The sequence below is a fragment of the Furipterus horrens genome, unplaced genomic scaffold (genome assembly GCF_987537825.1).
Source record: "Furipterus horrens unplaced genomic scaffold, mFurHor1.1.pri manual_scaffold_2, whole genome shotgun sequence".
Lineage (NCBI taxonomy): Eukaryota > Metazoa > Chordata > Mammalia > Chiroptera > Furipteridae > Furipterus > Furipterus horrens.
In genome coordinates, this window is record NW_028327172.1 from 216,136,950 (window position 1) to 216,202,397 (window position 65,448).

The 65,448-nt window shown below is 62.0% G+C and overlaps 1 protein-coding gene and 1 long non-coding RNA gene across 5 annotated transcripts; one reads left to right on the plus strand and one right to left on the minus strand.

Moving 5' to 3' along the window:
* Positions 1-486: 486 nt before the first annotated feature.
* On the minus strand, positions 487-10,457 carry LOC150020394 (uncharacterized). The gene is made up of 5 exons (XR_016509131.1): positions 10,018-10,457; positions 9,206-9,308; positions 3,970-4,237; positions 3,157-3,699; positions 487-1,776 (listed from the first exon to the last, which is right to left on the minus strand). It is a non-coding gene; the product is annotated as an uncharacterized LOC150020394 (long non-coding RNA).
* A 351-nt stretch (positions 10,458-10,808) lies between these two features.
* On the plus strand, positions 10,809-48,343 carry SH3TC1 (SH3 domain and tetratricopeptide repeats 1). 4 transcript variants are annotated; one of them, XM_090267122.1, is made up of 18 exons: positions 10,809-10,867; positions 24,351-24,567; positions 27,072-27,140; positions 28,454-28,581; positions 28,726-28,831; positions 29,576-29,722; positions 30,398-30,605; positions 31,328-31,404; positions 32,114-32,309; positions 34,618-34,751; positions 35,734-35,775; positions 37,618-39,282; positions 41,372-41,552; positions 42,569-42,719; positions 44,329-44,451; positions 45,167-45,317; positions 46,269-46,465; positions 47,996-48,343. In XM_090267122.1, exons 2-18 carry the CDS (start codon positions 24,399-24,401, stop codon positions 48,251-48,253), a joined length of 4,002 nt encoding a protein of 1,333 aa, XP_090123248.1. In that variant the 5' UTR covers positions 10,809-10,867; positions 24,351-24,398; the 3' UTR covers positions 48,254-48,343. The 4 variants fall into 4 exon arrangements, with proteins under 4 accessions (XP_090123248.1, XP_090123250.1, XP_090123251.1 ...); XM_090267124.1 differs by lacking the exon at positions 10,809-10,867 and adding an exon at positions 20,940-21,125; XM_090267125.1 differs by lacking the exon at positions 10,809-10,867 and adding an exon at positions 21,067-21,125 and having other exon boundaries at positions 46,381-46,465; positions 47,996-48,059.
* The last annotated feature ends 17,105 nt before the right edge of the window (positions 48,344-65,448 follow it).

The following is a 65,448-nucleotide window of genomic DNA, read 5'->3' on the forward strand; positions in this document are numbered from 1 at the left end:
GGGGTCGGGCAGGGAGTCCCAGCAGTTCCAGCACGTTCTTTCCCAAGGGCAGAACCTAAGGCCCAAGGAGGTCCTTCCCCGTGTCACCCAGCAGGTAAGTGGCAGGGAAGGGGCCTGTCCCCAGTCCTGTGGCCGTGCTGCGCCCCCTCTGCCCTCGCTCAGCTGGCCCCCAGCCAGGCGATTGCAGTGGGGGCAGGCCTGCTCCAACTTCCTCCTGCGTGAGGCCCGCCCGGACTGGTTGGTTTGCTTCTTTTCCCAGGTGTGACCTCGGGCCACTTGCTTGTCGTCTCTGTGCCTCAGTTTCTTCAAACCACAGTACCTGCCCCATAGGGTTGTTAGCAGGATAAGTGACTGATTCAAGTAAAACACTGCCCAATGCCTGGCAAAAAGTCAGGCTCCATAGTGACGTAATAATTATTATTGAAACAGACGAGGGAGATGCAGGTGCCATCACCGGCCCTTAAGAGACAGACGCCTTCCCTCACCTCCCCTCCGTCCACCTCTCCACCCACCACACTTAACACCGTTAATGCACCGGGCACCGTCCCAGTGCAGAAAACAGACAAGTCAGTTTCACAAGTCACGTGGTTTGCTGTGGCCAACGCTGCCACCTGCTTTCCAGTGGGCCCTGGTGAGGGGGGTCAGAGGAGGCCCCGGCCAGGCTAAGAGTCCAACCAAGATCTTTCCGACCTTTATTAAAAGCGCATCGAGAGGACGAGGCACCTTGGTGGGAAGAGTCACTGGAGGGGCCCGGGCAGTAGGAGCTTCCCTTCCTGCCTGGTGCCCTCTCTCCTGCCTCGGTCACACCTCCTGCAGACAGAAGATGCCCTAAGTAACTCAGGCCGCCCCAGGAGGGTGGTGCAGGGGCCAGCCCTGCCCCTTCCACGTCAAGTGCCTAGGGTACCTCTCCACAGGGGCACCCCCCCATCTCGTTTCATTGGGGGTCCTTTCAGGCCTCTCTCAGGCAGGTGTCCTGGGCAGTGGTGGCTCTCTTGCCCTTATGGGGTGACGACATGTTTTGTTTGGTTTAGTACTTCCCACGACCCTGAAGCAGGGCTCTGGCCATGTATCGTACCGGCTGGGAGATTCACCCTGGGAAAGCTCCGGAGCAGGAAGGGCAGACTGTGTTCCCTAGAGAGGTCCCCCACCCCGCAGCACTGGCCCCTTGGGATGGGCCTCAATAGGCCCCAGGCACTGGGCCGGCTGCTTCTGCTGCGCTCACGCCACACCGCCCACCGTAGGGATTAGGAGGAACTGGGGGGTGGCGTTCCCCCCACAACACCCCGATTTGTGGACTGGTGCTCTGCTGGTTCTAACCTGCGCCCAGGGCCTTGGCGGGGGGGTGTGATGTCAGAGCACCGGGGCCCACCGGGGGCCTGCCCAGTGCCAGCAGGAAGCCAGGAGAGGATGGCGAGAGTGCCACCCCCCACCTCTTCTCAGTGGGGTGCAGGTTGTTCCGGGGTGCAGTGGGGGGAGAATACAGGAAGGGCCCCGCAGACTCCGGGCCCAGTGGCGGCCAGGGTCAAGTCCTCCTCCTCGCGCAAACTCTGCTCTCTTGTGAGCACCAGGTGAGAATTCTGGGGGTCCGTTTCTGGGAACTCAAAGGTGATCATAAAACACAAAAATAATAAATGCAAGTAGATGTTTTTCCCAGCATTGGTAAGGGCATACACCCTCCTGCTTTGTTTAAAGGCACAGCCATCACGGCGTGTCTTCGCAGAACAGTTCTGCCTGGGCTGTGCCAGGTGAGGCTCCCTAAGAAATGAGTCCAGTGACCTGTAGGAAGATAATTCTTTCTGTGACAAATGTCCCCCCTGGGACAAACTCAGGCACCTGTCACTGCTCCGCGGGCTTGCAGATTGCTTCACAATTAGGGTCACTTGTCCTGAAAATGTGTGCTGCCCTTTTGGGAGGCTTGACGGTCATGGGAAGAGAAGGGTGATGAGTGTGGGGCGGGGGGGTTGGGGTGGCAGCAGCGCCCACCGCACAGCGTTGCCCAGGAGGGGATTTACGAGGGTTTCCTTAGGCCGCGGCAGGAGGAGCCTGGAGGGAGCGGGGCGGGGACCTGCGGGCCAGGGACCGCTTACGTCAGGCGGAGGAGCCTGGGCGCCGAGTGTGGTCTAACCCCAGGGCCAGACTCCTGCTCCCGTGGATGGGGCCGAGGGTCCGTACAAAACTGCACCTGAGGAGGATGCCCAGGACCGGCCCAGGACTGCTGTGCCCTGGGCCCAGCTGTGCCGGACAACCTCCATCATCATCGTCATCGCCACCACTTCTGTCCCATTTTACAGCTGCGGAAACCGAGGCCTCTACTCAAACGCGAGCTGTTGCCAAGTGGAGCTGCTGGGACGTGCAGCTGGGTCTTTCTGGGGAGAGCACTGTGGCCCCTCCTGGACCTGTGGTCACCCCCTCGGGGCCTTCGGGAGGCCTGGCCACAGGACAGAGGCCGGGGTTGGGGGTGAGGAGTGCAGTCCAAGGAGCCTGCCCCACGGGGCCTGAACCTTTCCCGCTGTCCCCTGGGCTGTTGGGAATGGCCCAGCCTCACCCTCTGGACTTCGCTGCAGGCCCCCCAGTCAGAGGACGCCCCAAGCCCTCAGCTAAGGCACAGGTCACCTCTGCTCCCAAGGCCTGACTGTCACTGCCACATCACTCATAGTCTTGTCATTTGTCCCCTGCCTGGCTCCCTCACCTGAGGTCAGGCCTCCAGGTGGGACTGGGTCCATCTCATGATGAGGTCTCGAGGGCATCCCGGGGTCTCCAGCACATCCCGGGGTTCCCGGCGCAACCCAGGGTCTCCAGCGCATGCTGACATCTCCAGCACAGAGGGGAGTACCCGGCGAAGTGTGGTCAGCACGTGCCCACTGTGGTTCCCTCCGATGCCCCTCAGCAAACCAAATAAAAGCGGTGAGACCCCTGAGCCCCTTCCCGACACTCCTGACCTTGCCCCGTGCCTGCTGAGGCCTCCTGCAGATGGCTTCTGCTACGGAGCGCATAGCGTGGCCAGGATTACCTGGGGCCTGGTCTAGAGTGGTATCACCCTGAGAACCCAGCTGTGCAGAAAGCTTGCCAGTCGCAGGTGCACGGCGGCCCTGGGAGGCCGACGGTGCCCGGGGCCCCTGAATAACCCGGGGCACCTCCAGGCATTCTCTCGCCAACCTGCAGCTTCCTCTGTCCTTCCTTCACCTCCAAAGACGGCCCAGAAGTGGAGTTACTTCACAGCCAAATGGAGACTCCAACGAAATATGATTTCATTGTGGGATCTTTCCAACCACTCAATAATTTAAACCAAGCCACGTGAAACCAGGAGTCAAAACAACATGTGACTCACATCTTGGAGCCTCGCTCCCTTGAGCACAGGGCCACACACCAGGATGGCGCAGCTGTGTCTGGCCCAGGCTCAGCGTCACCCACGGCCACGGTTCAGCAGAGTTCTGCAGGCAGGTGACACGGAACACGTGCCGACGTGGGGCAGATACACAGCGACTCTCTGTGATGGCCAAGTCTGTGCCATCCTTTCAACTGCCCAGTTAGCTCGGAGGGCTTGGCGATGCCTGGTCATCACAGAAAATCCCAAGATGGTTCTTTCCGAGTGATGGACGAAGCACACAGCCTGGGGACCAAAGCTGGAAGTGACTCGCTCTCGGCCAGACTTGGGCGTTTGGCTGGCGCTCAGAGAGCCGTTCTTGTCGTGAAATGTGACTGTGCAGCAAGAACAGAGGATGAGTCAGGATGAGGGAGGGGAGGGCAGGCTCAGAGGTGGCGCCTTCTCACTGCAGGCCCCGTGCTGTGGGTGAGAGACGCCACCTGCTCTGGGACCTCTGGAGCAGTGACAAGGACAAGTTTCCTGGGACTGCAGGACCGAACAGCGGAAACTTGTCCTCTCGCTGTTCTGGAGGCAGACGCCTGAAATCAAGGTGCTGGGGGGCGGTGGTCCCCAACAGCCCTGGGGAGGGATTCCTCCTGCCTCACCAGCTTCTGGGGACTCCCAGCTTCCTGGGCTTGCAGCTGCGTAACTCCGATCTCTGCCCTGTCTCCACGTGGCTTTCTCCTCTTCACGTGTGTCAACCTCCTCCTCTTATAAGGACACATGTCCTTGGCTTTAGGGCCCGTCCACATCCAGCAGGCCCTCAGATTCACTAGTCACACCTGCAAAGGCCCTATTTCCAAATAAGGTTAGGACTTGAGCATGTCTTTTGGGGGGTCACAATGCAATCCAGTCTCGTTCCGCTGCAGGAGCCTAGGAAGAAAGCTCAGGTCAAGAAGGAAACTGGGGCCCAGAGAAACCAGGTCACGCAGGAGCAAGGCCCCCAGCAGGCCAGAATCCACCAGACTCTCCTAGCCACGTGACTCCAGTTTCCTGTGTCCCCACTTACCCATGACAGTTTGGGGACACGCCCAGCAAGGGCCTCAGAGGCAACATCTCTGGCAGTGAGACCAGCTCTTGGCCTGAGCCTCACAGAGCAGGACCGGACCCTCCTGATGCCTCTAGGCCTTGAAGTGACTTTGGGGTGGGCTTTCAGGAGACTGGTCATGAGCCCCACCTGTGAAGCCTGCTTTTTCGTGCCCCTCCCCCATCCCAGTGTTCCCTGACGGTGAGCAGCACCCTGGTCTTACAGACAAGGGACCTCATTAAAGGACTAATACTGTGGACGAGAAAGGGGCCACGTAGTAAACCTGGCACGCTCAGGGGAGCACCACAGGTGGACCTCACAAACCCGGAGACCAGTGTCCCCACACAGGATGGTACGAACATCAAAACTCCTAACCAAAGGCGGGCCACGGTGAGCAGTCACGTGGGGGCCTGCAGCTTCCTTGACCAAGGTCAGTCTTCCCCTTTGAAACTGCCCAGAGCCCTCGCACACCCAGGATAACACGCCTCCGACCTTGCTGTCTGTGCCTCTGAGAGGACGTTCCTTTGAAATGTCACAGCCCCCTGGCCCAGGCCCCTCGCAGGCACAACCACGCGCCGGGGCGGGGACCACACCACTGTCCTGCTGCCCACACACCGTCCCCAGCTCCGTCCTGTTAGCTGCCCGGCACCCGCCCACGAGAGAGAGGTGCGTGTCTGTCTCTCCGGCTGACTTTCTACCTCCCCTCCGAGATCCCCGGGCTTTGCCTCCTCCCGCCCCCTTGGCCGCCCACCCACGGGTTTCATGGGACCCCTCGTATCTCCTCCTCGGACTCTAGTGGGTGGGACGAACTGCAAAGCTGCCGACTTCCGGAGCCTTTTCTCAATTTGTTGAGGTTTCACTTCCTGGCAGTTGTCATCGGTTTGGCTCAAATAAGCTCCGAAGACTTTCCTGAAGCTGGACATTCTTCTGTGGGCATCGCTGTTCCATGGTTCAGAACCGAGGATCTGGTGTGTGGGGAGAGCCGGGGGAGCCCAGGTCATGGCTCTCTGGGAACCTGTCCTCCAGGTGCTTTCACTGAAGTCACCCACAGGTGTCTTACCCACAAGGCCCTGGAGCGGGTCGTGGTCAGTCGTCCTGTTTCCCACTAGAGGGCAGTGGTGGGCGGGAGCCGCTCCTCCGGGTTTGGGCTGAGCAGCGTGGGAAGGGGAACCAAGGCCCAGAGAGGGAGGGACTTGCTCAAAGTCACCCTGGGAGAGGACTGCCACCGCCCCTGGCCTCCTGTGACTGTTCACAATGGGGCTTCGCAGGGAGACACACTGTGAGCAGGTGGCAGCGCCCTAACAATGGCCACCTGGGGGGTGGGGCAGAATCAGGGGATCAGAGGCCCAGGAGCCTGGATTTTGGGGGCCTGTGGCCTTGGCTCAGACGTTGACTCAGAAACACTTCCGTTTATAACCCTGCACCCACAGGAAGGTTTGTATTTTCACACGGATCACATTTTTTTCCGATTACAAAAATAATCATCTTCTGATGATAAACATGACGTCCAGAAAGCACAGCAAACACAGAGTCGCCCGACCACAGCGGCCTGATGAGCGCGGCCGATGTTCCATGTTCTCTGTCCGACGCTTTTCCTCTAAAGAGCACTTTCAAAAGCAGCAACAGGTCGCCATCGGCGGTGACATTGTGAAATTCCTCCCGCATGCCTGGAGAACAGTTGAGAGTCACGTGTATTCTGCCACCAGCCAGTCATTGTCCAGACCTTCCTCCTGCCCCGTGGGCCTGGGTGGGCCCGGGGCTTGGTGGGGACAACCCCTGAGACTGATTCAGAATCAAGTTCATGTCCTGGTGGCCTTGGGATGTGGCCCGACCTCCTTTTCATATGGGGAGCTGCGGATGGTCTCACGCCTGTCCCTGCCTGGCCTGCAGGTCACAGCCTTCTCTTTGGCCCATTTATGACAAAGCCCATCCATTTGATGCAAAGCTGGTCCTGGAGGTCTGCCTGGCAACACACGGTCATTTTCTAGGATCTTCTTGCTTCTGGGTCAGCTTCACTCAGAGTGCTCCTGCAGGTCCCTCAGGGCCACCAGCCCCTGCACTGTGTCACTCACCCTGGCTCCTCCATGTGTAGGGAACTCCTCGAGAAGGCCCCAGACATTCAGGCTCCGACTGGGACGAAAGGTCACAGCTGGCAGAAAAAAGATGCTCATGTCTTTTCTTTTTAAGCACAATTTCCAAAATAGTCTTTAAGAAGCTAAGGCAGTAAGTTTAGGCTTAGGTGATTTGTTTGTTTTGAAGGGAGTTCTGGCTCCACAGCAGCCCCGAAGGCCAGGTGATGTGCGCGTCTCATCACCCACAGCAAGAATGCCCTTGTGGACAAAAAGGGACCCTAGCCAAAACCTGCCACGCTCGGGGGGTCCCGCATGGTTGGCCCTAGAAACTCAGGTACCCACACGGGATGGGCTGAGATAAAAACTTTTTTTCAAACCTCACCCGAGGATATATATTTATTGATTTTATTATTTTTTAAGATTTTATTTATTTATTTATTTATTCATTTATTTATTTATTTATATTTAGAGAGAGGGGAAGGGAGGGAGAACGAGGGGGAGAAACATCCACGTGAGAGAGAAACATCGCTCAGCTGCCTCCCGTTCGTGCCCCCGACCGGGCACGGAACCAGCTGACCGGGCTGACATTAATGCTCCTTAACTGAAAACCAGCCATGGCAGGCGGTCATGTCCTCGGCCAGCAGCTTCCCAGACAGAGGTCAACCTTGACCTTGCCTGAGTTTGTCCTCTTTTTGTGCTACGATAACATACTTCTGGAATGCCAAGATAATTTCCTTTCTCCGGACCCCTCAGGGCACACTGCCCGCCCCCCGCCCCCCGCCAGCCCCTCATTGCAGCCTGGTCTCCGCACGCCCCTTGTGCTGCAACGTTCGCTGCTCACGCGCTGCGCCCCCAGTGGGGAGGCAGAGTTCGCTCTCCACTTCACATTTTCTCCAGTCTCAGCCACGTCCTTCTTCGCTTTCCCCCCCTCCCTAATCTATCACCAGTGAGTTTCCCGTAACCCCCTCCCTTCCTCTCCTTTGATTCTGATGCATAAAATAAGGGGTGAGACAGCCATTTTCGGATTATTCTCTCAATGCGTTTGAGATTCTGCTTCCCGGCAATTGTTGTCGGTTTGGCTCAAATAAACTCATAAAAATTCTCTACTGTTGGGACATTTCTTACATGGATACCGTGCGCTTCCTGCATGAATCCTGAGCCCAGCAAAGTGCGGTCAAAGGTGGCGAGTGTGAGGCTGCTGAGGCCGGGAAGGAGCTGTGGCCTGAAGAGAAAGGAGAGGTGGCCTCTTGCTCCTCTCCCCCCTGTGCCAGGACCACGTGGGACAAGTGCAGAGGTTCCTCTGTGACCTTGACCCGCAGAGAGCTCCCAGCCCAGCCCCTCTGTTTGCAGATGGGGCGCTGAGTACTAGAGGGAGCTGTGCATTGTCTGCAATGGACCTGGGATTAAAAATTCAGGGCTCCAGCCCCGGCCGGTGTGGCTCAGTGGGTTGGCTGTTCTCCTGCAGACCGAGGGGTTGCTGGTTCGATTCCTGCTCAGGGCACAGGCCTGGGTTTGGGGCCAGGTCCCCTGTTGGGGGCGTGAGAGACACCTGGTCAATGTTTCTCTCACACATCCATGTTTCGCTCCCTCTCTTTCTCCCTCCCTTTCCCACTCTCTAGAAATAAAATTAATAAAATCTTTTTAAAAAACCCTATGGGCTCTGGACACAGCTCGGCCCCACGAAAGGATGAATCTCCAGCACAAAATCAGCAGTGGGAAACCAATCCCACAGTGGGACGCCGCCTGGAGACCTCCAGGGGTAGATTCTGTCCCGGTTGCTGGGCGACCCAGGGCCCAGGTCTCCACAGCTAGAAGCAGGATCATGGCACAGACCTGGCTGGGCAGTTGCAGCCCTTGAAACCAGAGGGCTCAGGGGAAGGCCCCCAGCCCCCCTGATGGGGGCGCAAATGTTGGGCAATTTTAGTTTCAGGGAACAGCTAATCAGCTTAGAAATCAATACATGTAAAAGCGATTGTTTCAGGACCTGGAGGTAGGACCCATCTTGACTCCCGGAGACCACCTTGTGCTTCAGGAGGACCGTGAGCAATGAAGACGGTACCTGAGCCTTTGTGCTCCAGGGTGAGGTGACTGTGCCCAGGACACAGGGACCACCGCCCAGGGCACAAGGGCCACCGCCCAGGACACAGAAGAAAGAATGCTGCAGCTTTTATCCAATTAACCTTTTCCCTGAATTCCAGACCCCTTCCCCGCACTTTCCTTCTCCTTATAAAAAGGGCCCATTTATACTGGGATTTAAGACGGCCTGTTAGGGTACAAACCCGCCATCTTCTCAGAGCGCCGACCATCTGAATGAAGCGCCATAAAGATTCAGTCCCTGCCTCTGCTCATTGCGTCTGGTAGGTGACAAGTATCACGAACACCAGCTTTTCCAGTTTCACCCTGAAGGCCCTGGACCTGGGGGAGGGCCCCTCGTGATGGCAGCTCGGGACCGACCCACGTCCAAGCCCCCAGGCTTGGCTTCCCTGGTCAAGTGACCAGCACACTCCCCTGGACACTGAGTGTGGCCACAGCTCAGCCTACCTTGTCCAAGAGCTTGCGGGGGCTCCAGGAATTCCAGGGCACCAGGGCTTGGCAGCTGGGCCCCCCACTAGGCCTCCACTAGGCCCAGGGAGGTGGGGTCACAGCTCTACCCCCACAAACACCGATGAGGTGGTCAAATATCTACTTTTCTCAGACTCCAAAGATAAGGAAAGGGAGACGCAGAGAGGTTAAGAAACTTACCTGAAGTCACACAGCCAGTAGTGGTGGCAGTGTTCCCGTTCCTGGTGGTTCAGGGTCTTTGGAGGGGCCGGAGGGGTCCCAGGCCGCAGGTGGCTCTGCCCACCTGTTTGAAGAGTCGGTGGGAGAAGCCCCTGGAGCACAGGGGCTCTCCCGCTTGCCTGACCGAGGCAGGTGAGTAAGACACTAGTTAAATTCCCTGGCAGGTGGAATGAGGAAACTGAGGCAAGAGGCCGGAACTGCGGAGCAACTACCAGGCAGCTACCCTCCGTCACCAAACAGGCCTCAGAGCGGATGGAGGCGACTGAGATCCTGGCTGACGGGAGTGGGGGGCAGGGGGGAACCAGCTGAGCGATCAGCCTTCAGGTAATGAATCGCAAGGCCTGCCCTCATCCCTGAAGGGCCTGAGAGCAGATGGTTTAAATCGCTTTAGTCAGGCGGACAGCCAGGCGCGTCCCAGCTGAAGGTAAAACTAAGCAGAGAACGGCCCAGCTCCGCCATCCGCTCATCTTCCACGTCAGCATTCGGGACGACACACCCGGAAAGCTCATGAATGTTCTGTTGAGATCTGCCCCCAGCCCCCTCCCTAAACTTCCCATCTATGGAAAACATAAAACCCTCAGGACAAAGCGCACGGCAGCTCTTCTCTGAGCCTGCCCGCCCCCCTTTTCCTCAGGCGTGTACTTGGCTTTTGCCTGCTGAGCCCTCAGGGTCCAGACCAGACCTGCCCCGGGGGGCTGCCAGTCCAGGCTCCGTCCCCACCCTGCCTCCCGCGGCCCTTCCTGTGCAGCCCGGTCCCCGCTTTGATAACTTACTCTCATTTCCACCTGGGCTCGCGCCGTGACACTTCCCCTGCGTGAGTCAGGAACCTGGAGTCGCCTGCCGGACACTCGAGGGGTCCCGCCCGCGCTGTGGCAGGGCCAGCCCCGTGGTGCAAGGGGCCGACAACAGGATGACAAGAACTCCCTGGAAACAAGTTGGAAGTCCCGATTTCTGGGCACTGTTACTTCAAGGACGCCCCAGGGGACGCATTGTGAGCACGTTTAGGAAGCCGGCTCTCTGGACACCGCGCAGAGACCGGAGCACGTCTGCTGAGCGCCCCCTCCAGATGTCACCCTGGGTCTTGCACTCAGCACGTGCTCAGTAAGTGTTTGCTGAGCTCCAGCCAGCTGCCCTCCAGGCCCCGCTACGGAAACCAGCCCAGCCCGGCTAGGGGAAGGTCTAGCAGCTGTCCAGGGGCCCAGCCCCTCCTCTCTGAGGCCCATGACGACCAGGGTGCAGCACCTGTCCCCAGGTGTCACCAATCCGCAGCACACTAGGTGGCCCCCTGCCCCCACCCCCGCCAGCCCCCCTGCGGCTGCTGGCTCCTCCCCGCCCTGCTCAGGAATGCTGCCTCCACCGAAATGCCGGCTCCGGAATGCTGACCAGGAACGCTGACACTTCCCGTGGCCGGTGGCCCTAGATAAGGAGGAGAAAGGTCGTCCAGGAGACTTGGCTCCTTCCCCGAGGGGCGGGGCGGCCACGAGCGCAGCCAATGACCCAGCCGATTGCTCAGGCCACACAATTGGAGCCTGGAGGGTCCTGGTTCTGTGCTGCACATTGCGGAGTCCGGAGGGGCCCTGGGGACCCTCCCCCCCTTTCTTGGCAGCGTCTGCCCCTGGCAGGGTAAGTTCTAGATCCCTGGGCTGCGTCCGTCCCCAGAGGAGCTACCCCCACTCCAGCCCCAAGCTCCACTCTGGGTCACCTGTCGGGACAGGTGGGGTGCATCCCAAAACTGGCCTGGGTTTAGGTGGCTGAGGAAGGGCCAGCCTGGTGTCCCCACTTCTGAGAAAGGGGTGGAGGGCCTGGCAGATGCTGCTGAACATTGTCAAGGTGGCAGCTGTAAGGTGGGGAGGCCCCTCCCCATGGGTCTGGTCGGGGTGGCCTGGTGAGGACCCTGAAGGCAGTGGCGGCAGTGGCTGCAGTGGTGTGACATTGTCTGCCCCGCTGGGCCTGTCTCCGCAGCCGTCTGCAAGAGGAGTGTTGTGCTGGGGCCAGCCTCGTGTCCACACGTGGTCATCAGGGGCCGGCTGGTGACCCTGCAGAGGGGCAGGAGCCCTGGGCTGGGGGGCCAGCTGGGTCCTGGCTTCCCTCCCCCTCCAATCCCTCTCCCAGGAGGTCTGCACGGGGGATGGGTCTCTGCTCCTCCTCCTCCTTCCCCTGTCCTCATCCAGGTCCCCCAGGGGCCAAAGTCCCCAGCCCTGGGAACGGCCCTCCTTCCCCGGGGGTGGGCCTGAGAGTGGCTTTTCAGCAGGGTGGGGGCAGCCGGGAGAAGCGAGGGTCCGATTTGGAGGGAGTGAGGGAGAGGCTCTGCCAGCATGGTCTGGGACCCTGGCTGTGGACTTTGCACTAGCTGGGGGTGGGGTGGGGGGCGGGCGCAGCTCCGTGGCCCCAGGCAAAGCGGCATCTCTCTGAGCCTGCTTCCCCACAAGTGCAGGGAGCCTGGGGACCCTCCCTTCCAGTCCCACGGGGGCTGTGAGACTCAACTCCCCGTGGGCGTGGCCCAAGGCACGGTGCTCCCGGACCTCATTGACTTGCCCCGCCGTTTATGTACGTCAGACAGACTCGTGGGTATTCACTGTCCACCAGGGTTACAATCTAATCTGATGAGTTTGGCTGCTCAGATTTCCCCAGCCTTGGCGGTTGGGGGTCCTGTCCACTGGCTCCGTTGTCCCTTGGGCAGCCTGTCACTGCGGGGTTTCACTTATTCCCTCGTTCATCATTCACTCATTCATCACCCACTTCCTTTTCTGGTGCTGCAAGCCAGGCTCGTCTTGCGTTTGTGCTGGCCCCCGTCCTAGAATCAGCCTTGTGCCCCGAGTGCTGACCTCGGTGGCTGGAGAGTGAAAGGCCGTGGAGACCGAGCCCCATCTGCGCTCCGGGCACGCTGGTTGCCACCGGGGGTCTTTCACGGCAGGACCTCTCGGCTGACAGAGCTTGGAGACAGAGCGTGGGTACTGACCTGCGCGTGTACACGTGTCTACAGGATAAAGTTCACTAACACATGTACATACGCACATCTACAAGTTAGTGCCCTGGGTTGGCCAAAAAGGTCTGTTACATTTTTCTGTAAAATAAAAGACGCATCTTTCACTTTCACCAATAACTGTATTGACTTGGATATTTTGAGTATGCCGGCTGTCTCCCACTATTGCCTTCTGGTACATAGAGGCCAGGGGGCTGCTACTGAATGGCTTCCAAAGCATAAGACAGCCCCACAGCAAAGAATTAATTTGGCCAAAATGTCAACAGTACCAAGAAACTTTGCAAACCACTTTTGGCGTGTTCAATCAGTCACAGCACCTTCTCCAGACATGGCACAAATCTTTTTTAATTTTTTTTCATTTCAGTTGCAATTTTACCTTTCTTGGAATAATAAAGCATAATATGCTGAAAATGTCACGTATTTTCTTCCATCTTCAACATTAAAATGGCTGCACAAAAATTCACCAATTTTGATAAGTTTTTTTTAATGCACGCTGATGTGACAGCTGTCACAGTACCATCTAACAAAGTCGTTTTGAATAAAGTTAAAGACAACTAAGCGCTGCTAGAGCCATTGTAGGGAAAAAACTAAATGAACTTTTTGGCCAACCCAATAGATGTGTGCCTACCCCCTGTACACACGTGCACACATCTGTAAGTATCGCACCCCATGGATACGCAGTCCCAGTCCCAGAGCCACGCGCGGCCAGGGCTGCTCAGGGCACCCCGTCCCCTCCAGGGAGGCTGCTGCGGGCATTCGTCACACCGTTCACTGTGTGGTCACAGTCTGCGTCCATCCTGGGGTTCCCCTGCCCTCCTAAAAGCTTTCTTATTGGCTTGCGCTCAGGTTCGTGCTGTGTGCTGTCAAGTTTAGTGTCTTCTGACAAGTGTGACCGTCACAGCGTCAGGCAGAAGAGCTCCCCACCCGCCAAGGCCCCTCTGCCCCTGCTCAGCCCCACTGTTGTTCACTCAGAGGCCAGCACCGCGCAGGGTCCTAATCCCTGGAGAGCAGGAAAGGCGGCCGAGGACACAGTCACCGCCGCTTCCCGATCTTCCCCGTTAGCTCCGGGAAGGGGAGCCTTCCCGTTCTTTGTCACAGCTGCTCGCTCTGAGGTGTGTGGCGGGAGTGTGAATTATTTGACAACTGGGTTGTTTCCAAGGTGCTGCTGTTATAAGAAATGTCCACACCCTCGTCGCCCTGCCACCTGCAGTGACTTCCCGGAGGCGGGGCTGCCGGTCAAAGGGTGGACACACGTGTGGCTTTATGGCCGCTGGTTGGCAAGCTGCCCTTGGACTGGCCCAGGCACGGCTTCTCCACGGCCGCCAAAGGCAGGCTGACATGCCAGGTGCTGCCCGGCCAGGAGGGGACAGGGTCTTGGGATCACGCTGCGCCTCAGGTTGGGGAAGGACTGAGCGCCACTTCAGATGCCTGAATAAGGCAGCAGACAGGGAGGCGCTGCCCGCTCCTGGTCCTCGCTCGTCTCCTCTGGGCTCTTGCTGTTCTCTCGTGACACGGCCTCAGGGTCAGCATCTCAGGGGCCAAGTGCAGCCTGGCTCTGCCGAAACCAGCAGTGATCTTGTTTGTTAACAGTTGAAAGTAAAATGGCTGAGAAAAGCAGCAGAGAAATCCCAACTGAAGTGCCCTGTACAAAACTGGCTGGCCCTCCGCCCGTTTCCTGAGGCGGAGAGTTCTGGGGACAGTGTTGTCTGGTGCATCCACGTCCCCGGGGCTGGGCAATGCTACCAGCCCGGTCCTGGCCCCTCTGAGTAGTATGACAGTGAGTCTCTCCTGTGGGGGAACCTCTCCTCCATGCCGGGCCCAGGAGGTGTGCAGGGCAGGAGCTCAGAATAGATGCCCTCCCTCACACGTCACCCCTGAGCTCGTGCCACGTGGGGTCAGTGTGGGCATGTGACACATGGGGAGACAGGAAGGCTGTGCCAGGGACAGGAAGGAGGTGGGGGGCGTGCCCGTCCCACAGTGGGGGCTCTGGCCATGCCCTGCCCGTGACGTGACCCGTCAGACCTCGCAGCTGGGCGGCTGGTGTGGGAAGGGCACAGGTGTGGGTGTCAGTCTGATGGGGCTGCTGCTCGGGCCCTGTCCCCCGCGCTTTGATTGGAGGGCAGAGTGCTATGGCCAGGTCCTGCCCAGCAGGTGTCACCAGATGAGCCCGGGGGAGGTCCCTGGAGCCCACTGCGTGGCTCCCTCCTAGTCAGAGGGTGGCAGGGAAAGGGTTGGCGCGGCGTGTGGCTTTCCCTGATCAGGGGCACCGGTTGCCCAGGGCCCTTCCCTTCCGTCCTTTCGTTCAGGGTCTGAGGGCCTTGGCTGGCCTGCTGCCCCCATGACTGGTGTCTCTGTTTGGTAGTCACTCAACAAACGTGCACTGAGCGTCCATCTATGGCCTTGAGGGTGCTCTCAATTTAACTGCGTGGCAGCCTGGATAGAGACCCCAGCCACAGCACGCGTGTGCTCGGGGACCCCAGGGGCTGGGGAGGGCTGGCTTGTCCTTGGTCATCAGCAAAGGCCGTGGAAGAAGGTGACACGTGGGGGGACCTGGGGGACGTAGACAGGTGCTGAGGTCAGAGCCTGGCGGTCACTAGGAAGGATGACGGGCACATGCCAGCGCCACGGAGGACACGTGGAATCCAGAGCCCAAGGACCCCGACCGCGGTATTAGGTGGGGGGCCTGGGGTGAAGGGCCCAGAGTGGGTGGCGGAGGGGCCGGTTCCTGAGGTGCAGGGAAGGGCAGGGAGGGCTGGGTAATGGGGGGCAGCAGTCCAGCCCCAGCCGAGGGGGGCGCCCGTGAGCACGGGCTCAGCCCTCAGCTCCGAGATGGCACCCGGATTGTCAGTGTGGACGGATAGGTGGCTCTGGAAGTCCCCACCTGCACGCTGGCATCTGAGAGGCGTGGCCGGTGGGGGTGGGAGGGGGGTGTGGCCGGGTGGGGGGGTGACCCCTGAGCAGCCAGTGGGTGAGGCCAGGAAAGCGACCATTGCATTTAGCAGGGGTGGGTGCTGCTGGCCCCAAAAGGGCAGTTTTGGGGAGGGGGAGCCAGGCTGCGAAGGGTGCTGTGAGCTGGCCAGGGGAGGGGCTGCCAGGCTGTTGAGGAAGGGCAGAGACGCGTGGGCCTGGGGCCCCGAACCTGTCGGCAGCGCCCTGAGGATTGGCCGCTGCCCCCGACCCCGTCCTGGCCCAGCCTGCGGGGGAGTGCTGTGCGGTGGAACCCCCTCAGCCCTCCTGACCCTGACCCCTGGTTTCCGGGGAGATGGGTCCTGGGTGAGGAAGACTCTGGCCCTGGAGGCCTTTGTGGAGTGCACACATGAGCCGAGCCCAAAGTCCAGCCCCTGGTGGCCGGGCTCCAGAGAGCATCCAACATTCCAGCGGGGGCGGGGCCCACACCCTGAGTCAGGAATGTGGGGGTTCTGGGGCATGAGGGCCGGTGGGTTGAGGTGTCCCTGGGTCGCATTATAAGCAGGGGTGGCCTCTCAGGCTCCCAGGGAAGGGCGCAGCTGTGAAGCTGTGTCCCCCACTATTGCTCCGGACACCCCCTCCTGGTCACCCCTTGACCTTGGGCCTGTCTACAGTGTGAGGTGGGACAAAGAAGGGGTACCGGCCTGGACCTGGCACCCATGTGGGTCGGGACAACAGCCTTTGATGCCTTTCTGACCAGCTTCCTCCCCGTGCCCAAGCGCCATGCGTCGGGGACTTGGGAGGGACCACTCTCCATGCGGGCGCTCTGTCCGGGGAAGCCTCCCGCCCCCCTGGTGCCCCAGGTGGGGGAGTCCCTGACACAAACAGGCCCGGCTGCACCGTCAGCAGTTCCCCGCCCCGAGGGTCACACCTGGCCGTCAGAGGCAGAGCGGAACAGGGATCCAGGCGGAGGAACTGCTGACCGCTTCCTGCAGGCCGTCGGGCCCCTGGAAAGCCTGTTCGGTCCTGATACCCTTGTTTTGCGAAGAGCAGGTTTTGCAGTCACGGGGCTTGGAACTTGCTCATCTTTGATCTGTGGGGCTTTAGCCGCTGAGGCAAGAACAGCAAACATGCGGAGCTTTGCCGGGTCCAGGCCTGTCCTGGCCCTTCCCGAGTGGCCAGCGGCAGCCAGGGTCAGGCTCCAGGCCAGTGGCTTCCGTGGCTGTCCCTGAGGTGCGTCCACGCTCAGACTCGGGTGTGGAGGAACCGGCCTCCGGTCCCTCGGACCGGGGTGGGGCTCAGCAATGTGCTGCCTGGGAAGGTGGTACCCTTGTCTGTCTGTCTTTCTGGGAAACCAACGACATTAAGCTGGGTCCCCTCTGCATGTCCCAGGTGTTGAAGCAGAGACCAGGGAGGTGGACGCTGCAGGCGTGGAGCCAGGGCAGGCAGGACATGGGCAGGGCGCAGACCCCTAGGAGCCACCATCCACAGAGTGGACCCTGGGACCTCGGGTAAGGGACGTTCTCTTCCTGAGGGCCAGCGTCCTGTTTGTCAGCCCACAGGGCTTTGCTGTCCCGTCACCTGTCCTGGCCCTCGTCTCCTGCGTTCTAAGTGCTGGTCAGTTCAGGATAACACAGGCGACTGTGAGAAACGCTCACAATAAAAACTGGGGCACAGGATGTGGGCAGCAAAGCGAGGCCTTTATTCACGAGTCTGCAGAGCCGGGCGCACCCTCACATCCAGGACAATGCACGCCAAATAGACAAAGGAACCTGGTTTTATAGTCTTAGCTTCCCCACCCTGAAGTTGCCACCCTAAAGTGATTATCTTCCCCACCCTGAAATTGCCACCCTAACGTGATTATCTTCTTTGCCCTAAAGTGAGAGCGATTCCTTATCCCCCGTTTCTCCATGACTGGTTACTCCAGAGTTACAATCTAACTCTGTTATCTAAATGCCCCCATTGTGATTTGTAAATATGCTAATGCTGTCAACTTCCTTCTCCCATTTTCCCTTTGTCTGGTGATGACTATCTTTCTACTGGTTTGGGAGTCACTATTTCCTTGTATGTCGCAGCCATAGCTAATGGGAGGGGCGCAGGGCCCTGCTTTGCAGGGTCCTGAGTGGCTTCAAGCACAGATGGCCTGCAGCGGCCAGGTCCTGAATGCCCATCATGCCCTGCTTAGCAGGCTTGTGACCGTGAACCTCACATGCCCCAGTCCCAGTGTGGCAGGAACGTGGGGTGCTGCCCCCTCCCGCTCTGGCAGGGACCCTGAGATTAGTCACCACTGAGCCCACCCCACCCTGCTCCCTAGAGCAGGGCCCCCCCCCCCCCCCAGGACCAAGTCCAGCCCCTGCTTCAGAGATGCGGCCTTACAGGCACAGCCAGCCCGCGCCCACCGTGGCCCGTGCCTGCTTTCCTGGGTCCTGGCAGGTGGTGCGGAGACCCACCCCCTGGCTGAAATCCAAAGCTCTACCCTCGGGCCCCTGGCCCAAAGTGTTGGCCACTCCGCCCTGGGGTGGCCTGTGTGGCCCAACAGGAGCGGAGCCTGGCACAGAGGGGCAGTCTCGTCCCCTTGTCCCCCACAGGCCTGCAGGCCTGGGCTCCTCACTTAGCCCTGCTGCAGATGGACCATCGGGGCCGGGGGCTGCCACCTCGGCCTCTTCTCAGCTTCCACTGTCTGCTGTCACCTGGAAGTGGCTGTGGGAGGCTTCGCCAGCTGCCCGCCTGAGGCAGGGTGACTGGTGAAGGCCATGCTGGTGCTGTGGTGGTCTTGCCCCCGCCCCCCAACATAACACAGCCACGTCGGGAGGCAGAGCTGTTGAGCTTGAAGGCACCAGGGATCACCAAGCCCAACTCCGCCATTGGAAAAGGGGAAAGTGAGGCCCAGGCAGAGACAGGGACAGGCCCACCCAGAGGCCCAGAGGTGCTCAAAAGCCGGGCCGGGCCGGGCTGGAGAACACCTCTCGCAGGCAGGGTGTGGGTCCACCCCGGCCTCAGCCTCCAGGAGGGACCCAGGCTTAGGAAGTCCTTCCGCCTGGGAGGCCTGTGTTCTTCCTCTCGAAGTCTGTTGGGGGTGCACTGTGTGGAGCTGGGGTGCAGTCTGTGGAGTTGGGGTACACTCTGCTGAGTCGGAGAGGAGTCGGGGTGTGCCATGCTGGGCTGGGGTGGAGTCGGGTGCAACGTGCTGACTTGGGGTGAAGTCTGTGTTGTCAGGGTGTGCGCTGAGTTGGGGTGCAGGCTGTTGAGTCAGGGTATGCGGTGCTGAATTAGGGTGCCCTCTGTGGAGTCGGGGTGCACCGTACTGAGTTGGGGTGCATTCTGTGGAGTCAGGGTACACAGAGTTGGGGTGGAGCTGGGGTGCACTGTGCTGAGTAGGGGTGCACTGTGCAGAGTTGAGGAGAGCTGGGCTCGACTGGGGAAGCCCCTGGGAAACCCCCTCTGGCCTTGGGCCAAGGGCACAGCTGCAGAGACAAACAGGACGCAGGTCTCAGGTTGCAGACAATGGCCAGGAGAGGAAGTGTGTCCAGACCCTTTAGCTGCCTGGCGCCTCTTCCCACGCGGTTTCCAGCAAAGCCAGGTGGCAGAAGCTGAGCGCTCTGTGTGCTGCACAAGGGGGGTTCCGGAGCGCGGGCTGCAGCCGGGGACCGAGGCCGAGGGCAGGCCTCCAGGAAGGCAGGACTCGGGGCCCCCGCCCGGCCTCCCCCGCAGGCCCCCGGGCCTCCCCGGGTAGTGGGCCAGCCGAGGCCTGCGCTGTGGGGTGGGACCTGCCTTGCAGACCCACTGCTCCTGCTCCCCGTGCCTGCAGAGCTGTCCCCGCCCTGGGAGGCCCGGACGCGGGTATGTGTTCCATGGACAGCCTCTAAGCCTGGCTGCGTCGTGGACTCTGCTTGGCCTGCCAGAGAATCCCCACGTCTGGTGACTCCTCACGACGGCCCAGAGTGAGGGCACAGCTGACCCCAGGCCCCCGGGCTTCCTCTGGGGACACACACACCGAGGCCGCGCGACTGGCACAGCAGTGCCGGTGATCACAGAGCTCATGGTGGCCCGGCTGGCCCGGCTCCTGCCCCATGTGCCAGTCTGTGCAGGAGACGAGGGGACCCGGGTCTCTACCTCCACGGAGAAGGCCAAAAAGGCAGCTGCAAGGCCCTGGGTGCAACAGAAGAGAGAAGGACCTGGCAGGGGTGATGTCAGCCCATCTGGGGGCCCTGGGCCTCCCTAGTGGGGCTTGGGCACCTGCCTCTGGATGGGGACAGCAGTCTGACCCAGGAGAACGGCCCCAGCAGGGCTGTCCCCATGGTACAAGGAGGGTGCAGGAAGGTCCTGTCTCCAGTGCTGTGCCGGGGCAGTGGGTCCCCGTGCCAGGGCTTCAAAGGGGACAGCAGGGAGCTGGACAGAGGGCCCGCCTGCTGGAGCAGACGGAGGGGAGGGGACACATGGAGCTGCCGCGTCTGTGAAGGAGGGGTGGCGCAGGCCGGTGTCCCGGAGGGGCTCCGGGATGGGCGCCTGGACCTTGTTTAGGCCTCCGAGGCCTGAGGCGTGGGCAGCAGGACTGGGATGGCTCTGCACATGCCTGGAGTTGATCAAAGAAAGGACAGGCATGGGGTGGTGGGCAGCGGGCCAGGAGCGGGAGTGGCTTGGCCTTACTTACCCAGAAAGAGCTTCACCTAGAGTGACAGTCCCCAGCAGCCCAGGCAACACGGCCCGGGGCGGGGCTGGTGGAGAGCGGGGAAGGCCAGGCTGCTGCCCGGGTTCTGCACAGGGCAGCCCCTCCCTGTGACCAGGAGGCCCCCACAACCCCCACTGTCAGTGGTGCCACAGTGAGAAACGCCAGCCTTGGGGCTTCCGTGTCCCCCAGACATGGCTCCAGCTCATCTTGCAGGTGTCACTGGCCTCGGGCATGTCACATGACCTCACTGAGCCTCAGTTTTCCTGTCTGTGAAATAGGCACATTACCACTTCACTCAGAGATTCTTCCTGCTGGTACCAGGCCATGTGTGAAGTCAAGGTCACCCTCCTGTTCTTTTCTTTTATTTTTATTGATTGATTTTAGAGAAAGGAAGGAAAGGGGGGAGAGAGAAACATCGGTTTGTTGTTCCACCTGTTTCTGCATCGCTGGTTGCTCCTTGTATGTGCCCTGCCTGGGGATAGAGCCACAGCCTTTAGGTATCGGGATGATGCTCCAACCAACTGAGCCGCCCAGCCAGGGCCACCCTCTCATTCTGGATTTCTGGGGCTGGGCTGGGACCAGAGCCTGGGCCTCCGTGTGGGCCTGAGAGCAGACAGGAAGGCAGGGCGCAGGCTGCAGGCCGGCCCCAGATCAGTTCCTGCTCCTAGTCTGAGCCAGCGGGAGACCCGGTCCTATCGCCCCAGTGAGCAGGGCTGGTTCCCTGCTCTCAGGCCCAGGCGGGGCCTGACGCTGGCTGGGAAGGCGGGAAGGAGGGAAGGAGCGCTGTGGGCTAACCCCGTCTGTCTGTCCCCACGTTTCAGTGGTGGGACTGTGGGAAGGGGCCACGCCTGCATCTGTGCAGGTGCACGCACGTGCCCCTCCGTGTGTGTGTCTGTGTGCATGTGAGCATGCAGTACGTGGAAGGAGAACAGAGAGCAGGGCTGAGGTTGGCAGGGAGGCCCGGCAGCTGGCTGACTTCCCCAATCCTGGGGGCGAGGCAGGAGCCTGGGTATCCCCTGGCCTCCACCCCAGCACCTGGGGGCCGGACAGTGGGCAGGCAGGAGCGCTGGCACTGGCCCAGGAAGGAGCTAATAATCAACTGGCTGTCTGCACTGGGCCTGCCTCTCGCCACTGGCCCCAGGCGCAGGGAGGAAGTGGGGCAGGAAGCAGGGGCGGTGGCCGCTGCTGAGCAGTCAGGCTGGCTGAGGGCGGCTGGCCTGCCCCGGCTGGCGGAGAGAGCCTTCGGGGCCTGCCAGGGAGGAGCCAGGAGCGGCTACCTGGTGTCCGCTGTCCTGGGAGCGGCCTCTGGGGAGCGGGTACAGGTATGAGGTGCGGGGACAGGCGGGTCACGGGGCCCCGTGGGGGGTGAGGGGACAGGGGGTGAGGACTCGCCCCACAGCCGTTGCCCACGGAGCACAGCCTTGCCACAGTTGGATCCAAGAACAGTCTCTCATCCTTCACTTCTGGGGAGGCTTTTCTGACCTTTTGGGATTGGGGGAGTAGACTGAAGTCTAGGGGCCTGGAAAGCTGTGGACCCAGTCAGACAGAGCCCCAGAAGTGCCGCCCGGGCCTCCTGGCAGTGCGGGTGCCCGCGATGAGGTCACACCTGGTAAAGCGCCATGGGCCCCGTGACCTCGGCTGACCTGTCCCCCACAGGCCCAGCGGGTGCGTCCCTGGCCAGCAGCGGGGGCGTCCAGCCCTATGGGTCTCAGTGGGCTCTCTTGCCAGGTCGGCACCAGAAGGGCCCAGCCCAGGACGGCCCTGTAGGTGTGGCCTGACCACCCTGAGGCCCCCCCGCCCCCAGGCCTCTTTCAGCCTCAGGGAGGAGCACCAACCTGGAGGCCTCCGAACCCCAGGTCCTGCCCTGGGTGTGCGGTCTGTGGACACCGCTGAGACCCTGCACTGGCCGCCGGCCGCCCCCCGGGAGCCCGGGCCCCCAGCCTTGTCCGCAGGGGTGCCCGACCTTGTGCCGTTGGCGGGGCTCCTCGCAGTGACGGCTGGCAGGGCAGCGCCGGGTGTTCGTGGTGCCAGCACAGGGCAGGGTGGCCTCCCAGTACCCTGTCCGGGGCGCTGTGGCTGACGCCGTGGCTGGAGGCGGGGTGGGGGTCAAGGTGGGTGCGTCCGGGTCAGGGCAGGTGCCCCAGCGCTGGACGCGGACCCGCCTGGACGCAAAGCTCGCCTTGGAAGTCTCGCTGACCGCAGACTGACCATCTGTACAATGGGCGCGAGGACGCCCCGCCTCCAGGCTTCCGTGAGGCTGCTCAGCTGCCCTCGGCCGGGGGTCGTCCCCCACCGTGGGTGACGCTGCTGCTGCTGCCCGTGTCGGGGTTGTGCCGCGGTGATGCGACTGGAGTCTTCTCATTCTGCTCACAAGAACGCACTGACGTGGGTGAGGCCGACCTGCCTCGCAGCAGACAGTCAGGGCCCAGCGTCACGCGCGGCTGCTGAGTACAGCGTGCTGTCACAGGCTGGAGGCCAGAGTCGGACATCAAAGTGTCCGCGGAGCCTCCCCCTCCACCGGCTCCAGGGAGGCGCCTTCCTGCCCCTTCCAGCTTCCGGTGGCTCCAGGCAGTCCTGGCCTGGGGGCCTCGTCCGTCCAGTCTGTCCTCTGTGGTCACGGGGCCTCACCCTGGGCGTGTCTCTCCTCCTGTGCTGAGGACACCAGCCACTGGCTTCAGGGCCCCCTCCAGCGTGGCCTCGTCTACACTTCACCTGCAAAGACCCTATTTCCAAAGAAGGTCACCTTCGGAGGTTTTGGGGGGACACTGCTCACCCCAGTACAGGGGGCAACCAGACAACCCTCGAGAGGTGCTTCTTGGGGGAGTGGCAAGGTCTGCATGGGCCCCAGAAGTGTTTGCCCAGCACGAGCCCTGTGGAAGCTCCGGCCAGAACCCCCACACCCGTTCAAGGAGGATGGGTACCACCTCCGTCCCCCGCGGAACTGCCATTATTAAGCGCCAGCTAGAACCCAGACGCAACTCCCTCGCGGGGCGGCTGTTCTCATTCCCCTTCTCCACACGGAGCAAAGAGGACCAAGGCCGGAGGAGGGAGACTCCCCTCAGGGCGCTTGAGGGTGACCCAGCCAGCTGGCCCCTGGGAGCTTGGGACAGCCACCTCTGCAGTCCCAAGCGGCAGCCGCTGGTGGAGCGAGGCCATTTTAGGAACCGGCGGAGGGGGAACACTTCCTCAGGAGTGGCACGCACTTCCTCATCGCTGGACTGTCTCTAGGAGCTCCACGCTCCCGGTTGTCCCCGGAGGCACTGCCTAACTGACAGGCCCCTCACGGAGCAGGTGGGCTGGCCCTGTCCCCAGGAGGCCAGCAGGATGACAGGCACATGCCCGGGGAATGGTGCTGGGTGCCGGGCTGTGGGAGCGCCTGCCGCACCTCCGGGGGGACGTCAGGCCCGGCTCCTGGAGGAGGAGGAGGAGGTGCATCCGGGTGGGGACAGGCGTCAGGACTAGAGACCCCACAGACGGGAGCCGAGCCTCCAGGGGCCCAAGGGGTCTGATGAGTCGCCTCTGGGCCTCAGCGCAGAGAGCGGCCGGGCTCGAAGCCGTGCGCTCCCTGGGCCCCCAACGCCGGTGGCAGGGGGCAGGGGCGGGACATGTCTGAGCCTGTGTCTGTGGCCGAAGCTGGGGGTCTGCCCGCTGTCCCTGTCACCCTGTGCCTGCGTTCCCTGCCTGAAAGGGGGCTCTACGTTCTCCGGGGCCCTCCAGTGGGTGACGAAGCCCCCGTTTCCAGGGGCGCAGCCTGTCCCACTGCAGGGTCCTCTCATCTGCAGCCCGAGAAGGGTGAGACACAGTGGCTGGCCCTTGTGGGGGTCTGAGGTCACCCCGGGGCGGGGAGAAGTATCGCTTCTGCCTCGGCCACTTCCACTTCCCTGCCCTCTGTCACCTGCTTCCTTTCCGCCCGGGGCCTGGGACCTGGTCCGTTTCCTGACAAACAGGACGAGTTCCAGGGAGCCTGCCAGAGCCAGGCCTCCTCCGGAGGGAGGGATGCCCCGACGGAGCCGGTCAGGCCATGGGGCCGTTATGGCGGCCCCAGGGTCTCCCGGGAACCCCACCTCGCTGAGGCCTGTGGGACAGGGACCTAAACAGCCCCTCTTGGGGAGTGAATGGCTTGGGGGTCCGCATTTCAGCCTCCCTGACCGGACGTGCCCAGGGCCAATCCCTGGAGCACGGTGCCATGGCATGTGGCAGGGACACCGCTGCTCCTGTCCCCACACGGCACCTGGCTCGCATGCTGTGAGCTGTTTCCTCGGGGTCTGCAGTGACCCTCTACCTGGCAGGACAACCACCCTGCCTGGCCAGGCGGGCGTTGGCCAGACCACCATGCGAATGTGGGCACGTGGCTCTGACGGCCTATTTCAGGGGGACAGACCCATGGAGGCCGAGCGGGGCCCCCCTGTCACAAAGGGGTGGGGGGCGGGGGCTTCTTTCCACTTGACCCCAACTCAGGCGGCAGGATCCATGCTGGTCCTGGCAGCCCATCTTCCCCGGGGAGGGGGTCTCCCTGCCCACCACCGCCCTCTATCCTCTCTCCACAGGAGACGGCCCGGCATGCAGAGCCCTCAGCACTGAGGCCACGGTCAGTCATGAAGGACCCAGCAGAGGTGGCTGCTGAGGAGCCAGCCCCAATGGGGAGGGTGACCGCAGGGCCCTTGGGCGGCAGTGGCGGCGACAAAGTCCAGACAGAGGCGGTGAGCGCATCGGTCAGCTGGGCACGAGCAGAACCTGAGGAGGCCCAGGCTGGGGGCAGCAGCGGTGAGTGCTGGGTGCGAGGTCACCCCCACGTCCTCCCGGCCGGGGCCAGAGCACCGCCGTGGGTGTCTGTTAGAGGAGACTAGCTGCCCAGCGTGCCACTTGCGGGCCTGCGTGTTTGTCCAGGGGCGCATCAGTAATAACCACGCTGACGTGGAGAAAGGAGGAGGGGCTTGGAAATTCTAGAACGGCTGCCCCACATGCACACACTGAGGGCTCCTGTACAAACCTTTGCGTTCCCGCAGTCCTCCTTTGTCCTGGACATAACCCCCCGGGGTTCTCAGCACAGGCATCCCCCGGTCTCCCCGACACAGAGTAAGCCCCGGAGAGAGAAAGGGACCGAAGGCCGGATGAGGTCGAGGGCTTTCACCACAGCCCCTCCTCTCCTTCTGTGGGTGTACGCATTACTCTGAGCCCTAACCCTTCAGCCTGTGTGTTTCCTGAAACCAGAGCATGCCCTTACGGAGCCGCCGTGCTGCGGGCTTTAATGATGACCCCGGGCCCCGGGCACACCCTGCCACCGGCCCCAGCAGTGTCCTCTGTAGTGGAGAAAACCCTGGGCCGGGCCAAGTGTTCGGGGTGCCCCAGCCCTGGTCGGTACTTGGAAGAACACAGGCCAACTATTCTGCAGAAGGCCCTCCCTGCGGGCTATGACGTCACGTGTCTGGGGCGGGAAGACCCCACAAGGGCTCTGTCCCCTAGGGTGGCATCGCGGGAGGCCGCGATGGTGATTTGTCTCCACATGGGAGTCTTCCCCTTGGGTCACTTGGTTGAGGGCTGTTGGACCTTCCTGCACACCCTATGGCCACTAGCCTTCCTTTGTCTCTGCGATGTAACTGGTGGGAAGACACTTGGTGACAATGTCCCTATCCTGTGCCTCTTGAAACGCGCAAAGCAGTATTTTGTCATCCATGCCTGGTTTTTGACTGAAATGATAATCATTGTGGTGGTTCCTAAGGGTGACTTCCTCATGCTTTGTTTCTCTGCTTGTGTCAATGGCCCTACGCTGCGGAAGTCAGTCCCCTCTCCCCATTAGTCATGCGTTTGGCTGTGGGCTCATCAGTCTGTACTCGGCTCTCTGGACTGTGTCACTTGCCATCCTAATTTATTTTGTCCCTCAAGTTACCCCAGCTCTGGTCTTTTCACACATCTCCGTCATTCTGGGAGCATGCCCTGCGTTTGGGGACCTCAAGACTGGCCCTTTCCCTACCCCAGCCTTGGAATCGGCCATTTCTCAAGGCACTGGGCTGCTGAAATGGAGGATGATGTTTAATCCCAGAGCGGGCGGCCCTCCGCGTTTCTGGATTTGACAGGCCTTTCTGAGTCCCTGCTGCGTGCCCGGCTCTCCGGCTGGGCCTGGGGCACAGAGCAAGCCTGGCCATGGTGCTGACCGCTCGGGCAGCAGCAGGCGTGGGGCTGGCACTGCTCAGGCGCTCAGAAGATGCGGTGGGAGGAGAGCAGCCACGAGCACCTTGCACTGTCCAGTCGGAGGCCGGCCTGGCAGCGCCATGCCCATGGCCACGAGCGAAACGTCCCGGAGGCGATGGGACCCAGCTGCGCTGGAGGTCACACCCTCTGTGAGAATCAGAGGCTCCCCCAGTCAGATCCGCCGTGACCTTAAAGCCCCAACTGCTCACCCCATTTTACAGAAGAGAAAACGGAGCTGGGCAGAGACCAGGCACCCTGGCCGCAGTGCACACTGGGAGCCGGCCTCAGGATGGGGCCACAGGAGGGGGCCACAACAGAGGCCTGAGCTGCTGCCCAGGTTCAGGAGCCTGTCCCCTGTGCTGTCCCACTGGGAGCCCCTCCTCTGACCATGAACTTCGGGGAATCTTACTAGCCCTCGCCAGGCGTGAGCCGCACCTCACCAGCCTCACAAGGCAAGCGTCACCCCCAGCAACGGATGGGTGCAGCCAGACCAGGACGCAGCTCCATCTGCCCCGGGCTCGCATCCCTCCTGGTTGTCACCTCTCCATGTGGTCAGCAGAGTAACGACCTCTGAGACGGCCACATCCTAATCCCAGGCCCCGTGCACACACATGACTGCCCGTGGCAAAGGAGGCTGCAGACAGGACATGAAGGATCTTGCGATGGGGTGATTATCAGGACCCTGCCGTCCGAGAGACGTCACCGTGGAGGAAGGGCCAGGACCCACGGGATGCGGGTGCTGCCCGAAGCCGAGAAAGGCACGGAACAGACTCAGCCCGGAAGCCTCAGGAGGAACCAGCCCTGCCGCCCCCTTGGCGTTGGCCCACAACACCTGCTTACGTTCCAGAACAGCCAGCTGGTGCCACGTGGTTTTCCGAAGCCACCAAGCTTGCGGCTGTTTCCCAGAGCCTCCGGTCCTCGCTGGCTCCTGTGACCCTGGAGGAAGGGACCCGAGAGCCCCGTGGCCTGTGGGGGTGTGGACACACCCCTTTTGTTCCAGAAATAGCTGGGGGGTTGCTGCCTGAGGGTGGGAGAGGCCCGTTGGTGCCCCCGAATCACACAGACCTGCCCTGTTACAGGTGCTGCCCCCGGTGTCTCTCAGCGCGCCTCCTGGGCCCTTCCCAGCCGGACGGCAGCGTACCCAACAGGTAGACGTCCTTGGGTGCAACATTAAATCAGAGGGGGGTGCCAATGGGGGATGCCTAGCCCCCGTCCCTCTGGAGGGGTGGGGCTTGGTAAGGCGGATGCCCAGGTCCTGTGCCCATCTGAGTGTCGGCTGGAGCAGGGCCCAGGGCCCTGCATTCCCCGGGGGCAGAAGCCTGGGCTCACCTGCATTTGCAAAGCGCTTCCCTGGAGTCTGCGGCTGCGGCTGCTCAGAGCGGGGCGTGCCACAAACACCTCATGCAGAGGGAGGGACACTCTAGGGAGGGGTGGTCAGGGGACACAGTAGGAACCGGATGAAAGGTGCACAGAGGGAGGTTAAGGGCCCTCAGGGCGGTGTCCAAGGGCTGGTTTCTGGGGAGGGGGCTCCGAGGATGGGGTGCATTTCTGCTGGGCATGGATGGACGGTGGGCAGCCCTGGGCTCCAGGCCACGGTAAGAACCTGCCCCTGCCCCTGGAGACCCCACTCCTGACCCCCAACTGTGCAGGACACAGAGACCCCAGGGTTGTTGCCTGTCCCCCCACTTTCCTTTCTGGGGGTGAGCGCCCTCTGTGGTCGTCTGGGCTAACCACGGCAAGTTGAGTAACAAGGCAGGTTGTTCTGGGTCTGAAAGTGCAGTCCCGCCCTTTTGTGGGAATAGGAAGGGTCGCCTCTTAGAACCAGTTGTGAAATCCTGGGCCAGCTTCCTGCTGGGGGAGAGGGCCTGACCCCAGATTCCAGAACTCTCCAGTCTCTGCCTCTGGCCTGCCCGTGGGAGGGGGAGGGGTGTTTGCTCCAGGGCGCTCTGCTGGAAAGTTCTAGGCAGGCACAGGGCTGTTCAAAGGCCATGGGAATCTGCCGCCCTCCCCCGCTCTTCTCTTTCTCCTTCCCTGTCTGTGTTCTTCCCTGGCTCCCCGCCACAGCAGCCCCTGCTCAGGCAAACCCATGGGGTTCACTGTGGGCCCCCGTGGCCTGTGACGGAGGCGGCCTGAGCAGGGCTGGGATGGGAAAGAAAGAGAAGGAAGGGTCCCGCGGGAGGCCCCTGTCTGGGGCTGGGGGTCTCAGTGTCTAGGGCCATGTGCTGAAAGCTCCCTGGGCGCCGCCCTGTCCTGCAGTTGGAACAGACGTCTGCTTTCATCGCTCTGGGGTGCAGGCAGCATGTACCCCATTTACCATGACAGGACCTGTGGACCAGGGGGCAGACCATGAGTAGGGCTTGCATAGGAAGTGCCTGGCATGGGCATTGAACCCGGCTCCATGTTTGGGGGCTGGAGGTTCAAGAGGGAGGCAGACTGCCTGACCTTGACCTTCCTCCTCCAGACCTGACCTTGCAGCTGCGGGCCGTGTACAGGAAGAGCGGGCTGCCGGACCCCGGTCTGCAGCGGGCCCTGCGGGCCCGGCTCCGCCTACTGGAGAATGACAGCTGTGAGGTGGCCCGCACCCTGGGGGTGAGGCTGGCTCCTCTGGGGCCGTGCAGCAGAGCACTGGGGCGACGGGGGAAGGGGGGGCTGGGGAGCAGGAGGGGAGCAGCCCGGGCTGTGGAGCTCACGCCCCAGCCAGGACCTTCCCTCATTTCCGCTTCTCCCCGCCAGGAGCTGTCGGCCAGGCTACTGTCCATCCACAGTGACCAGGACCGGATTGTAGTCACCTTTAAGACTGTGGAAGAAATCTGGAAGTTTTCCACCTACCACGCTCTGGGTAAAGCCGTGCCCTCCCGGACCCGAGGGCGGGGACCCCTCGCGGGACACGGGTCACACGCCAGCATTTCTATTACAAACCGGAGCTTTAGGGTAGCTTAGTGCACAACCGCCCCTCGGGGGAGCTGGAGAAGGAGCGTGCTCACCCGCTCTCGAGTGGGGTGCGGGGTAGGGGGCGGCGAAGCTCCCGGCGCTCGGCGGCTGCGCTGTGTGAACAGCTTGGGCCGTTTCCGAACTCCTTCCTGACGGGCCCAGCTGCTCTGGCACCGACCAGGAGGCTTATTTCAGCCTTGGCCACAGTGCTGGCTTTCTAGAACACTCCTCCTCCTACGAGGAGGCCTTTGCTGTGTCTCCTGGGGAAGCTTGCGCCTGCCCCCAGCCTGAGAGCTGAGGAAGCGAGGAAGTAAGCATCAGGGTGACGATTTTGGCATGTCTGGAGCAGAGCCGGCCCCCCATGCACCCCCGGGGTACATGATCCTATCAAACACCCCTGTCCCGTCTCACAGACGAGGACACTGAGCGTCCTGGAGCAAGTAACCTTCCCAAGGCTCAGGAGGCCAAATAAGTGGCCCGCGGTCACAGCGGGGCCCCTGCCGCTCGGGCCGTCAGACGGGCGGCAGCCTGGGCTGGAGACGGTACTAAGTCCCAAAGGCAGGCATGGCGTGTCCCCAAGCCTGGTCGGTGCGGGCTTCCCTGACCCCTTCCAGATCCTCCGCGGGTGACCAGGGCCTGTCTGGCTCCCCAGGCTTCACTCATCACTGCCTGGAAAACCTGCTGGTGGACCAGGCCTTCTGGCTGCTGTCACCTGCTGAGGACGAGGAGACGGCCATCCAGGTCCTCCTGGACGAGGAGGCCTTGAAGCTGACACACGAGAGCCTCCTCATCCAGGAAGGTGAGCTCTGCGCGGGGACAGTGACGGTGGCCAGCGCCGGGCTCTGTGGGGGACTCACGGGGTGGTGGCCGCAGGAGGGCCCCGGAGGTGCTGGTGCGCACGTGGAGGGGCGTGGGCAGGTGCACCGATGGGGCTGTGCCCGGGCTTCGTTACTTAGTTGTAAGGCCTTGGTCCACTTCCGGAGCAGCAGCAGGTTTTGCAAGCACGTCCCCCCGCACCTGCGTCCTCACCCGGCTGCTGCCCCGAGGCCCACGGCGGCCCCACGGCAGGGCCTTAAGTCAGCCCAGCACAGTGCTGCCTGTCCTCCTCCGGCCACAGAGGACAAGAGGCGCCCAGCCATGCTCAGACACGCCCGGGGTTGTCCGAGCGAGGAGCGCCCTTGGCCCCTCCCAGCACGGAAGGGGAAACTGAGTCCTGGAGAACTTCTGGCCGAGCCAGGCTCCCAGGGAACGTCCAAGCAGAGCCAGAGTTCCAGCCTTGGTCCAGCCTCCAGCGGCCCCTAGGGCTCCGGTGTCCGGGCGGCTGGTGTCTGTGGACGCAGACACTGGGAATGGGGGCTCCGGTGGGTGCCGCCTCCACAGCTGCATCCTGGGGGGGGGGGGTGGTCCCATCCCCAAAGCTATCCCTGCCTCTGCGTCCAGCCACCCTGAGTGACCACCCTCTGTCACTTTGAAGGGCCTTTCTTTTTCTGGTGTCCTGACCACTGCGTGAGAGTGATGACTGTTCCCCAGGGTGCAGGGAGGATCCCCCAGCCCATCGGGCGGGCTTCGGGGGCCCCCCCGGGAGAAGCAGCCCCAGCAGTGGACTCTCCGCCCCCCAGCCCCGGCACACCCTCCGAGGCCGCAGCGGCGTCTGCCGGGGAACCTCTGATTCCGTTTCATCAGTAGGTACCGACCTTTGTTTCTCTGTTTCCTGCTGTCAGGCCTCGGGGAGATGCCCCTAGGCTGTCAGGGCTGGGGGGAGGGAGTCTGGGGGCAGGGGCAGAGAATTGTGGGAGCCCCCTCCTGCTGCCCCTCACTGCACTGCTCCTGCCCCACAGATGCCAGGGCACTGGCAGCTCCTGGCAGGGCGGGGCTGGGCTGAGGGGCACCGCAGCGTGTAGTGGGGTCCCGCCTCAGAGTCCGGCTTGCTCTGGAAAGTTTTGAGGGAGCTGCCCACCTGTGCCCACAGCAGGGGAGCACACGGGAGTCTACAAATGTCACCCAAGGTGGAAGGAGCCTGAGCGAGGCCAAGACAGGTCTCCTGGAAGCTCCTACTCCCATGCTGACTGCGGGGCTGACTGTGAACTTGGCTTGGAGCTTCCTGGCAGCCAAAGCAAAGAGAGACAGTTGATCTCATGTTCAATGTCCCAGAAACAACCGGCTGCAGGACATGAAAGGACATCCCTGAGGAAGGGAAGGGGAACAGGGCTGGGGAGCTGCGGCTCCCTGCAGGCGGAGCCGCACCTGGGCCTGAAGGCCACACACCTGGGCGGGAGTGAGTGTGGCCGTGACAGGCGGCAGGATCTGCAGGGTCGCTGGGGGCTGCTAAGTCACGGGGTCTCTGCGCAGCCCCAGTCCACCCCATCTGAAGTCCTGCAGCAAAGACCTCCCTTTCCCCCTCCAGGTGGGCACTGAGGGTCCCCTGGGACCCCTTTGGTGACTCTGTAGGTGGGCCCGTGACTCCGGACAGCCAGCAGATGGGTGAGTGTTCTGCCAGCTTTTCTCCTCTGGGAAAAAGGGTGGGGCATGAGGGGCAGACACCAGTGTTCTGGAAGCTTCTATGCCCACCTAACGCTCTGAAAGTCAGAAGACATAGCTCGAGTGCTGTCTGGTTCCCAAGCGATTCCCGGCACTTGGAGAGGCCTGTCAGCTGGCGCCACCTCACGGAGCCCCCAGCAGGGCCAGGCCGGGTCCCAGCCTCTCTGCCTCTGAAGGGCGGCTTCCACGGGCCACGCTAAACACACTGGGGTTGGCACGTGGGGGCGGCTGGAGGCGCCAGGAGTGCTAATGGGGGACGGTGAAGCCAGCGCAGCTGGGACCCAGGCCTCCCGGTCCAGGGCCTTTTGCTCTGCCTCACGCTGGTGACTGTGGAACGCCTGCATCCCTGTTACATGGACACGAGACCCCACAGAAGGAGGAACAGGAGGGACCCGCGTTTATAGCTGCTTGCACCCAGGGTGGAGTGCGATGGGGGAGAGGGCCCCGGTCCTGGAAGCCCCCCTGGCCCGGTTGATTCAAGTCTCTGGGCCTCAGCTTCCCCTCGCAGTGTGGGGACCCCGTAGATGTCCAGCCCCTCGTGTGCGGTAGCCAGGCTTCACTGCAACACCGGACAGGCGCTACCGGTCCCTGCTGGGGGCCACCGTCTGCCTACCTGGGCCCCCAGCACTGAACGTCTGTCCTGCTCCCACAGCCGTGGGCCTGGCCTCCGCGGTGGCCGACTTCCAGGGCTCAGGGCCTGAAGAGGTGACCTTCCGCAGCGGTGACCTCATCGAGATCCTGGGCGCCCAGGTGCCCGGCCTGCCCTGCTTCCTGGGCCGGCACGTGTCCTCGGGCCAGGTCGGGTTTGTGCGGACAAGTCTCGTCAGTGTGCGGGGCCACGTGTCTGAGTGAGTGGCTGAGGCCCCGCCCCTTCCTAAGCCCGCCCCCTCGCCCCGTGGGAACCTGCCAATGTTTACCTGCTTCACAGGTGACAGGCTGGACTTTGTCCTGGACCACACCTCCTAGTCTGCTCCCAGCCCTGTCCCCAGGCAGCCGTCTCTGGCCCTGGTGGCTGGCGTCAACGTCCCATCTGGGCCCTCACGGCCTTGCTCCCGGGCTGCCGGGGGTCTTTCTCTGAGTACGAAGTTGTCCTGCGCCCACCTGTGACCCGGGGCTGCCGCAGCGCAGCACCTGGGCTCGGGACTTCCAAACACAGACACATCCGCTCTCTCAGTTCCGAGCCCAGACGCCCCAAATCACGGCGGGGGCAGGGCTGGCCCCCATCCCATCTCCAATGGCTCATCCCTGGGACTGTCATTCTGGCTGAGCTCCTCTCCCTGGGTACCCCCCCCCCCCAATCCCCATCCAGGGACTCTGAGGGAGGACTGTCTGGTCACCTCAGCGTCCCCACTGCCAGGCGCTGAGCAGCACTGGGGGCAGGGGATCTTAGGACAGTGGTCAGCAAGCACAGCTGAGGTGGAACGCTGTCCCTAGGACTTGACCTTTCGCTGAAGGACTTCGGTCAAGGAGCCTGGAGATGTGGTTTGGAAAGGACCCTTTGAGTGGGTCCTGGGCACGGGGCCCGTCCCACCCGCCGGGCCTCCCCTTTCCCAGCCAGTGCTTGGAGAAGCCAGCACCTCCCAGAGTGGGTCTCAGACGCATCCCGCAGTCATTTCGTTCCCTGACTTCAGTGTCTGCCTGCTCCTGTCACCTGGGCTCCTGGAGCAGCCTGCACCCGGCTGAGCCCCGCGCCACAGCGGCGGCTGGACCGGTGTTTTCCAAAGTGGGGCTGTGCCCCCCACGTGCCTCGGGGGGCCGTCTGCAGGGCTCCCAGCCCAAGGCAGGCGCCAGGGTGTCGGAAACGCTCCTTTTTCCTGTCCTGGTGTGTTTCCCACACTAGCGGGACTCCAGAGCCCTTTCTGCACACGACGCTACGGGCCGGCGCTCTGTGGAACAGTTTGGGGACCCTCGGTACAGATGGTCCCCAGCGTCCCTGGGGAGGCCACGTGGCTTAAACAGGGCCTGAACTTACCACAGGTCTGAGCTGGAGGACCCGGGGACCAGCTAGTCTGCTCCCGTCCCTTAATCCAGAAGGGCGACAGGGCCGGGGGTCACTGGTCCTGTCTGCAGCAGGGGACCCTAACAATTCCCTCCCTCACCACGAACGTGCCCTGAAACCTCTCCTGTTCCAGACCCTGTGTTTTTGTCCTGTCTCATGACCAGCCTGGTGGCTCTTCTTTTTCCTCCTGCTGACACCATTTCAGACTCGGGGAAAGTCACAGGAGGAGCACACAGTGCCGGTGCTCCTGCGCCCGGGCCGCCCAGACGCCCCCACACGACAGCCACGGTCTCTTTTTTCTTATCCTCCTAGATTTTTCTAAACCCATTGGGAGTGCCTTGCACACACCATGCCCACTACTCCCAAGTCAGGCAGGGCTTCCCCAGACCAGGACGTCTGCTTTCCTAACCACAGCCTGAAGGTCAAAGTCGGGGAAGGAAGCATGCGTGGCGCTGTCCGCACGGCTCGCTCGGACGTGGCCCGTTTTCCCGTCAACGCCCTCGGGAGCCAGAGAAGATTCCAGACCGCCTGTTACCAGCTGTCCCGTCTCTTTAGTCTTATGCCCTCCATCTGACACAGTCCCTCTGTCTTCCCTGGCTTTTCTGACACATTTTTTTATTTAGTTTGTCGAATATTCCAAAAGCTACTCTTTTCTTTACTTTCTCAAACTAGCTTCCTCCAAGTTTCAAAGTACATTTCAAAGTTTCATATTCTGTGGGAAAGTGAGTCCTATAAGCAAAAATGGCCTCCTCCTTCCCACTTCCCCTCCTGCCCTTCCCCGTTCTCCCCTTCCCTGAGCTCACGGAGCACATGTGTGTTTGTGTGGGGTGCTGTGGGAGGCAGCATGGGGCTTGCGTGTGGAGGGATCCATTCTGCCGGCGCCGTCACAGCCGGCCTCGCGGGGAAGGGGCATTTGCGGTGGGGCTTTGCGGGCCGCCTAGGAGCCCGTCTCCCCAGACTGCCGTGCCCCGCTGCGGCTGCCGCAGCCGTTTCTGCTCGGAGCACCTGCTTCCGGCCCAGCGAGGCGCCCTCGAGGGCAGCACCCGCTTCGTTCGTTACCTGGCAGGGCGTGGAGCGGGCACGCGGGGTCCCGGCCTCCTGGGCGGCGTTCACTTTGGGAACACGCGGTCTCCGACGAAGCGCCCCCTTCTTCCCAGGCTGGACAGTGCGGTTTTTCTCAGCGCGGAGGACCGGGCCTTCTTCGGCGCGGCGGGCCGCTTCTCCGAGCAGGACGCCGGGCGGCTGCTGAGGCGCATTTCGGGCACGGACGTCTGCGCGGCGTACAGCCTGGGTGGGTGTGCGTGCGGGGCCTGGCCGCGGGGTGCACAGGCAGGCTGCTCCCGTGTCACCTCGCCCTGCACGGGGGGCTCTCAGGGCCGCGGGGTGAAGCGCTCACGAAGGAGGAGTGCCCCCAACGATGTAAAGAAACAGGACAGAGGGGCGGGGCCGGAGCGAACTTGCCTGTCACTGCTCTGGCCACGGGACGTGACCCTACAGCTCCCTGCCTCGTCCCATGCGGTGGAGATAAACCCGCATGGGTGCACACCTGTACACACATGTGCAGATGCTCCCACACAAAGACGCGGATCCACACAGCCACACATCCCCGTGCACACCCATGCCCGTCCATGCACACGCGCATCCCTGCCTGCCGGCTCCCCTCCTCCGCCAGTGCTGGTGTGAATGTCCCGCTCACAGTTCTGCTTCTCTCCAAACAGGCGAACTTAAACTTGGCCTCAGGGTGGGAGGCTTAAGCCAGCCTGGCCTGCCACGTCTTCTCTGTCCTAGGAGGCCCCGCGGGGCCCTCGCCGGACGCTGCGCCGCTCCCCAGGAGCACGGCCGTCAGAGCCGACATTATTCACACCTTATGTGTCTCTTTACAGCTCTTTTCTGACTCCCACGGCAGCCCAGCGAGAGGTCGGGGTGGCCGCTTTAGGAGGGTGGACACGCAGGCTTCGGGGGGCGCTGCCCTGGGATGAGGGGTCAGAGCACCCCGCTTCCTGGGAGAGCCCGTGGTGTCCAGGGAACCCCGTCCACAGAGGGGCAGCAGCGAAAGCCACGGAGCCTCTTGTGGGGGACAGAGCCGGGTGGAGTGCGGGCGGGAAGACCCAGAAGACGTGGCTTCTCGGCCCCCCAGCGGTGGCCCCAGAGCTCCCCGCCCTTCACGGGAGCTGGACTAGGAATGTCCTCATCCTGAAGTCACCGCCTGTGCCCGACACAGTCCTGGACCCAGAGGCCGCTGTCTTGTGGCTGACACTTCTCTCCCTTTCCAGACAGACTCGGAGAAGCAGAAGCGGAGCAGCCAGAAGAACAAGGTGGGTCCTTCCCACGTGGCACGAGGCTCCGCTGGTCATGGGGGGGCTGGGCCTCAGGCGACGACACCAGGCAGAGGCCCAAGCAGCCGCGCATGGTGCTGGGCACAGCCCTCACTGGTCCCTGGGGGAGGGCTGGAGGGGGGGCATCCTGCCCTGGAGGGTGAGTCTCCCTCCCCTGCGGCAACGGGTCCCCAGCAAACGTGCCTTGTCCTCTGCCCTGTGCCCAAGGGCAGTGGGCATCCCCTCATTGTCCAAGCCAAGGCCCGACCCTGGGCTCCTTTCGCACAACCCAGAGCCGCTGAAATTCCCTATGTTCTCTGCGTGGAAGGGTCACGCGGGAACTGAATTTGGAGCCTTATGTTGGAGAAGCCCCCCTGAGGGTCTGCTTCTTCCCCTGAGAGGCTGGTCCAGGGAGAACCCCTCCTTCTCCCTCCGAACCTGCACCTCCTCCCCAACAGAGGGTCTGCACAGAGAGGGCCTGGGGATGTCCATGCCTGGGGTCCCTTGGAGAATCCCTGAGAATGGGATGTATCGAATCCTAAATATGGAAGGGCCACTTTGGGGTGTTGGTGGGAAGCCCCCCAGCAGCGCTGTTCTGGGGCATCCTCCCAGCCTCTGCTGGCCAAGGAAGGGAGAGGCTGTAGGCTGGCCTTCCCAGAGCAGGGGGCCCCACCCCCGCCAGGCCCCTGGGCACTCCTTGGCCTCATGGGATGTGGGTGTTTTCTCAGCAAATCTAACATACAGTCAAGTCAGACTCACCACTATTTAGTTTTTATTTTTGTTCCTGGACTTTACAGACTAACAAGGACTTGGTTATTTCTGAACATTTTTTATATGTGAATTTGAAACAGAAGAGTCTTTGCTGGTTCTTTCCTCCAGACAAATCCCCCTTGAAGCCTGTGTTTTCCCATCAGGAAATGGGGTGTGTTTGCTCTGTGACGCTGGGCAAGCCTCTGGATTCTGACTCTTCCCAAAGGCAACACTCCGGGGGCAGGCCATGCGGGTAGCCGGGTGCCCCCAGAGTCTCCAGCTCTTGCCCTTTTTTTAACCTTTTAGTAACCGTGGGCCTCAGATTCTCAGACTGGCTGGGGTGAAGGTGGGGGTGGAGGTTGGGAGCTGTTCCCAGTCTTCCCTGTTGGAAATGGTCCGGTCCTGGGAAGGGGTGTGCCTCTGCCGTGCCTGCTTCTGTCAAGTCTGTGGCAGGGCTTTTGAGCTCGGGCTGATCCCTTCCTCTGATTGGGTCTTGATGATGTCATGGGACACATGCACCTCACTGGAAGCCCGAGGTGCTGACACAGCCACAGGCTGCAGCTGTAGCACTGATGGGTGTCCAATTAAGTGGCTTTGAATATTTCCAATGGGAAGGTGGTCTCTGAGTGGCCATGGAGCTAGGACACCAGTCTCCTGAAACTGCTTGCAAACAAGAAAGAATAAGAAAAGGAGACTACTTGGATACTTGTCCAAACTCACCTGTGCTCCTCCTGTACCCGTATGACTAAGCTCCCACTGTGTGCTGAGTGCTGAGCTCCCATGGTGTGCTGAGCTCCCACTGTGTGCTGAGTGCTGAGCTCCCACTATGCCCTGGGTTCCCAATGTGTGCTGGGTGCTGAGCTCCCACTGTGCGCTGAGCTGTCACTGGATCTCCCTCTATGCGCCAAGCTCCCACAGTACCCTGGGCCCCCACTGTGTGCTGACACCCACAGTGCGCTGCGCACGGGGCATTCTCTGGGAAGGCAGTATCTGCAAAGTGTTGCCCCAGGGACGCTGTGCCTGGGGAGGATGTCTCTGTCCCATCCTGGACTCAGATCAGACTAATCCATCTGGGATTTTGTTGACTTGTAGAAATGCCTCCACCTGGCCTGCACCCAGAGCCACAGGAGATCCTGCAGAAGGTGAAGAATGTTCTAGAACAGTGTAAGTCCTGCCACAGCCGCCCCGAGGAGCCAGTGTCCTGGGGTCTCCACACAGTGTCCAGCGGTGTGAGCTTACCAGACACCGAGGAGCCCTCCTTCTGCCTGGGCGCTGAGGATGACTGGGCTGACCCAGAGGCCCTGGGCTCCCTGCTGCGGCTCCTGGACACGCCTGGGTACGAGGCCTGCTTCCGCGGCCTGTATGACCTCTCCCTGCCGGGGCTGAGCACCATGTTCTGTGGCTTTGCCGACGAGGAAGAGCTGGCCAGCCGCCTGGCGCAGGCCCGGGGAGTGGCCAAGAAGGCGGACTGCCCCATGGCCCTGGCCCGGCTCTGCTTCCTCCTGGGGCGGCTGTGCGTGCGGAAGCTCAAGCTGTCCCAGGCCCGGGTGTACTTCGAGGAAGCCCTGGGGGCCCTGGGGGGCCACTTCGGCGACCTCTTCCTGGTGGTGGCCCTGTATGCCAACCTGGCCACCGTCCACTTGAAGCAGAAGAACAGGGAGAAGTGTGGGCAGGCCGTGCCCAGAGCCGTCGCCCTGCTCCTGGGCACAGCCGGCCACGTCTGCAGCACCGAGGCGGAGGCCGAGCTCCTGAGACATGCCCTGCGCAGGGCCATCCACGGCCGGAGCCCGCAGGCCGAGGCCCGCGCCTGCTTCCTGCTGGCCAAGCACCATGTGGGCCACAGGCAGCCCGAGGCGGCCTTGCCCTTCCTGGAGCGGCTGCTGCTTCTGCACCGGGCCCTGGGGTCCCCAGACGCCCGGTGGCCCGCAGACTGCTACCTGCTCCTGGCAGACGTCTACAGCCGGCAGTGCCTGCCCCACCTGGCGCTGAGCTGCGTCAGGGTGGCCTCACTGTGGACTCAGGGCTCGCTGGCCAGCGCGCTCAGGAGCGTGGACCTGGTCCTGCGGAACACCCCCCAGCCCCGCCGCCTCCCCGCCCAGATTGCTCCCTACCTCAGGCAGGCGCTGGCCGCCCCGGCCTTGCGCGTGGGGCCGGCACACCGTGGGCCCCTCTGCGCCAGCCTGGCGCAGCTGCACAGCCAGCACGGGCAGCACCGCAGGGCCGTCTCCGTCATGCTGCGGGCCGTGGAAGCCGCCGCCGAGACTGGGAGCTGCCTGCTCACGGACGACCTGGTGGCCCTCGCCTGGCTGCATGTGCTTCACAGGCAGAGCTGGGTGGCCCTGGGCATCCTGGAGTCTGTGCTGGATGCAGGGGTGGTGAGCGAGGACCAGGAGGGCGTGATCGCCAACATGATGGCCATCGCCCTGAGGAGGACGGGCAGGACCCGGCGGGCGGCCGAGGGCTACTACCGTGCCCTGCGCGTCGCCCAGCACCGGGGCCAGCCGCGGGACCAGGCGGTGGCCCTGGCCAACCTCGGGGCCCTGTGTCTGCGGGCCGGGGCCCGCGGGCTGGCCCAGCACTACCTCCTGGAAGCCGTGAAGCTCTTCTCACGCCTGCCCGGCAAGCAGTGTGGCCCGGACTTCACCCGGGTGCTCCTGCAGCTGGGCCACCTGTACACCTGCCAGGCCCTCGCCCCGCAGGGCAAGTGCTACTATGAGTGGGCCTTTCTGGTCGCCGTGGAGACGGACCACTTGGAGAGTAAGTGCTGCCCTGGCCCCAGTCTGGCTTCCTGGAAAGAACGTGTTTTCTTCTCACATCGGTCAGAGCTCTCCTGGGGTGTGCAAGCCACAGCAAGTCGGTGGTTTTCCGCCCCCGAGAACGCCGAGTGGCGGAAACCGGCTGCTGCTTGCAGGTGCTCGAGGGTGCTCCCAGGCTGGGCCAGGCACCAGCAGGCCACCAGCTCGGCTTGGTCTGCCTGGGGCTTCCTGCTTTGAGCTCTGAAGTCCCAGAGCCTGGGGGCTTCCCACAGGCATGGGCAGATGGGCAGTGGGTCATCCTGGAGGTAGCCCAGGCCGGGCAAGGGCCGCTGAGTGGAGAGGCCCCGCGTGGGCCTGGAACACACGGGCGATTCAGTGGGGGCCATGCCCTGGGCATCCAGCACCCCCCAGGTCGTGGGTGTCCCCAGGCCGAGAGCATGAGCTCTACTAGCAGCCCCTGGTGGTGTGAGTGCATCAGGCTCTGGGCAGGGCGCCACCTGCAAACAGGACCCAAGTGGTTCTCCTGGGAAATAGACCCAGGTCCCAAGAGCCACAAAGTAGGTCTTCGGTATGGTGACGGGCAGCTCCTGGCCCCAACTCATGGGTCAGGGAAGCCCGTTTAGTCTGGGACCTGAGGGTAAGGAAGGTTTAGCCACGTGTAGGGGGCGGGGCTGGCGGGAAGTGCAGCTTGTGCAAAGGCCCTGGGGTGAGTGAGCTGGGCCATGCATTGAGGGTGAGACCCTCGATCAGGGGCCAGGCAGGGGCGGGAGACCCCAGGCTATGGTTTGGTATTTTCCCTGAGAGCACTGGGGGGCACTCACTGAGGCTGGCAGGGGGCCCTCTGGACCTCCAGGAAGAACCAGGAGCTAGGGGACTGGGGACCTGTGGCTTCAGGCAGGTCCAGGCGCAGCTCGCCGGTGGCCCCTGTGGATCTCTCAGATACCCCCTATGGGGCCCCCCAGGGCATGCGGGGATCAGAGTTGGGCATGTCAAGCTGGGGGACCAGGGAGATCAGGCTGTCCCCCACCCCTGTATTAAATAGTGAGGAGACCCAGGGCTGGGCAGGGTCACCCAGTGCTGGCTCTGGGCCACTTTTTAGGTTGTTTCAGTCACTTGTTTCCTTTCGGGTGTTCGTCCATTTTCTCTAGGTTTTCTGATTTGTTCATGGATAGTGTCCGTAGTGTTCTGTCATTGCTGTGCCATCCGTGTCCCTGGTGACAGTTAATGTTTCTCTCACTCCTGACTTCAGTGATTTGTATCTTCTGTCCTTTTTATTGGTCAGTGTAGCTAAAGCTCTGTCCATTTTGTTAATCTTGTCAAAGAACCAGCTTTTGGGCTCATTGATTTTTCTCTGTTGTTTTTCTATTGTCTACTTTTTAATTATGGCTTTGAATACATTTAATTTTTTAAAATGTATTGATGGGGGGAGGGGAGAGAGGGGAAAACGTCAATTCGTTGTTGCACTTATTCATGCATTCACTGGTTGATTCTTGTATGTGCCCTGGCTGGGAATCGAACCTGCGACCTTGGTTCATCAGGGCAACGCTCTCACCAGCTGAGCTGCCTGGCCAGGGCTAGGGAGCCTTTTCAATCGGGAAAGCGCTCAGCTGTCCCCAGGCGCCCTGCTTTCGGGCGAGCAACTACAGCTGGGGCTAGGAGCCCTGCTTTGAAGTGGGATTTGATTCCCATCTCCGCTGCTTATCAGTGCTCAGCTGTGGACCCAGGTGGCCCACCTGCGCCTCTTGCTGGTGTTCAGCCCCATCAGCCCAAGGTGACTAGCTGTCCTGGCCGGGAGGAGCTCTGTGAGGCAGAAACAGGCGTCCTGGTGGGAGAGCCTGGCCAGGACCCCAGGCTCGGGGCTCATAAAAAGGGTTGTGCCACCTCTCCAGCACCCACAATGTGCCCAGCGTGGCCCCACCACGTGTGACCTTGGACGTGCTCCTCAGCCTGTCAGACCTCAGGTTTTCAACCCGCGCGGACCCCGGCTCACAGAGGGTGGGAGAAGCGGGCATGCTGCAGGGGTCCTCGGACGCTGCAAACATTGCTGTGACAAGTGACGGTGACCTCTTCCTCGTGTCTCCCCTGCCCAGGCCAGCTGCATGCCGTCCAGCGGCTGTGTCACTTCTACAGCGCGGTCAAGCCCCGGGCGGCCCAGTGTGTCGTCTACCATGAGTTCCAGCTCTCCCTGGCCCGCAGGATGGCCGACAAGGTGCTGGAGGGGCAGCTCCTGGAGACCATCAGCCAGCTCTACCTGTCCCTGGGCACTGAGCGGTGAGGGCTGGCTCTGTGAAGTGGCAGGGGGTGGCGAGGTGCCGGGCCAGACTCCAGGGTCCTTAGCGCCAGGCAAGCTTTGAGTTGGCAGACCTGGGGTCATACTGATTAAAGCTCATGACGCAGGAGTCCCACGACACCCGCCCCTGGTCAGAGTATGCTCTGGGCTGTTCCTTCTGCCACGGTGGCCTCTGCTGGCTGACCTCTGCCGGCCCTGCGCCTGCTCCCGCTGGCCCCGTTCAGCGTAGGGACGGCAGCCACGAGTGTCCGAGGAATCTCGTGCGTAGAAGGCAGTCGGCTGCCCCGTCTGCTCCCCCTGAGGCAGGGTTTCAGGGTCACGAGTCCCTTGTGAAGCCCACACTGAGCTTCCTGACCAGGTGGGGTGATGGGTGGGCGGAGCCACGCAGCCTCCAGGTTCTGGCAAAATCCCCAGTAACACGCCCTTCTGTGCGGAGACTCTCAGAGAGAAAAGGAGCCAGGCTTCCTCGGGGCCTGGCAGGGCCAGTCCTGGCCGCGGTTTCACGGCGGGGACCGTGGGCCAGTGCCCTGGATCGGTGCTTCTCACAGTGGGGTCCCGCACCAGCAGCATCCGCATCACCGGGGAGCTTGCCGGAAATGCGCCCTCTCAGGCCCTGTCCCCGAGTTCGAAGCACAGGTGACGGACAGGCTCTGGGTCCCTATTGCTTGCTCCAGTCTGAGCCTCAGGCTTGATAATCCCTAAATTCTGCCCAGCGTTCATGCCTCCTGCTGAGCCCAGAGACCACGCCTGTGGGTGGGAGGCAGGCAGAGCCGGAGCAGCACACCCCTCAGGCCGTGTGGCTGATGTTTCCCTCCAAAGAGCCTCCCTTACCTTTGCCAGGCGTGCTGTGCAGCCTGTGTTCACTGGGCTCCCCCGTCAGCCTGGGAAGGGCAGGCTCCGTTCCCACTCATCACTTTCCAGGTCCAGGTCCATGTGATCCCCTCCCACGTGGCGGCCAGCCTGGGCCGCTTGTTCTGACCCTTGTGTCTAATTCCAGGGCCTACAAATCGGCGCTGGACTACACCAAGCGCAGCCTGGGGATATTCATTGACCTCCAGGAGAAGGAGAAGGAAGCATACGCCTGGCTGCAGGCTGGGAAAATCTACTACCTCCTCCAGCAGAACGAGCTGGTGGACCTGTATATCCAGGTGCGAGGGGCTGGTGCACTTGTACGTCCAGGTGCGAGGGGCTGGTGCACTTGTACGTCCAGGTGCGAGGGGCTGGTGCACCCGTACGTCCAGGTGCGAGGGGCTGGTGCACTTGTACGTCCAGGTGCGAGGGGCTGGTGCACTTGTACGTCCAGGTGCGAGGGGCTGGTGCACTTGTACGTCCAGCTGCGAGGGGCTGGTGCTCCCGTACGTCCAGGTGCGAGGGGCTGGTGCTCCCGTACGTCCAGGTGCGAGGGGCTGGTGCACTTATACGTCCAGGTGCGAGGGGCTGGTGCTCCCGTACGTCCAGGTGCGAGGGGCTGGTGCTCCCGTACGTCCAGGTGCGAGGGGCTGGTGCTCCCGTACGTCCAGGTGCAAGGGGCTGGTACACCTGTATATCCACATTTGAGGGGCTGGTGCTCCTGTACATCCAGGTGTGAGGGGCTGGGGCATCTGTATATCCAGCAGCAAGTGTGGGTGAGCATGAACACTCATTCACCCCTAAGCCACTGTTGAGCTGCGTGCCAGGTGCCCGTGCCATCTCCCCGCTGTCCCTAGATCTCCCTGCCAGCATCTTTTACAATATTCTCAGCTTCTGGGGGCCAGAGACGTGTGCCTGTCACAGCAAGTGCTCCATACACGCGCACACAATGCGCCCACGCGGCTGGCACATGGGAGAACTTCCTCCTGTAGCATGTGGCATGTCTCCTTCAAAGATGACGTGACTTGGGACAAATTGAGAGGCTCCCAATCCTCGTGAGCTTTTCCCTTTTCACATACCTGCTCTGTAGCTTCCTGGGCCCGGGGCTGAGGCTCCCAGGTTCGGAGCTTCCGGCTGAGGGGTGAAGGCTTCTCACACAATTCTGACAGGGTCCTAGCGCTGCAGCAGGGTGAGGGGATACAGTAAGGAGTGGGAGGGCAGCCTCCTGTCCATCTGGGGTCACTGAGGCTGGTTTGAGTGTCAGTGAGTGGGGGCCATGCCCACTGGGGAGGGTGTGGTCCAACAGCAGGACTCGCTGGTGCAAAGGTCCTGAGGTGCACAGGAGGGTGGCAGGTTCTGGGACTGCCAGCAGCTGCGCGTGGCTGGATTGCAGGCAGGGACTAGCCCTCTCGTTTCTCAGCAGTATTTGTTGAGCACCTACTATGTGCCAGTCACTGTGCCAGGCCCTGGACGCAGCAGAGAAGCCGATAACCTTAGTCCTCTGGTGGGAGACATGGACAGACATGGGGACAAAGGAAAAACAGGAGGCGGGAGCCCCATGAGGCCGCAGCGGAGGATGCCGTGGTCTGGGCACAGCCGCGGGATTCAGGAGCGAGCTCTGAGCTCTGTGCCAAGCTCCTCAGCAGTCCACACCTTAACAGGACAAGCCTCCTCATGGGGCACAGGCCTTAAGTGACCATCCTCACACCAGTGGGTGGCAGTGACCCCAAAATGCACAGGACTCGTCGCTCCTGAAGTGTGTGAGGGACGAGGTCTCCAATGCACGTGCTTTTGAAGCGCAAGTGTTCCAGGATGGCCAGGAGCTGGCTGTCAGGTCCCCACCAGGGGGGCTGGCCCCCTGCTCTGCTGGAGCACCGGGGTCTCATGAGAGGTGCTGTATCCCTGCAGGTGGCACAGGACGCAGCCCTGTACACGGGGGACCCCAACCTGGGGCTGGAGCTGTTCGAGGCTGCCGGAGACATCTTCTTCAACGGGGCGTGGGAGCGGGAGAAAGCTGTGTCCTTCTACAGGGTGAGGGGCCTGGGGGCAATGCGGGGGGATCAGTGGGTGTCCCTGGGTGGGACAGAGGCCTCCCAGAGGCAGCATCACCCCGTGCCTGGTCGGGGTTGGTCATGTTCCCCGACTCCAGCCCAGAGGGACAGGGAAGGAAGGAGGTGTGAGGACCACAGGCAGCTTTAGGCTATCTGGTCATCAATCAACGACCCTGGGGTGCAAGTTGTGCCCATTGTACAGATAAGGAAACTGAGACTCCGAGAAGCATAGGGCATGCTGAAGGGACACACAGCACATCAGCAGGAGGACAGGACCCAGGGCCCAGTCTGCATGCCCCCCCCACCCCCACCCAGGACGGCGGCTTCTCCCTTTCCGTCTGGCCAGGTCCTGGCAGGCCGCTCAGCCCCTGGGGTCCAGATAAACACGGCATTTTCAGAGCACAGACGGGTGGGTGTTGGCCCCACCTGGTCTGGCCCTGCTGCCCAGGAAGGGAGGGGCTGGTCCGACTTAGGCAGCATGACAGCTGGGCTGCAGGTCACCCCCCAGCTTGCTCAGGCCCTGGGGCTGCCAGGACCCCTCTGAGCTGACCTTGCCGCTGGGGGACAGAGCCTCGTAAATATCCAGCGGGACAGGGAGGGCAGGCAGCTCCCAGAACGCTCGGGGGCTCTGAGGAGGGTCCTGGGTGTGGGTCCTGCTCCTGGAGGAAGCCTGACCCGCCCGCCCACGTGGACAGGACCGCGCGCTGCCACTGGCTGTGAGCACAGGCAACCAGGAGGCGGAGCTTCGGCTGTGCAACAAGCTGGTGGCGCTGCTGGCCGAGCTGGGGACGCCGCAGGAGGGCCTGGAGTTCGCCCACGGGGCCCTGGCTCTCAGCATCTCCCTGGGTAAGCCCCGCAGCCCTGGGCCCCAGGCCTCCGCCTCTGAGAGGAGGAAGGCCAGACTGAAGGTGACAGAGGCGTAGAGTCCTCCCGTCCGCCTGTCCGTCCGTCCGTCCGTCCGGGGGCTGCCCTCTCCATGCGGGTGGGCTGAGACGAGCTGCTGCCCATCTCCCGGGCCCTGCCCGGGCTGGACTTGCTCTCCCGGCTCTGGGGCTTCCTCTGCCCCTTCCCCTTGCCAGCCACGAGGCCGCCTCCGCCCTCGTCCCAGGTGCTCCAGGCTTCTCCCAGACCCTGCACCTGCCACGCCACGCGCTGTCCCTTCCCCGCACTCAGCCAGGCCCTGCTCTCCTCTGGCCGGCGGAACTCCACTCCCCTTTCCAGAAGCCAGTTCCTCGATGCTGAGCGGCGCCCTGTCCCGGCATCTCACTGTACTGCCCTAGGCCTCCTGTGTCCCCGCAGAGAGGGGGAGCCTGTGAGGGCGGCACACAGAGGGTGTGAAGCAGTGTGTGTGCAGGCCCCACAGCGCTCACCTGGGAGCGGGAGGGTGACGCCGTCTGGTCTGGTGACTTCCTGATGATGGGGGCTGGGTAGGGGGGCTGCTGATGACACCCCAGGATGGCCAAATGTCATTGTGAGGTTGACCGGAGCCCTGACACCTGCAGGTGCAGACTGCATGACGTGTGGGGCCTCCTAGTCAAAAATAGTAACCAAGGCCCCCTGTCCAGGCGACTCTGTGCAGGCCCGGAGGTGGGGCCCCACATCCTCGCCTTCACCGTACCCCTGAGGTGGGTGGGGAGCAGGTGCCGTGAGGCCCGCTTCACAGAGGAGGGAGTGAGTCTCAGGATGGGGGTGACAGGCACGGGCTTTGAGACGGCTTTGGCATGGGTGCTCCGGCCTGGCCTGGGCTGCCGCCCCAGGCAGTGGGTCCTCACACGTGGCCCTCCCCCGTGTCCCCAGGGGACCGTCTGAACGAGCGAGTGGCCTACCACCGGCTGGCTGCCCTGCACCACCGGATGGGCCAGGGCGAGCTGGCCGAGCACTTCTACCTCAAGGCGCTCTCCCTCTGCAGCTCACCGCTGGAGTTCGACGAGGAGACCCTGTACTACGTGAAAGTGTACCTGGCGCTGGGGGACATCATCTTCTACGAGCTGAAGGTGGGCGAGGGAGGGGCAGCCGGGCCCCGGTGCTCAGGCAGCGGGCGGCCGTCACCGGCCCGGAGCGGGATCTGCACTCAGACCCCAGCGGCCTGGGTCCGGGTCCTCATGCCAGTGAGTCCCAGGCCCCAGGGGGCTGCAGGCCTGGCTGGGAGGAGCTGGCGAGGTCTACACTCTCCAAGCTCCAGGAGGGCCAGGCCCAGCCCTTCAGAGCTCAGGGTCAGTGGGGGAGGCTGACATAGGAACAGAGGGTGACAGCCATTGGGGAAGGACAAAAGGGAGTATAACCAGGGCGGCCTCCTGGAGGAGGTGACTCAAAGCTGCCTTGACAGTCAAATAGGAGTTAGCCACAAAAATGTAGGAGGGGTAAAGGACTTTCTCGGAGCAAAGAAGGGTGTCACCGTTATCCCTATGATGCAAGATGCAACCCAAATCCTAGCACCTCTTCCAGGAAGCCTGCCAGTCTGTGCAGAGCTCTTCCTGGGATCCTGTGACACCTTAAATCCTCATGTCACCTGGGTAGGGTGGTTACAATCATCCCATTTCACAGAAGGATACCTGGGTATGACGTGCCTCAGGTTTCCGAGCAGGGACACCACTCCACGCAGCCAGGCTGAGGGGCCCTGTCTGAGCTGGAGGGGCTGGTATCTCCCAACCCCCCCCCCCCCGGGTGGCCTCAGCTGTGTGCCAGCGACATCTCGTGGTCAGCAGTGGTAACTGCAGCCTCTGGCTATGTCAGGGCTGGGCAGTTCTGGGGATCCTGTGGACGGTGGTGACCCCTGCAATTGAGCTCCTGGCTCTGTGCCTTCCAGGCTCTTTGTGACCCGGGCTCTGTGCCTTCCAGGCTGGGGTTGGAGACAGGAGTGGGGTTGGGGGAGGGGCGCCCAAACTTGGGACCTTGGGTTTGAGGCAAAGATGCCTGTGAAGTAGGAGCGGGGTTGCGGGGAAGTCACAGCTCATCAAAATTGCAAGGAAAGCTTCCAGAAGTGACACTGAGGGGCTCTTGTGTGGAGGGGCCGGCCATGCTGGCTTCAGTGTGGACACCAGCTGGAGGGACAGGGACCTTGATGGCCCTGGGCTGATGTGGGTCCTGCAGGGGGCTCTCAGCAGGGCCAGACCCCACCTCAGCCCAGGGGGGGAACCACATGAGTCCTCTGGGTGGGGGCCTTGGGAAGAGGCACCGGTGGGGCCAGGGGAGCAGACTGCAGGGTGCGAGACCTGGCTCCAGGGAGGGAACGGGGAGCCACAGCGGGCTCCGGAGTGCAGGAGGGGCCCGGGGCAGCCAGCTGCAGCCTGCCAGGTGTGACCCCAGACTTCAGGCAGCTGCTCTGGGGCAGGTGGGCTCCTCCCAGGAAAACACCAGGGGCCACTTTGTCACTGGCCTCCTGGTACCCCACCTGCCACAGGCCGCAGCCGGTGTGCGTGGTGGAGGTGAGGAGGGCGGGTGTGGGAACAGCTCCACATGTCGCCCACTCCCGCCCAGGGTCAGTTAACGTGAGGTCCATGTTCGTTGTCACATCTCCCCGTCAGGACCCGTGTGACGCGGCTGGGTACTACCAGCTGGCGCTGGCGGCGGCCGTGGACCTAGGCAACAAAAAGGCTCAGATGAAAATCTACACGCGCCTGGCCACCATCTACCACAACTTCCTGCTGGACCGCGAGAAGTCCCTCTTCTTCTACCAGAAGGCCAGGACCTTCGCCTCTGAGCTCAACATCCGCAGGATCAACCTGGCCCCCCAGCGGTGCGGGGGGCGGGCACCCTGGCTGGCCTCTGGCCAGCCGCCCTGAGGGCCGTCCTTGTGCAGGGGTGGGGCCTGGTGGCTCATCTTCTGGGAAACCAGGGGAGGGGCCAAACAGCAATAAATGATTTTGCTGTCACCTCCTCAAGTCTGCAGGCCTCCCGGGGAGCGCCCAGGGACCAGGCCCCACCCTGGGGACCACCTGCTGCTGCACCCCACCCTCAGGTATAAGTGGGGAGGCTCTGAGACCCAGGCCGGGTCCCCTGCCAGCCATCCACTGCTCTTCCTCCTTCCTGGCGCCCTCGCCGTGTGTCACGCACTGTGCTCTGCCTTTAATCTTCAAACCTCCCTGCGAGGTCCGGACAGTTGGGGTCCCCTTTTACAGCTGAAGAAACAGAGACCAGAGGTTGGATGCCTTGCCCACAGTCACACAGCGGGTAGACAGTGGCTGAGATCCAGAGTCTGGCATGGTAATCAGGGAAGCACCGCAGTGCCCTGCCCGCCTGCCAGCCTGGAAGGAGCCGGGGGCCTGCCGCCCACCCCCACCCCGCCCATCTGCTCCCCTGCGCCCTCACTGAAGTCCTCCCCGATTACAGGCAGGGAACCCAAGGCCCAGAGAGGCATTTCCGGGTAGCCGTCGCCCACACCACGCTATTCCAAGCTCCTCTTTTTCTTTAATTTATTTTGTTAATGAGGCAAAATTCACATAAAATCGAACATTCCAAGTGACTAGCCCAATGGCATTTTTCTGTGCGGCCACCACCTCGGTCTAGACGCCAGGCATTGTCGTCGCTCCACGGAAGGCCGTGCCCATGAAGCAGTCACTCCTCGTTCCCCGCCCTCTCCAGATCCTCATTTAACGAAACGGGGAACCCAGGCCGGGAGTGGCCCTCACCGGCGGGGCAGAGCGCGCTGATTCAGTCCTGGGTTCGGCTCTAGCGCAGGAGAGGTGGCAGAGCCCCGAGGCCCCAGGGGAGATCCGTCCTTCCTCCTTCGTTGTTCTTCCTTCCCTGGGTCTTGGGGTAACAAGCCCCGGAACCCGCCCCCGAGCCTGCAGGCCTCCCACCAGGGGGCAGCAGCGAGCTTTCCAGAACCCACACCAGGGCCAGGAGTAGGTCCCAGCAGAGCTGCTGACAAACCTAACCTTGACCTAGTCTGCCCTCCCTGTGGCTGGGTTGAAAGTGCGGAGGCCGCCACGCTGTCATCGCAAACGGGAAGGCCTGAGGAAGCGCCCGTCACCGGAGCCCCGAGTACACAGGTCTCTGAGGTCCTTGACTGGCCAGGCAGCGCCACTCGGAGTGGGGTGGGTCCCGCAGCAGGTCACCTGCAGACCACCTGCCTCGGACAGCGTGGGCCTTGGAATCCGTGCCCTCCCTGTCCCTTCCACAAACTTCCATCCCCGACCCACTGGGGGCACTGGTCTCCCGGGACCATGTCACTCTCAGCAGCAGACCTGGAGGCCCAGAGGGGAGGCTCAGTCGTCCAAGCCCGGGGGTCAGATTTGAGCCCCCACTCTCACTCAGCCCCCCGCCATTTACAGGCTTTGGGACTTGTGGGGACAGTTTTATCTCTCTGAGTCCTGGTCGGTTACAACTAACAGGAGACGGGTAGACCCTGCATGGGGCTGAAGTGAGGGTTTCAGCAGCCGGCTCAGCCCCGCTCCGCTCCAGGCCAGTAGCTTCGCGTTTCCCGTTAACAGTACTTATTGCTGTAGGAAGAGCACCTGTAACCGCAGGACGCGAACGCTGGTTTTAGAAGGAGGTGCCGGTGTCTCTACTCAGCCGCCTTCCCACACAGGCTCCCCGGGGACCTATTGTGCGCGAGCTCCCTTATGACTGCAGGCCAGGAGCAGGGGCAAGTCCTGTGGGAAGCTCCTGGGGGAGCCCCTAGGGCTAGGGCTAACTTCACACTCATTGCTGGGGGTCCCTGGAGGCTCTGCCACCCACCTGCCCGAGCAGAAGGGGAGCACCCCACCTGGGGTCACACAGCCCCTACTTGGACCACGAGGGGCTGGAGCTCCATGCAGCCTGGCTTCATCTCTGCTCTGGCTTCATGCGAGGGGCCAACGTGATCCAATCCAAGTTGGCCACAGGTTTGGATAAGGAAACCGTAGCTCAGAGAGGGGCTGTGACTATCCCCAGGTTGCACAGCATCTCTGGTCAGAATCATCACCATGGCGGGGGGCAAGGAAGTGAGCGTGCCTGGCTGCGAAGCTCAGTACCCCCTGGCAAACTTCCCCGGAGGTGGGACACGGGAGACCCTCAGGGAGAAGCGAGCCCCATCAGCAGAGAGCTCCTATAGCCCCCGCCTTGCGTGTGGGCGAAACCGAATATGTAGGTGACCCTGGGTGGGAAAATGAAGAGAATCTGCAGATGGAATTGAGGTCTCCCGTCAGGTGCCCGTTACATGAGATATAACCCAGGGTGGGCGTGGCCTGATCGGGGCGCCTTTAAAGGGCCGGCCTTCCTGGCAGGGAGAAATGTGAAGCCACAGAACTTCTACGGCCTTAAAGAAGCCCATGGCTGTGGTGTGAACTTCCTGGGGGGGGGGGGGGCACGTGGCAGGAGGCTGAGCGGGCACCGGCGGCTCTCAGCACCCCGAGGACCTCAGTCCTGCAACCCAGGGAGCCAAAATCTGCCGGCGACCAGGAGGCCCGACTCTCAGCCCAGGTGGCCCCTTGGATACGGCCTGTTGGGATTCTGAGCAGAGAACGGGGCCCTGACTCGTGAACCACGAGAACTGAGATCATGAATGGGCGTAGTTTTCAGCTGTTACGTTTGTGACCATTTGTGACAAAGCACAGGTAACAGATACCTAGGCTTAGTCCCAGGTGTCCCTGCAGCCTGGAGGCTCAGCAGCACACCTGGCGGCCCTCGGCCACAGGCTTCCGTGCCCACCTGCCCACACTCCCGGCTCCACATCCAAGTGCACAGCCTGAGGTTTAAGTCCCACGCCAGGAACTGAGAGGGAGGGAGGGCCAGGTGTCCGGCCGCAGGCTCTGCACCGAGCTCCGGGCGTTCTCGCCCCAGCAGGCCCGGGTCCTGGGGCGTGAGGGGCACTGGGCTCTCCCCCAGGGCCGCTGTTTTCAGCTGCAAGTGTGGCGCTCGTCCAGCGCTGCTGAGCTCCCAAGGCCGGCCATCACCACCCAGCCAGAACCAGAAATGACTTCACAGCCCCTGCCTTTGGGCTGGGCGTGAGGCGTCCCGGGAAGAGCTAATGCAGGGCCTGGGGTGTCTCTGGGAAATAGGGGCATCCCTCCCAGAACACACAGGGTGGGCGCGTCTGCAGGCTGAGGGAACCTCTCCGGGAACCTATCAACCTGGGGGGCTGTGAGAATGGGGAAGGGCAGAGATGGGTTTCCGGAGAAATCCGAGGGTGGGAGACCTGCCGCGGGGTGAGAACAGCGGGGGTGGCAGTGTCCTCCCCAGGTGGGGACAGGGCTCTCTGCTCACCGTCCACCCCCAGTGGCCCCGTGGGCACAGCCCCTGCCCCATCCCACCCTGCGCTCGCCCTGCCCGGGCTTCCGGGGATGCCAGGGGGCTGCAGGCTGGCAGGGAGGGTGCCGAGGAGCAGGGTCGTGACCCCGTGCGCCTCGGGCTTCCCGGCCCAGCTAGACACGCCTATTCCCAACAGGCTGGATCCCGGGGCTGAGTATGAGGTTGGCCGGGCCCTGACCTAGTTCCAACCACATCATGTCTGCCTTCCAAGACACATCCCAGGGGCCCTGCCTGGGTCGGGGGCGGGGCAAAAGGAAGGGGGCCCTCGCCTCCTCACCTCTGCCTGGCCGTGGGGGGCGGCCCTCAGGGGGCTCAGAGGCTCACGGGGGGCTTCAGGAGGCCCTTCACGCACCCCCCCAACCTGCACCCAGAGCCCTATCAGTGGGCCGGATGAACACGGTCTTTCATCTCCACCTGCCCGTGACGGACACTCAGCACTGAGCACACCCACCTCTGCCTGGCAGGGTCGCCTACAACAGTCAACATGGGGCCTACGGAGCGCTCTGCAGAGTTCAAGGCCAAGGCCGGCGGCTTCCTCCCCTTCCAGAGCTCAGGCCCCAGAGAACGCAGCCCCCGCGGAAAACGAAGCAGGCTCGAAGGGGCGTGACGGAAACCCACGGGTGCTTTTCACAGATGACATGACTGTTTACACAGAAAACCCCAGAGAGGATCAGGCTTGTGGGGTGAAGACGCGGCCAAGTTTGCCGGGGAGTGAACAAAAGTCAGCCGATCCGCGAGGAGCTGGGAGGTGCAGCTTTAAAACCCGCACGCGTCAGCATCTCACAGAAATGAGGGGATGCGCTGGAATACATCTAACCCGGCGTTTACTGTGTTCCCAGGCAGGAAAACTCACTGGGCAAATAAAGATGTCAGCTTCCTTCAGGGTGACGTATGGGTTCCTGGCAGTCCCACCAAACATCCCCCTCCCAGGGTTTGTGTGAAACCTCACACACGGCTTCTAGAATCTATGTGGCAGAACGAGAGGTCAGGGACAGCCGGGAACAGCTGCCGTGCCCCCAAGGAAGGGCCACGGGGAGTGAAGGCTTTATGCCGCTCTGGCTCACCGGGAAGGGGAATTAGAATAAGATGTACTAGCGCGCTGACAGGAGGAACTCACACACGGACAGTTCCTCACAGGCGTGCGGCCGCACTGGCAGTTACAGTTCCTGCGTGTACTAGGAATGGCTCGTGAACAGGACGTCGGGTGAGGCAGATCGCCCGGCGGCAGGAATTCGGCCGGTGCTGGGCAGCTCCAGGATGCTGACATTCAAGATTCATACGGCTCAGTCCACAGCATGGCGCCCCACCCCCACCCCGTCTCTTTGTTCTGCTTTCCCTCCCCCTCCTTATGGAACCCCTGCCAGCCCTGGGGTGGGGTGAGGGCGATGGGCTTTGAGACGAGAGCCCCTCCCCTTCCAGGTGGCCAGCACCTGAATAAAAAACTTTCCTTCACATCAGCACCTGCATCTCGCTTTCGAAGCGGCAGGCAGCCAGACCTGCGTTCGGTTTCAAGAGGAAGAACTGGAGGAGGGGGGAGCCTTGCCCCTATCAGATGCGATGGTTTAATATGAAATTATTTCATGAATACAGGATAGAATTGGGACAGGGACAAATAGTGACCCAGGAAACAACACGCAGCCTCAAACGGAATTAGCCGATGTGTGGGCCCCTGATGCAGCACGAGAACCCTTTAGCCACCCGTGCCGGGTGCTCGGTGGCCTCGTAGGAAACGGTGTCCCTACCTCGCAACCTCCTCAAAGTACGGTTGCTGCCAGATGAAAGAAGGAAGTACAGAAAGCAGAAACAATGGGGATTTCTAACAAAAAAAAGTGAGAGTAGTTCATGAGCCGGTGGGGAGGGATGTCTCCGGTGGCACGGACCGCAGGAGGGAAGGAGGGAAGGAGGCTGAGGGACCTGGTGCATTAAGGTTACAAAGCAGTGAGCAGTGGTCTCTGGGACCCGGAGAGACCAGCCCCCAGCTGGGAGAAGGGGTTGCAAGCAGTACCCAGAGCTGCCGTAACGATGTATGTGAAGACAGCTCGGAAGCGGGCTGGGCACCCCAGGGCGCACTGGGCGGGGTCTCTGCGTCCCTGGGCCCAGGGCAGGTGTGAGCTGTGAGGGCCGGAAAGGCCCGCGTGCAGGAAGGTTGGGAGAGTTTCTGCAGGAACAGTGTTCTCTCCCCAGAAGCCCCTTCAGCTCCGCTCTCCTGGGCCGTTTTTTTATTGTTTGTTTTGTTCTTTTTTTTTTTGCTTGTTTTGCTGTGAGTTCTCATAGTGTATAATCTCCGCCGAGGACGGGCTGAGCGACCATCTGCGGAGGACTTGGCCAGGCTGCGTGCTGGCAAATGCATGTTTTTGAATCCCTGCCCCAGACCGCCACACGGGTGCCCGCTGGGCCTCGGGGCTGTGGCATTTCCAGGGTGCAGCGTGGCCGAGGCCCAGAGAGGGGACGTGGCTGGGAAGGGCGGAACCCAGACCTCGCCTGTGGCTGGCTGCCCACTGCCCCCGACCTGCACCCAGGGCTGCGTGTCACCCGTGGGAGCACTGGGGTGGTCAGGGGCAGTGGGGGCAGCTGGCTGCAGCTGGAGCCGGACACCCTCCACCTGGGCTGGTTCCTGCCACTGATACCTCCTCGTCCGTCACCTGTGTGTGCTTGGACGCTTTGCTGATCCGGTTAATGGTTGACTTCTGTGACTGCTGCCTGGGGCCTCAGCCTGCCGCTGGGGGACAGAGTGCACGGCCCTTCAGAGTCAGGAAACCAGGCCGGTGTGGCTTGCCTGTGGCCCGGCTGGGCTGAAAATCTGGCTGCAACTCCTGGAGACGGGGTGGCCCTGGGGACAGTCACCTGTTTGAAACGCCTGAGTGGCTTCTGTTTTCCTGGCAGGATGTTTTTTCACTTTTTATTTTGAAATGATTACTGGTTTAGAAGAAGCTGCAGAGATGGTACAGCGAGTCCCAGGGTAGCTTCTCCGGTAACAAAGGTGCACCCGGAACCCGGGACCTGCCGCGGGCTCCACGTGTGAGTGGGCTCATGCCGTCTCATCCGAGTGCAGATTCATGCAACCCCCACTGCCGCCAAGAGGCAAACTGCTCCCTGTCCCCAACCCTTCCTGTCGCAGCCACCTCACTGTCCCGCCCCCCAGCGCCCCGGTCTGTCCTTGTGTCTGCTTTGCTCAGCCCACAACGACTGCATAAGTGGAATTATGCAGGACATGAACCCTTTAAATCAACGTAATGTCTTTGAGACCCCCAGCTGGCTGCACGGGACAGCGGTCTCTTCCTTCTGGCCGACGGTGTTGTTCGTGGTCTCCGCCACAGCGGGCCTCGCCGTGCGTTTCAGACGCCAGCTCTGGGCTGGCAGGAGGGGGCCGCGAGCGTTTGTACGGTCTCTCTGGGGACAGGGTCTCCGTTTCTGTGGGATGGACGCACATGAGTGTGTCTAGTGTGCACATTATCTTAGGTGGACAAATCAAACATAATTCTTATTCCTCATGTGTGTATTTCTACATCTTCCAAAGCTTAAGAAGTAAACACGTATTCTAACTAAATATTTCATAAGGAAAAATAAATTCTGCAAAGATAATTTGATAAAATGAGAGAAATCTCATGAAATTGTGTTTTTAACATAAAGAGACTGCAAGGGCTGTCAGTCTGATCTTAACTATGTAATGACACTCACACATGCTCACGCACGCTCACTCACACACGCTCACACACTCACTCATACACTCACATTCACACGCTTACACACAATCATACTCACACACATTCACACGCTCACACACACACATGCTCACACACTCACACACACATTCACACACTCACACGCACTCACGCTCACACACTCACTCATACACACACATTCACACACGCTCACACATGCTCACTCACACACGCTCACACACTCACTCACACACACTCACATGCTCACACACTCACATGCTCACTCATACACACACATTCACACACGCTCACACATGCTCACTCACACACGCTCACACACTCACTCACACACTCACACACACTCACATGCTCACACACTCACACACACACCCCAGACGCAGAGCAGGGAGAGGACAGGGACCCGGCCGTCGGCAGGCATGCAGGCTGCTGGGATGGGGTCAGTGCCCGCCTCCTGTGGCTGCTGAATCAGGCGACTACAGACTCGGTCACTAAAACAGCAGAAGCTCCAGGCTGGCCTCGTGTTAAGACCCTTAAAAAAGGCCGTCCACAGGGTTCTGCGGGTCAGGACGTGGACACACCTCTCTCAGGGCCACCATTTACCTACTGGGGAGAGGGTGACCTTGAACCCAGTTTTTCCACATACTCTTTGCTACTTTCTCAATTATCCACAATGATATTTTATCATTAGACACAACCAGTAATAATGATCATGTTAATAATGAACAAGTTTTATAAAAGTAAGTTATTTTTCCCAGTTTGAGGGACAGAAATGGAAAGGGAGCACTAGTGGACAAGGAAGGGGACAGCCTGACCCTCCTGGGCGTGCAGAAGTCCCTGTCCTCACCCTCCCTCCTCGCACAGGGCTGCCTGCTACCTCAGTGAGTGGCTGGGTCAGCATGGCAGGGTGACAACATCACACAGGCACTTCCCGAGCTAGCTGGGGGCCCTGGGGCTCTGACAGAATGGGGACGGGGATCGGGCTGCAGCACCCCGGGAGCAGCAGCCAGAGCCGCAGCTGCCGCTCCCTGAGCCCTGCCTGGGAGGCACCGCAGCCCCCGGGGCGAGCTCAGCATCACGGCCCCGCCTCACAGGCGAGGCGGGGGTGGCCCGCACAGCTGACCCTTCCCCCACGACTCACTGTGGGGGTCTGTGGAGCTGTGACTTGGACTGGGCACAAGGCCCAGGGACATTTCAGCGCCGACTTTGGCTGAATGTAGCCCAGAAAACGTGTCCCTTTGGCTCTCCCAGGAGCGACAGTGGTGCCCAGTAAATGTCCCAGCCCTCATCTCCTCGAGGGCGGGGTCCTGTCTAAGTCGCTCCTTTCACCAGTGTCCTCCTCGGGGCTGGTGGCCGAGGAGGAGGCAGGCGGAACGTGCCCGCGAGGCAGGGTGGGGAGGCCCGGTGCCTGGCCTGTCCGTGCCCCCGAGTGCGGCTCGCTCGGTCTGCGCTCAGGGCCCACCTCATGCCCGCCTGGCTCAGTTTCCCCGCCTGTACATTACAGGCAGCGGCTCCCTCAGTCGCTGACACGCTCTGCTCCTCCGGTAAAAACAGAAGAGCAAGCTGTCTCCCCCGGGACCCCGACCTTCTGGGAGCGGAGGTCAGCGCGGAGCCCTCAGCATCCCGGGCGCCGCCTGGCCCCTGCAGGAGACCGCAAGAGCCCCTGGCCACTCCTCTTCCTTCCAGAAAGAATCCCAGGACCGCAAGTCTGGGAAGAGCTTTCATCCTGGCCTGGGAACGGGCCCTGGGGACCAGGACATCCGCTGGGAGAGACAGTGATGGGAGTCAGACATGGACACACAGGGGGCAGAGCAACACCCACACACGCGCGCATGCACGCACACATACAATGCACACATGTGGACACATGAAAACACACATGCCACATACAATACACACAATGCACCCATCCATATGGACACACATGAAAACACACACACGTGACTGTAAAGTAACGAGTCAAAGTTACACCCTCAAAACCTGTTAATAAGCAGAAAGGCATCCTTAGCTGGAGACTTTCCTTCCAGGCTTTGGCAGGAGGGTGGCTACGTATGTGTCATTGTTAACTTATATCAAAGTGGCCCCTCTGGCGTGTCATCTCCTTTCTCACCGAGGGAGGCACGGTGACCCCTTCCACGTGCAGATGCCATCATGCCACCACAGCCCAGGCACACAGCTCCCTCAAGCCAGCGTGTGTGGCAGTGACGTTTGTCAGGCTCCTCGAAGCCCTGCCGGATGCACCTACAGCTGGACATCTGGCAAAGCCCTCATCTCGTCCTCTGGATCCACCCCTGGGAACCTCGGAGCCCCCTGCGTGAGAACGGGTCCCTGTCTGCCCACTCTCCCGAGGTCCAGCAGAGCAGAGGGCGCTCCCGACGGGGACGGGGCAGTGTCTTGAAACTGCCCTTGGTTTTGTTTAAGTGACCACATGACTCTCCTCTGGGCCACCGAAGCACACTGCTTGTATTTGGTGACCATTCCCCCGGCCTGAACCGTGGTGAGCAGGGCGGGGGAGCCGGCGAGGGGCCCCAGAGGGCTGCCCGTGTTCTTGGAAACCTTGGCTCATGATGTCATCCTTCCAGTGCATTCCGTGGAAGACCTCTCCCCATGGGGTGTCTGTGCGTGTTGCTCACAGAACACAGCGCTGGGCTCCTGGCAAGGCCAAGTCAGACACTCCCGGTCCCTGGGGGTGTAACCCACCTAGGACACCCTGCGTGCCCCGGAGCAGAGACCTGAGGGAGGGCCCGGGAGGCAGACGTGGTCGGAACACTGGTCTCGGGCCATTTGCAACCACACGGAGGGGCCTTGAGGGCACTGTGCTAAGCGAGAGGAGTCAGGGGAGGACAAATGCTGTGGGGTGTCGCTTACATGGGGGACCTAAAACTGCTGAACTCATAGAAGCAGACAGTAAAATGCTGGCTACCCAGGCCCGGGGGGATGGGCAGATGTGGGTCAAAGGGCACAGACCCAGTTAGAAGATGAGGACGTTCTGGGGACCTGACGGGCAGAACGCACTGCGTGGTGGTTATAGAAACGATGCTAAGGAGCAAACCTTAAATGTCGTCACCACAAAAAAGACAAGGTAATTATGTGACCCGACAGGGGTGCCAGCTCCGGGGGTGACTGTGTTAGAACACTGCTTGTGTCAGATCAAGGCCTTATACACCTTAAAGTCACGCCATGCCACGTGTCCACTGCACGGCAACAGAGCTGGAGAAAAAGAACAGAAGAAAATGTGAACTGCCACCGTGTCCCCCTCTGTCCCTGGTCACCGATGACTGTCTCAATTTCCTCCCCCTATCACCTCCCCCAGGCTTCCATTAGCACATGGGGCGACCTCAGCCTTTATTCCCAGGGGTCTGAGCCTTTGGTAGCCCTGCATTTTCTTAGTGGCTATAAGTTTTCATTAACTTTTATCACAGGGACCACAGGGACCGCCGACTGTCCTCTCTGTCCTTGTCCTGAGCGTCAGCCCCATTCCCCTGGGGAGCTGATACAGTGACGCCACCCTCCTGTGGAGTGAACAGACCCGAGATAGCCAGGCGACAGGTCCCTCTTCCATCCGATGGGACCACTTCCTCGTGCCCACCTGGGAGCATTCCTGCCTCAGGAACGGGCCCTGTGACCCAGCGCTCATGGCTGGAGGGACCGGGACGCAGCCTGCAGGGGCTCTTGGCCTCGGCCGGGGCAGGGCTGGGTGCGCCTCGCCCTTCACACACCCACTCCTCCTGCCATTTCTCTCCTCTATGGCCCCTGTGGGGATGACAGACCCACACACTGGGCTTCGGTCCTGGCCTGGTCATGTGGCCTCTCGTGCGCTACAGGACCGGGTGCCTAGCTGGGCCCTGAGCCCCGATATTCTGGAGACTTCCAGAAACATCTGGAACAGGAATGGGGACGTGTCTGGGGGGAGGGGCTACATGCGCGGTGGAAGAGGCACCTACAAAATGCAGGGTTAGCTTATGGCCGTGGAGCCAGGTGGGGTGTTCAGGGCAAGCCCAGGGACAGTGGGAGTCCAGGGGACGCGCCTGGCCCAGCAGGGGTGAAGAGGTGGTGCCTACTCCTGACTTTACCCTTGGCTGGCTCTGGGTTCGGTCCCACCTGAGTTTCATGATCAAGGACAGGAAAGCGGCCCCTGTTGATTGGGAGCACGGGGGGCAGTTCTAGAAAGGCACCGGGAGCTGGGGGATCTGCCCAGGGGGTCTACCCTGGGCGCTGGCTGCGAGAAGAAACATGGGGGAGAACTGCCAAGAGACGGCGAGATTCCAGGAACAGAGCAGGGAAGGCTTCCCTGGCATGTGGGAGGGAGGGCCTGGTCCCTGAAGGGGTGTAAGCATCCAAAGACACTTGGTGGGTCCGGTAGCCTCTCGTGGGGCTCCCTCATCTTTGTGACTGTGACCATGAGACTCCAGCCTTCGATATTCCCACCCACACCACCCCTCAAACCAGGGTCGGCTGTGCGACCTTGGGCAAGTCACGTCACCTCTCTGAGCCTTGGCCATCTTCCCTGTGACCTGGGGGTGACAGGAGCCCCTCTGCAGGAACGCCGCGAGGAGTGCACCGCACCTGCGCTCAGAGCCAGGCAGCGCCCAGGGAATAGCAGGCCTGGAGCAGTTGAGGGGGTGGGCTGGGGGCCACCTGGGTCCCATTCACAGCGCCACGGCTTTGAGGGGAGCCCCAGAGGGCCATAGGCAGCCACCTCGCCCTCAGGTCTGAAGGGCTTCCTCCCTGGCACATCTTCAGTCCAGGAGGCCCTGGGACCCTTGGACACAGCTCAGGGTCCTGCCCTGCAGACCCCTGCCCATGACACCAGGATGGCCAGAGAGGCTGTGCTGGGGCATTGACCCCCCAGCTCTGGGGAAAACGCAGAGGCACCTCGAAGAAGGAAACACTGCTGGCTCCTCCGGTGGGACGGAGGACGGGCAGCTCCCGGGACAGCCGCACAGTCAGGGGGGGGGCAGGGCAGGCTGCCTGGCCAGACAGGGCAGACGGGACGGGTCCTCCCCAAGTGAGGGCCGCTCTGGTCCGGAAGGTTCCCACCCGTCTCGGGTCAGCGGTGGGGTGGGGTGGGGGTGGTTTCCAAGAAGGGCTTGGGCTGCGGTCACTCAAAGCCAAGGGTGTTGTCTTATGAGAAAGAAAAGAGACCACCCCCCGCCCTGCCTGCTGGGTGGCCCTGACTACGTCACTTCAGTCAGCCAGGGCCCCTCACACCGCTGCCCACGCTCCCCATCTCGACAGCTCTGCCCGTCCGAGCCTCAGCATCAGCTGTCCCCACAGCAGCCTTCGCACGTGAGGCACGAGGGCCGCCGCGTGGGTTCCAGCCCCAGTTCCGCTCTGGGGCTCACTCACTGTGTGAGCTTGGGCAAGCTGCTGAACCTCTCTGTGCCTGGCTTTCTTCTCTGTGCCGTGGGCATACGGCTAACAGGCTCCCTCCCAGGGCGCGTGTGGTCCCGCTGAGACGCGTAGGGTTTGCGCCTGGTGCCCAGTCAGTGCGACCTGCGGGAACCAAGTCGCCCGGCTGTCTGAGCAGCCCTCCCCTCCGGGCCCCAGTGCCCCTTCTGAGAAATGGATGTGGCGCTGGAGAAAGAGCATGAACTTTGGGGTCAGATAAGCTGTCCTCTAACCCCGGGCCCACCGTCTCACGGCTCAGGGGCCTTGGGAAAGTCACTTAAGCTCCACAGCCCAGGTTCTGTGCCCCTTGCGGTGCTGTGTCCCCGGGACCTAAGGAGCCACCCGAGGGGGCAGGGCACTCGGGCAGAGCAGCGGGCGCCTCCCTGTCCTCAGGCGGCCTGGCCTGCCAGCTGCCTCCATGACCCGGCCCCTCTGCCCCTCGGAGGTCACCACACTCCCACCCAGCCCTCAGCTGCTGTGTTCGCTGTGTCCCCATCTGTGCTGCAAAGCAAATGCCCACAGGCCTCGTGGCTTCAAACCGCACCGTCTATCGTCTCCTGGTGTGAGCTGGGCCGGGCGCTGCGTCTCTCCAGGTGTTCGGGGGTTGGCAGGACTCATTTCCTCCCGGCTGTAGGACTGCGGTCCGTTTCCCTGTGGGCTCCTACAAGTCACTCCCAGACCCGAGCCCCGGCGCCCCACCCCCCCGCCCCCAGGCCTGGCACACCTCCAGGCTCTCTATGCTTTGAGTCTGCTTTCAGGAAGGACCCAGTCCTGTGCCGTGACCTCGGGCACGTCACTCCACTTCTCGGTGCCTGGGCGGCCGCGCCTGCAGCACAGGGGTCAGAACGGCACCCACTGGCCAGGGGTCCCAGAGCAGGGACGACCGCTGGCTGCTGCTGCGCTTGCCTTCTCTGTCCTGCGGCCCAGGGCCCAGGGCCGGCAGGGTGCGGGGAGCAGAGGGGGAAGTCCGCTGTCAGCGTGTGATGCCAAAGGGGAGGCTGCAGACAGAGCGGGTCCTGCGTCACCACCCCTCCCCACCCGGGCCCTGAGCGGGGCCCACCCTCTGAGTCACCCGCTCCTGTGAGAGGATTCATCTTATCGCAAACTGGGGTATGGCCAGGGGTGGCCTTCCAGGTCCCCGGAGTGAGGTAAGCGCTGACCTCATCTGATGGGAAGCCGGGGCCTGGACCAGGGGCAGGACACGGGGCAGAGCCTGCCTGGAGTCTGGAGCGCGTGGCCTGAGGACCAGGTGCAGCCCGGCTGTCCGGCTCCATGCAGAGGTGGGGGCGCCCCTGGTGGGGGGGCGGGGGGAGGCTAAGGCCCTGGCCCTGCCCAGGTCCCAGCTGGGTGGATGCAGTTCCATCCCAATCCATGACGCCCCAGCCCTGCCTCCTCAGCAAGCATCTGGAGTGTAGTCAGGTGCGAGCCCGACGGGGTCATGTCAGGACTGCAGGAGCAGGTCACCCTTGATGGCAAGGACGCCTGTCTGCCACCGCAGCAACCTGGGCTCTGCAGAAAGTAACCCCTTGGCGCAAGAATCTGGGGCTTCCTCTGGCGGGTACATCCCACGAGCTCAAACGAGCAGAGTCTGCAGGGGACACCCTGGCTCTGGCCACCACTGCAGTGCTGCTGTGTGGGAAACGCCTGGTCCCATGAGGCTCTTAGGCAGCAGGCCCTGGGGGCAACATCTCGGTCCCCTGGGCCACGTTTTGTCAGAGGGTCCCACAGCACAGTGTGTGGGTCCTCATGACAGGGCTCTGAGGCCGTCAGTCCCCGCAGCTCTGGCCCCTCTTCCAGAGCCTCCTCGCCCTGCTGGGTGCTGTGACTGACCTGAGTCCACCCCACGTAGGAGGTCCACGGAGCTCTCTACCCGTGGGAGCGTGGGCTGGCAGAGGGATGCAGGCAACGGGCGTGGGGAAGGCATTCTTGTGAGAGTGAGGGAGGCCACTTCTCACTGACTTTAGCGTCGCAGGGCCCTGCTCCCAAATTAGCTTCTAGGTCGTTCCGCCAAGCTCGGACACTACTGTTGAAGTAGGTGCTCCCTGCTTCCCCCAGGAACCTCGGCGTCCCCGGCTGACTCCCGGCCTTCTTGCAGGATCCCTAGGCCGCCTTGCCCCTGGCCCCACAAAGGAATCTCCCACAGCAGTCCCACAGGACTCCAGATGGAGGGTCCCACAGTCCTGTCCCTGAGGCTCCCTGGGGAACCCCTCTCCCCTCTCGATAACACGCATGAGGCTGCTCTGGGGCAATTGGCTTGTTTTCATCACACAGGCATTCCGTTTCCCTTTTTGCCTTGGCTGCCATTTCTGGACACACACTTGAAGGCAGCATCTCGTGACAAGGATGTGTATACTAACCTCACCTCTGGCTTCTCGTTGTTTCCACCACTCCATTCAGCCTCACTCCAATTCTCGCCTCTCCTTTTTATCTTGTTCTTGTTCAATATTTGGATGTGACAACGGGTGTGAACATAAGCGAGCAAATGGTGAATGTATGTGAGTGAGACAGGCCTCCCAGCGCTGGTTGCAGAAGGGACTGTGATAACACAGGAGAGCGCCGGGCGCGGTGCCTGGACGCGCGAGCCGCCCCCACGTTCCCCGCAGGACCTGACCGGAGGAGGAGCTTCCACCCTCCTGAAAGCGGCACCTGGGCGCACGCTGGGCTCCAAGGATCGCTCACCCACGGAGGCGCAGGTAGCAGGAGGGGAAACCCCTGACGGTGTCAGGTTTGCTGAGCCCAAGGCAGGACAGAGCGGGAGCAGCAGGGGGCGCTGCTCCTCCTGGATCCCCGGGGCCGCCCTGGTCTTGGAACCCGATTCAAGTGCGCACAGAGGACTCTGGGCCGCGGGCCAGCCCGCGCTCCCTGCACCTCGTCAAGCCCTGCAGGAAGAACAAAGACGACTCCAGGGGACAGCACCCGGCTCCGGGCGGAGAAGGGAGGCTACTCTGTGTTCCTTCCCTCGGCCTGTTTCCCATCTGTACAAAGACAAAGCACCCCCTTCGCAGGTGGGCGGTAAAGATCAGGCAGGAGCGGGGACCTGACTGGCAGAAAGACCCAGGTCTGCGTCCAGTCTGCCAGAGGCGGTGGCCTTCACCTTCCCGAGCCCCCGTCCGTGGATCACAGCCCCCACCTCCCAGGGGGCTGTGAAGAGGGAGTGAAATAACATGTGCGCAGCGCCCGAACAACTGCAGGGCTCACAAGGCCGTGGGTGTCCTCATCCTTAAGCGGCAGGGGGGGTGCAAGCTCTGGTCTGCAGCAGCAGCCAGCCCTGGCGCCTCTCTGAGACTCAGTTTCCCCATCAACACAAGACAGGTTTAGAAGAAATGTGAACTCTTGACCCTGTCACTTAGGATTATTGCACGGAAAGGCCTGAAACTCTCCGGTCTCCAAAGCAAAATGCACTTCAGGTTTTTGACGCAGAAATGCATGTCCTTCCGCCCTTTGTCGAAGGGGAAGCCCCGGGCCCCTGCGCACCCCACCTCCCTCACAACCACGCCACTCCCGCATCCGTGGGGGCTCACACGTGGGCCTCCACCACACCTGCCTGACCCCTTAGCAGGCATCCCAGTCCTTCCAGGGCCCCAGGGCCCTAAGGGATAGGGCCTCCCTCACTCCCCCAGAGCGCACCCCCAGCTCTCTCCCCCTCCTCCGAGCCAAGGCTCCTCACCCGTGCGCCCATGAACTGGGGTGAAAACAAACAGCATCTTTATTCTCACCAACGTGTCCGCCTGAAGCTTCTTCCTTCACTGGTGAAGGGGGTCTGAGCCGCAGTGCACCTGTGGCCCGCGCACCGGGGGGGGGGGGCAGGTGTTTGTGCCCCCCACTGCGGTGGCCGCAGCACCGCCCTCTCCCTGTTACTCCCTGCTGCAGAGCCGACTGCCGCCAGGTGTTGTTACTGACGTGTTCAGAGCAGTCCACGTGCACAGCGTGGGTTTATTTGTTGGTTCACTAAGCGCATGCCAATCGTGCGGTTTCCCTCTGTAATGCTGGGGTGTTCGCTTTGTGCATTAAAAGACATCATTCTGAGCCCGGCTCCCCAGACTTCACCAGGCGCCCCGGGCTCCCGGCAGGCAGGGCGAGGACCGCAGCGCGGGGCCTGCGTGTGTGTCTCCTCCCGCTCAACATGCCCGCTCTCACTTGCTTCTGCCTCTGGGGCCTTTGGCCAGGCAGCGACCAGCTCCTGGTTCGTTCTCCGCCAGCCCTCGGTCCCACTACCGCATATCCAAACCCTATTCACCTTCAAAGGGGGTCCTGCCCTCTCCTCTGACCCCACAGCCCTCATCAGAGTGGCTTCACATCCTTGTCACCAGGCTCTGGGCCCCTTGGGCCAAGGTGCTGGGTCTGAAGTGGCCCTTCAGAGGCTGCGGAATAAGGAGAATGGAACAGCTCCCGGTTCCTGTGGGCCATGTGCCTAACACAAGGTGCTTATAAGCATTGCACCCCACCCTCTACTCCATGGGGTCCCCCCAACAGTCCTATGAGATGGCATGGAGAAGGAAACTGAGGCACAGAGCTGGGTGCCCTGACAGACCCGTCTGGAGCCTGGGAGAGCACATCCTCCGGGCTCTAAAGACCCCAGGAGTCAGGGCACAGGGCAGGCGCTTCCTGAAGGTTTGTCCCTAATGTGGGGGAGCGGGGCGCGGGGAGCTGCAGGGTCTGAACTTGTCCCTTTCTAC

Coding starts and splice junctions, on each gene's coding strand:
- SH3TC1 (XM_090267122.1), top strand. CDS start 24,399: ATGAAGGACCCAGCAGAGGTGGCTGCTGAGGAGCCAGCCCCAATGGGG. Junction 24,568..27,071: donor CCAGGCTGGGGGCAGCAGCG/GTGAGTGCTGGG, acceptor GCCCTGTTACAG/GTGCTGCCCCCGGTGTCTCT. Junction 45,318..46,268: donor GGCTCTCAGCATCTCCCTGG/GTAAGCCCCGCA, acceptor CCGTGTCCCCAG/GGGACCGTCTGAACGAGCGA.